The 54,256-nt window shown below is 46.9% G+C and overlaps 1 long non-coding RNA gene across 1 annotated transcript; it reads left to right on the forward strand.

Moving 5' to 3' along the window:
• The first annotated feature begins 27,982 nt into the window (after positions 1–27,982).
• Positions 27,983–41,581, forward strand: LOC104867565. The gene is made up of 3 exons (XR_781803.2): positions 27,983–28,072; positions 39,957–40,745; positions 41,489–41,581. It is a non-coding gene; the product is annotated as an uncharacterized LOC104867565 (long non-coding RNA).
• Positions 41,582–54,256: the final 12,675 nt, after the last annotated feature.

Consider the following 54,256-nt stretch of genomic DNA (forward strand, 5'->3'; position numbering starts at 1 on the left):
AAAAAAAAAAAAAAAAAAAAAAAAAAAAGATTTGATCCTTTGAAATGGCCCGTAAAGACTGATATATTATTACTGACAGGCAAGGATGTATAATGGAAGGGAATAGATAAGAAAGAGGAAAAAGATATAGCAACGAGTGAAAGAAAGAAAAGAGATCAAACTTGGTTGATTTTATTCTTATAATTGGAGTGGGGGCCAGCGGAGAGACTTGCAGAAATGTTTGCAGGATCAGGAGAAGTTACTCAGAAAGAGGGAGGTGTGGTTGGAGGCTGAAGGACACTGTGAGGAGGTTGGAACCTGTAATACGCCTACTCCAGCTTGGTCTTGAATCTTCTGTGCACTGTTTTAGCTGGGAGGGTTACCCTAACTTGCCCGTGAGTGGTACTGCTTAGGCTAAAGCACTGGTTAATTATTATTCTCCTTTTCACTTATACAGACACCTCCCACATATGTACTGGATGAAAGGAGAAAAGGAGAAGAATAGAAAGGAACAAGAAAAGACAGGGAAGGAAGGAAGGAAAAAGAGAGAGAAGGAAAAAGCTAAATTCCCAAGACACAGTTACAAAAGCACATAATTAAACCGTCCCCCAGGCCCGTCTATACTGCAGCCTGAATTCTGCCAGTGAGCTCTTCCCCTGTGTTCAGCTCTGACTTGTAGGGGCTGGACGGGCTGCGGCTGGCTCTCCTGTACCTCCACAGTCCACAGAACATCGCCGTGTCCATGTGCTGCCTCTTCTGCCCCGTCTCAGTTCACAGCCCATCGCTGCACCTCCGGGATTAGCCCCTTTTGTGATTTGTCGTCTTGCTTGGCTGTGAAGGGATCAGGCTTCAGATTGCCCTGAGCCTGCCCCCGCTGAGTTCCGGTTTTCCCGCTCTGGACATGGCTAATAGGAGGTTTTCGTCTTTGGCCTAAGATCTGACTCTTTCAGCCTAGTGGCTGAGTGAGCACCCAGTCTTCCACTGATTTCCTGATGGGCCTCTGGGCTCCACGTGCTGCCCTCCTCCACACTCTCTGCAAGGCTCAGGCTGCATGCACTGGGTCCCACCTCTGGCTCAGCCGGCTCGCCAGCTCTTGGCCTCATCTCCATCCTCTCCGGCCCCACAGTGCTGCCTGGGAGTTCTGTGGTACCCGGGCTCGAGGCCCTTAGCAGCCTTGGCTGGGAAGAAGAAGTTCCCTTCTGGGACCTCAGGGACAGTGAGCAGGGTACCACATGGACGCAAAGATCCCAGTGTTGGGACGTCTAGAGGGGGCGCCTCCCGTGGTGCTGCGGACCTGCCTTCCTCCCGTGCTTCCCAGCGCGGATGGTGGCCCCCTGATGCACAGGCTCCCAGGGCCAGCTCCTGCTCTGGCTGCCAGTCCCTCTGGGCTCTCTCTGGCTCCCTCGGCCCTCAGGGAGGGAGAAGAGGTCAGGGCCTACCCAGGGCTCCCGCTGGCCCTTCCCTCGGTGTAGGATCCACTCCAGGAAGGTGCGTTCTCTGGACCTGGGTGGGTAGGAAGGGGCCCTGCGTCCAGAGGTGCCGCCTCTGACCTGATCCCCCACTCTGCCTCCATCCAGCAGGTTTCTCTTTTGGTCGACTCGTGTCGGACTTGGTTGCCTCGGTTCCTGAGCGTCAGGTGGGTCCCTTCCAGCCGCCCACTGTCCTTTGTCTCCATGATGCCATCGCTGCCACGCACTCGTGGTGCACGTTCTGAGAAGTGCTCTGGCGTCCAGGAGTGCATGGGCGGGTGTGTGGGCCGAGGCCTCACAGCGATGTAGCCAACTTACTTTCTGGCCTCTCCCGCTGGATCTCTCGGCCCTCACAAAGTGAGCTCCCTTACAAACTAACTGCCTTTTTGCTTTAGTCTTTTCTCTGCCAGAGTCAAAGTCTCCCTGTAGGGAGCTCTCCATATGGAATGTGCATCTCTTAATGGATTCACTCATGAGCTGATCTACTCGTCTTCTTTAGATTCTTTCATATGCAAATACCTTTTTAGGTGACTGTAGAGTTTATGTTGGAGATCACCTTATAGAAATCACAAACTGTGCTCCTTATGGAAGAACAGCAATTGAATGCTGCTCAGTATGGTTTTTGAAAGAAGGTTTTAACCCACAGTAAACTCCTTTGCGAAATTTCAGTGCATCTGCACCCTGGTAATGATAGTTGAGATCCTAACTCCTAAAGCATTTTCCCCTCATGTCATCATATTTTGTATTCTGTGGACTAGAGATACTCAAGCTTTCAGGACTGTCAAGTGAGTTGAGTTTTCTTCCTGTGTTATCATCTCCTTGCCCCCTCATTTAGTATCTGCTGTGAGGTGCTTCCTGTTGTGTGGCTTCCTCAGACATATTCAAATCTCTGCACAGGAAGGAGAAGCTGGTGATCCAGGAAATCTGGACCCAGCGCCTCCTGATTGTCTGCAGCATTTTGTCAGGCGTTCTTCGTCCCGGCACCTGGCACGCATCCCTCCCTCATGGAAGGCCTCCCCAGCCGTGTCTGGTTTGTCAGCGCCTATCTCTGACTGACAGAGCCGGCTTAGCCCTCGCTGAGCGCCACCCCCGTCACGATGCCAAGGAAGCAGATGGAATGAGAGAAATAGGAATCAATAAGATGAAAAAAGTTTAATTTCCATGGTCTTCCCGCATTATGGTATCTTCATTCCAAAGCCAGAGCTTTTAGAGGAAGGAAATAGATCTTTGAAAGAAATGAGGCCCTTCAATTGCTTTGCAGTTTGCTTTGCCACCGCTTAGCTGTTTTCTTCTTTTTCCTTTTGCCTTCTTTTATGATTACAATATTCCTTCTGCCGTATGCACACTCACTCCTGTTGCAATGGACGTTAGTTTTCCAGGATGGGAGACAGGGAAGAACCAGAACTCTGTGTGCTGCTCGCTGAGCTTGTGAAGTGGAGCAGAGCGAACACGGGCTCTGAAGTCCAGCAGGCCAGCGTTCAAACCGCGAGCTCACCGTCTACAGCCTTTGGCAACTTGCTTGAATTTCCTTGAGTTTGTTTCTTCGTCTTTTTAAATGTGTTGCATTAGTGCCAATTGATTTGATGAAACGTTGGGTTTCGATGTGGACTTTTCACGCATGTATGTATTTTAATCATATCATCCCCCTGTGGTCCCCCGTATACCTCTTCCCCCATTCCACTGTTCTTGTCAAACAACAGCTTCCCTTTTACTTTCATGTCATCTATTTTGGATTCCGCGTATTAAGGGAAACATGCGACAGTTGTCTGAGTCAGGCTTATTTCACTTAATACAGTGCTCCCAAGTTCCATCCTTTCCCCAGCAGATCGTGTAACTTTATTCTTGTTTATAGCTGAAACATGCGTGTATTCTCTTCTTGACATTTTCTTTGTCCGTTCACCTGTTGATGGGTACCCAGGCTGGTTTTCTGTTTTGGCCTTGTGAATTGTGCCATAACACAGCTTCTTCATCACGGAGAAGGCCGTCCCTTTAGGAGGAAGTGTGTGGGGCAGCTGCCGGAGCCAGACACTGCCGGGCCCACTGATGGGAGGAGCCGCTGTCACCACTGTCTGGGGACACCTAGAAGTGGCAGACACAGGAAATGATGAATGTGTGAAGGACACCCTCAAAACAAGGCGGTCACGAGAGTTGAGACCTTCTCAGTTGTAACAGATAGTGTACCTTTTGGCATAAACTAAGAGACTGATAGCAAAGTTTGAGATACATACTAAAAACACTTACAGCACTGAATGGTCCATGGGATTTTATGTTTGGAAATAGTGGTCTAGCATATTATTCAGACTGTAGTCATATAAGCCCAAGACATCCATTGGAAGGTAAATCATCCAGCCTCATGTTGGCTCAATATTCCTTATGAAACGCCAGTTGGTTGGTACCATTGTTATAAAACACATTCTAGAGACGCGTTTTAACTAGTTTTGTTAAGGCATGTCCTTCACCCAAATTTTCTGAAACTACAGGGAGCACAAAGATGAGTTTTTATTGCAAACACGCAGAGCTGGGCCCTAGTAGAAGTGAGAAGGGCAGAGTCCGATCTGTGGGACACCACTGCACTAGGGCAGAGGTCTGCAGCTGCCAGAAATTGGCCTTAGGCATGGAGCCGTGGGTGCTGAGTGGGGACCCTGCAGTCTGCAGGGTGAACAGCTGCCAAGACCGATCAGCAGAAATGGTCGCTCGTGGAAGTGAGGTTCTGTCTCCCACTAGCCCTCTCCTGCCTCTGGGTCCCATCTTAAATATGCCCTTGAGTTGTAGGAGATGGCACACATCTCGGAGGGCTGGGGAGTCCCGGGGGTGGGGGTAAGTGCTCTAAGGCAGGCAGCCAGGCCACAGCAGGGAGGCCTAGGGCAGAGTGGTGGCCGCTGTGCAGCCTAGGGCTTCCTCATGCAGTGAGGCTGGGTCCCTCGCGCCCCCAGAAGTGATGTCTGTGTTTAAGGCGTTCTGTGTGGGAAGGAGGATGGATGAATTCGTTTATCTTGAAGCCGTAGAGTTTTAGGTTCAAGGTTGAGGCCTTGCTGAGAAGACAACGCAGAGGAACCTGGCTAGAGTCTGACCAAGAAAAGACTGTTATTCCAAGTCAAACAAAAATGCTTGTGCACAAAAAACAGTGCAGGTGAAAATGTAAGCCTCTGTTCATCCAGTGGGGTAAGGGTGAAGACCACCTGCGTGCCAGGCCTGTGTGTGGGCTGAGGCCTACGCCTGCTCCAGTGAGCACAGTAGGGGTCGGTCAGCCCCAAACCACACAAACACGCTGAGCCATGAACTTGTCATAAATACAATTTACTCTTCACATTCCTGAAAGTTTTAGAAGATATTCCAAAAGGAATTGAAACCTACTTTTTTTTTCTTTTTGCTCCTTCTTCTTGCATAAATGTGAAAAAACTGGTAAGATTAAGGAGGCTAAATTGAATGCTCCCATAGTCTACTGAAATATGTTATCAATATAATCTCTTACCTTACAATCCTCACTTGTGCTTTTAGAAATTACTTATAAAGAAGTAAGTGGAGATAGTTAGATATGAGGGTGTTGATGCCAGTATTATTTAAAAATAGTGAAAATCTAGGAAGAGTCCAAATGTGGAATATAACAGATTATTACATAATCAGTGTGTATGAGTGTGTGTGTGTGTGTACATGTGTGTGTGTGCACAATAGACTTGCTGAAGGATGTTGCTCTCTGCCTCTATTGAGGCCCTTGTATGAAACGCCTTTTTGAAGCTCATGGTCAAATAAGATTACACCATAAGACTGGTGTAAATGTTCGTCATGAGGGATGTAAGGAAGAGATAGCCTTCTTTAGAGAAATCTGCTCTTGACCCAGGGACTTTGGAAAAAAATAATGAATGTGGTCAATCTTCACTTTGTGCTACTGGCTGAAGGGTAATTAAAGCCAATACCTGTGCAGGTATGAGCGTCATCATCATCTGCTTTCTGCTTTTTTAAAATTAAGTTTTACTTCAGTCTCCTTTTTTGTCCTTGTTTCTTATTCTATATTCTCAACATTTTTTATTTATCTGTCTATAATTGTTTCATTTTGTAAATCACCTTAAATGCTTTCTGGAACAAGGCAATTATATAAATAAATTATATAAGATATTCCTGAAAAAAATTAGCTAAATTTTATTCCTTTCTTTGTGTGCATTTGTGTTTGTGTGTTTATGTTGAAAGTGAATTCAATTCTTTCTTTAAATTTGTTTATGTTATTTCTTATAAGAAACACGTGTTTTTATGGTCAGATGTAAGTAATCATTGTAAAATTTTGGGAAATTCCTTCAAATATTGTTTCATAAATGAAACTCATCCCCCGCTCAAAGTACTTTGTAAACTGTAATAAAAGGGGGATTCCTCTCCTGATCACTTCAATTATTAGTTCTACATTTGGTGGAATGCATGGAAATTCAGCTTTATGCTTGACTTACCCTTAGGTTTGCCTTTCATTTACACTTTCGATGAAAGAGCGTGATACTATTATCATCGAACACCTACTTTGTATTCCTCGGATACACAATATTAAATGGAATTAAAAATAGAAGCAGACCACATGCAGTAAAATGTGTCCTACAGTCACACAAGCCACATGTGGGTGAAGCACACAGCTCAGAAGTAATCTCTGAGAAGCCTTCCTGCCTCCTCCTTCCTCTGTTTTTTTGAACTTGCCTCTCTAGTTGGATACTGCAGGGTCTCCAGAACCCTCGCCCAGTGGAAGTATTACCTGCCTCTGTCCGGTCCTCGGCATCAAGAAATTCTTCCTGCTCAGACCACTAATTAAAGAAGCATCCTCCACACAGGGAAACGGGGTCGCTTGTCTCCAAGTTTCCCTCTCCCTCGAGAGCCTCTCCGCTTCTCTCCGGCAAGCTGCCTCAGTCTTCATTCTGCCGCTGCCCTCTGGTCCGTATAGTGTGTCTGTTTTTTGAACCGTTTCCTTAGCTGCTGATGGCTCAGCTGCGCAAGGTTTGGGGTTGCGCAGGACGCTAAAGGGTAGACAGCATCTTTAGAATGGTTCGTGGACCTCGTTACAGGCAACAATGAGTGTGTGAGGAGGAGCCGGGAGTCGGGTACCACAGGAATCTTCCTTCGTGGCAGGTGTTAAGAGGGCTGTAGAAGTGGATGAGGATTTTCATTATTATCTTACTAGGCTTTATGCTGGGTGGCTGAGCTGCCATAGAAATGCTCACAATGCTCTTATTGCTTGAATCAAGGTTAAATAGACAAATGCATGGTAATGTCCCTGGCCCCTTAGTTATAGTGCTCTTAGATCCTTTCTAATAGCCAGCCACATGGAACAATGCCGTCGTCCTGGATGTGTAATGGTCTGCAGCTACTGGATTCATGCACAAATCCCAACTGGGGTATGGTCGGCCAGATGTTTACAGTATATGCTGAAAAGGAGTATTTATGTTGTGCTGCTGGTCAGAAATTTACGTTTTTGGTAAAAAATAAAACAGTGTGGTCCTCATTAAATGAAACAATAAAAAAGGACCAATAAAACCCCCAGAAGATGTGGCTGGTATATAAAAAGGAAGAAAAAGGTGTAAAAAAATCATTAGACTTTGCAAGCTATGGATATTAATTTTTTGGGGGGGATATCAGGAATCAAACTTGGGTCCTTGCACTCATGAGGCAGGCACCAGAACCACCGAGCTAAATCCCTGGCAATGGACATTAATTTTAACAGGGAATGTGAACGAAGTTCAAACTAACAGATGTAATGAGGAATAATGTGGCAAAATGAGAGAATTTTCTAAGACACAACAGTTCAAAGAGGAAGATGCAACATTAATAGGCTTCAGGTTGTCAACGAGAAGCATTCAGGATGAATATAAATCCATTTGTCCAAATAAATGTGTTTGCCGTTAGTGCGTTCCAGGCTCCACGGGGATGCACATAACCTGTCTCAAAGCAGCTGGCCGCTTGCTTCATTAAAAATGCTTTTCGATGTCACACTGAAATGTGAGTGTGAGGGAAGGGTGTCACTGGTGGGGTGGCTGTATGGTCCCATCTAGGCCATTGCAAGGGACAGGACCGAGTGCCAGGGTGGGCGCAGCCATGGCAAGGACATCTGAATTTCGGTGTAAGTCTATTCCTTGAACCATTTACTTTTTGGTACCACAGTTTCTTTTACAAGATGGAGCAATAGTTCTCGGGTAGGCTTGTCATGAGGATTGAACATGAATAGGCATGTGAGGGTAACACAGGCATGTTGCCAAAGATGCATGGCCCCGTGTGGCCTCCCCAGTGATCGTAGTCTGCCCTCACCACAGGAGGAAGGTGCACTTAGAATATAGTACGCATGGACACTGGGGGCTCCTTATGTGCCAGCCAACTGTGTTGTTCCTCTAGCGGCTTCATGGACACCGTGACACACCATTATCAAAAAAGACTGGGAGAGCTTTGCCTTCCTCTGGGCAGTCCTGTTATGATTAAAGGTGTTGGTTTTATTATAGAAGAGCAGAGTGGATGTCAGAAGTAGTTAGCAGTATGTACCACCCAAGGTGGCTGGGAAGCCAACATGGGCCTTCCTGGAAGGAAGTAGCAGGGTGAAGAAGACCCTCTCCTAAGTTGCAGGGCACCACCCAGAAGGCCAGCCTGTTTACAGAAGGCGCTCGTGCAGCATCCCTGGTTGTGTCTGGACATTGCAGTCACTTCCGAACTGGTCTCCTTGTTTTCTCTTTCTTTCCCTTCCTTGACTGTTACAAGACTGAAGGTGTTGTAGTTTCAATCAGGTTCCCTGTTTTCCAGATGGCTCAGATACTGCAGAATGTATCTGAGTGACTACAGGGTGTGCTCTGCACAACACACTGTCCCAAGACTGTGGTAGGGTTTGGCATTCAATCACCTGTAAGTGTAGAGGGCACCAAAAATTACACAATCCATAAAGGCATCCACGTGATTACCATGCAGTTATTAGCAAACCACGGATTCTTTGCTGTTTCAGACCAATGTGACTACATGAGAGAAAGGCTTTTGTAATAATTTAGTTGTAATAACATGCCTCATTTAGAATGTACTAGGAACATACTCTTCTTACTGCTGATTGAAAAGAAAGAATTTATCAGGAAATTATGTCTTCCTTTGAGGAAATTGTATATCGATTATGCTCCATAGACAATAAATTTCCCTGATTCTTTATGCCATACCCTGTATGTACAGGCAGACAGGTGGCCTGGGTGTACATAATACAAAAATAGTTTGAGTAATATGATGGGATGTCCATATTCAAGGCTGGGAACACCCTGGGACCAGCGTCCAAACCTGATGAGGCGAGTTTAGCAACAACAGGGCCTTGAGCAGTCGAGCCAGCCCTGCATTGCGAGTTAGAATTTCTTTGTGAAGGAACACTCTGCTTTTGTAGCTTTCTTTATGTGGGCTCCGCCCAGAGCATCTATCCATCCTGTGTGATTGTCCTCTTTGTTTGTCTTGTGCAGCTGTTTTGTAGGGAAACATCAGAGAGATGAGAGGCCAAGAGTGCTTTGGAGGTGTCCAAGCTTTCCATCTTAGTTAAAGCGGTTGCACAGCCAGCTCAACTGCAGGCGTTGAGACTGATTGGGGCACCTCTGTGGGAAGCCACCAGTTCTGCTGTGAGACTTTCCAAGCAAAAAAATGACTTTTTCACTTCCTGTCCTGTGCCTCCCAGAGGGAAGGAGCCAGAATGGAGCTCAGCTTCTCGCAAGCCCAGGAACGGATGGCACCATTGGCAGAGGCCACCAGAGGAGGAGAGACCTGGTCATGTCAGCAGGATGTGCTGGTCTAAACACTTCAGCAATTGAATTGTAAACTTTTGCTTTAATAGGCCTACAGTATTCTTATATGAATCAGGATGGGGAGAGGAGAGAGGGAGGAGGGGCGGGTGGCTGCTGGAGGAATCGGCCCACAGCATCACAGAGGTGGAGGAGTCCCACAATACCCACCTATGTGCCAGAGACCCTGGGATATGGGCCATGTGGCTCAGTCCACACCGAAACCACAGAACTGGGCAGGCAGATGGCATGATCTCTCCCTTCAGGACGGAAGGCTGAAGAAGCAAGGCAGAGGGTCATTTGCTCAAGTCCCAAAGACTTGAGCCAGAGAACCTGGATTTCTGTTGTCCAAGGACAGAAGAACAGCTGTAGCAGGGTGAAGAAGGAGTAGCACTTTCCCTCTGTTTTGTTCCATGTGGGTCTGGACTGGCCGGGTGGTGTCTGTCCTCGTATCCTCGGAAACCCTTCCAGACACGTCTGCATGAGAGGCGGTGTGGTCCTCCGTCGGCTCAGAGTGACCACTAAGGTCTACCTTCAGGAGGATTTCCTTAATACCCAACCCAGGAAATACAAGTAAATGATAGAAATGCAAAACATAGACAGCAACATCGATGGGAAGATTAGAAGTGCCACTGTTTTGTGGACCCCTCTCATCTCATTTTTTCTGCCCTTCTCTCTGACTTCTTTCACGAAGTATTGTTTCCTTATTATTTTTATTTGATTGTCCATTTTATCCTCAGGTTATAGAAGTTCTAGCCATAGCAGTTAACAGGCATGGATATTGTGGATTCCCTCACCCAGTCTGTGGCTGGCTTATTCATTTTCCTTCGATGAATAATTTTGAGTTTTGGTGAAGTCTTCTTTTCTTTTACTGTATCTCATGTCAAAATTATTTCTGTATGGTGGTGTGGCCGTAGAGCTTTCTCAATTAGTTAAGCTGGGATTTATTCTTCTTGGGGTTTGTTGAGTTTTTTAAAATCTGTATACTGACATTGTTCATTAATAAAACTTGGAAATTTTAGCCATTATTTCTTCATCGATTCTGACCTGGCCTCTCTTGCCTCTCCTTTTCTAGCTGTACAGTGATGTACATAGACTTCTTGAAGCTCTCCCACAGGATTTTGATGTAAAGTTCAGCCTTTCAAATTGGCTTTTCTCCTCATGCTTTACATCATATTCAGGTTCACTCTTGGATTCCTTTATTCTGTTCCATTATTAATCTCATCTGATATTATTTTTTTTCAGACTTTGTATTTTTCAGATGTGTGTTTCCAAATCACTCTAGACACTTTCCACAGCTCACCTGTTAGATATCCCACACTCTAACTTAATAACCTGACTTATTTTAACTTGTTCATTCGTCATTAAATTTCCTTTGACTGAGTTTTCCCTTGACCTTAGGTTATAATTCCCTGTCTAGTGATATGTATTGTATTCTGATTATTCTTGGTGATGGCTTTTTGAGGTTTCAAGAGTGTGGTAGTCTAGTATATAATTAAATTATTGGCAGGTTACCATAAATATGCAAAGGCCTGGTTTCCCTTTTTTTTTGGATATGACTATTTTCAGTATTTTTCTCAGGATGAGCATGAATTCCTTAGTTCTGAGAAGTAGATTTGCTCTCACCTATGCTCCTTCTGTGATTTTCAACTGAAAGGCTGAGGAGTTTACTACACCCTTCTAACACAGAGGATAAGGATCCAAACTCTGACTCCCTGTGTTGAGCTACAGCTGAAAATTCTGGCCATATCTTTTGGCCTTTCAGATATTGTACACATACTTATATAAAATTATCCAGTATAATAAAATAAAGTTAAGTATATGTACTTATATAGTGAAGTGTTTTAATAATTTGCTGGATATGTGCGTAAACTTTTGCTGTGACAGCACAGAATGCTTCCTCAATTTGTTGGGCCAGTTTGCATTTATTTCTAGGGTTATGAGCAAATGCCTATCTTTTTCTAAACTTTAACTCATAGTTTTTCTCTGAAACGTGATTTTCTTCTAGTGTTTCTTTTTCGGTAAGTAGCGCCCCTTTGTTTAATCCAGACAGGATTCGTCCTGTGTGCTATCTTCTTTTAGTCTATAATCCGGGAGGCAACAGCATCGGCCTTGGGCCCATGCTCTGCGAGGGCTCACCCTGGCTCTTTCTGTTACTAGTTCACTGGTTTTTGTTACTTTGCATAAAACGCCTCGCCTCCTTTCTCACCACAGTAAGTGTTAAACAACGGTCCTATTTATTAGCACCAGTTGAGAAGCCAGTCTGTCGGTTCTCTGTCCATAATTACCTCCATCATCTAAACCCTTCTGTCTCTGGCCATCTCCCACAGCCCATTCCCACTGAGCCGTTGCAGCCACCTCCTAATTTTTCTCTCTGCTTCTGCCCCTTCACTCTACTCACTCCGCATGTGATAGGCAACTGACCTGGCACTGCAAGCCGAGCACGTCACCCTGCTGTGCAGTTCCCCCAGTGGCTTCACTTGGCTTTGCACGGATTCCCCTGGAAACCCTCACTGTGAGCATGTGCTCTTGGGTTCTACAACCTCTGTTTTCCTAGTAGGCTTCAGATTGCAATAGTCTTCTCTCTTTTCCACACCCACCTCCATCACAGTGTTTTAAAAATTAAATTGTTGGGCTGGGGATTTAGCTCAGTGGTTCCGCTGCCTGCCTCGCAAGCACAAGGTCCTGAGTTTGATACCCGGTACCTCCAAAATAAATAAATAAATAAATTGTTGTTTTTAGAATTGACCCATCTCCTGCCCACTGCCCCCTCCCCACGGCGGCCCCAGGATACAGAGGTTCTGTGCACAGTCGGTGTTCCATACGCGCTGTTGAAAAAATAAGAGCAATTCTCCAGTCAGACGGAAGTAGTTTGAAAATTTTGTGTTTAGGACCAAAAATAAGATCTCTCCAAATCCATAACGGAGCCATGCACTCCAGTACAACGTGGAGGGAGGGTGCGGGGCAGGTGGGAGCGCAGGAAGCCTGGGCTCCGGGCGCCCACTGCGCCCTGGACGCGAAGCAGCCCCGAGGGTGGGTGGTCTCTGGGGAAGGCGGCTGACCGCTGCTGCTCTGGGCCGTTGCGCCACGTCCCTGCGGACACCGCAGTAGACTAAGGAAGCGGTCCCTGCATTAATCAAGGCGAGCACAGTTGCTGTTGGCTGTCTTTCTGATACATAAAATATTTATTGAGAAGTCAGCAAGAAGGCCCTTTTCTTGTGCCAAGTCTTGTTTTATATCTCCATGGTCAGAACCACTTAAGGGGAGAACGCAGAAAATGATTATTGAGGGTAATTTCTTATTCTGCATTCAAAACGAAGCAAACACCTTGTGAAGTGGGGTTGTTTTGGGGCAGTAATGCACACGTGGTAGCATTTCATTAAATCCTTTCCATTTATGTGCCTTACTTTTCGAAGGTTACTGACAGGCGATTTAAAATATGTGTTACTTTAGTGAGGAAGCGCATATAAAATCACTAAATCAAATGTGCCATGAACATCAACTCAGAAACATTAAACGCGGGCAGTCGCCAAGAGCAAAGGCCACCGCACCGCCGCACGTCTTCTCTGGAGATCTTGCCCAGTGACTCGCTCTGCGCGCAGCCAGCCTGACTGGGAAGCTCCCGCCGGAATCCTCTCTTGTGTTCGTGGCAGCTTCTTTGTGCAGCAGAAGGACGGAGGAGAGTGAATTTCACAGAAAAAGAAGTGTTAGAAACCTCTCTTTTGGAGAGGTACAGGGAAATCAAGTGCGTCTCACCCCAAAATCATGCACGGTGTCTCTTTTTCTGCGTCTTGCCTGAGCCCGCACTTTACTTCTGACGAGAGTCCTTGGAAATACTCCCTCCCGTCAAAGAGAGGAAGCCGGTGTCCTCTATGCTCATGAATCGCGGGGCCGGCTTGCTGTCCCTACTTTCTTCCACCCCGCCATCTCTCTTTTTAACCTTTGCAATCTCCGAGATTTCCCTGCACAGAGTACCAGGTTTGGTGTGAGTGTGTCTGCAGATATCATCAGTAAGAAAAGGCGATTTCTCCCGCTGGCTTCTCAGCTGTGGTTGGAGGTGGGCCGGGTCTGAGTGAGCCTCTCAGGACGCCCGGCTTTGCACCTGTCCCCAGCAGAGGATCAGCCTGCCTCTCACACCGAGTGCACAGTAGAGCAGGCTCTGCTCCAGGAGCTCCTCTGCCCGGCCCCACACTGCTGCTGGCTTCGGCTACAGTGAGCAGCCTCTGCCCGCGGGGCGCTCGGCCACCCTGGGAGCAAGGCCAGGTGGGAGCCAGAGGAGCAGGGCCCAGGCCAGCATCTGTCCCAGGGTCCTAGCTTTACGAACAGTCTGACTGGAAACATTGTGCAGTCGTGCTGGGTGAGGAGATACCTGGACTCGGATGAGGATTTAGGGTAACCAGTACGGAGAAGTACTTAGGGCTTCTTTTCTGTTCTGTCAGTGCCACCGAGAATTATTCGTAATGTCCAGGCCCCGTTGTTTCATGTTCTTTATTGCTGGATAATTTGATAAATCCACTGAAGGGAAAGATAGCTATGTCCTTAGTGCTCTTCATCCCATGGCTCCTGGGCTCCTGTTATCCACAACCTTTCAGAGCTTTCAGTGATGCAAACGGCCCGCTGTAGCATGCGTGCCCTGGGTTCGCCACCACTGCCCTAACTCCTGTCCTCTGCAGTTCCCTTACACCAAGCATGTACTGCGAGTGCAGCAGTGCTGACAACAATGCTGTGATTCACTGGTGATGGCCATGATTCAAGGCTGGAAGTGGAGGTCATTCGGTTACCGCTCATGTACCGTGTGGAATTTTATAGTACAAGCAGCACAGCTCATCTGTGAGTGTGCGGTCTCTCGAGGCTGTATGCTAGCAGGTTTCTTTCTGCTCTGAGGCACTCATCCCTACGGACATCTTCCCCAGCGTGGAGGAGGCAGGCAGCCTACGGTGGGGGGCGGAGAGGAGAGACCCTGCAGATGCAAGGAGCGTCCCTGTCTTTGGTTCCACATCCGGCGTGCTTCAGGGGCCCGGAAAGCCCTCATCAACCTTGATCAGCAGCAAGAGGGGCGAAGTTTAGAGGACCTAGCTCATGCCACAGTGACGAAGCTGTTTGAGGACAAGGCCCAGCGCTCGGGAGGACTGCCAGACAGAGGGGCATGGGGGCATGACCTCCCTGGGCCCGGTGGTGGTGAGGAGGCTGGGAGGACTCAGCGTGGAGGACAGCCCTGTCCTCTGTCGTTGGTGCTGCTCACCAGAGGCTGTGATGAGTGATGCAGAAATAAGAGCCCCCCGTGGAGCCTGTGATGGGCCTCTGAACCCCACCGTCATGACATGTCTAGTCTGTGTGAGCCAGCATCACTGAGTCAGGATGCCGAATCTCACCCCATAAGAGTGATTTGCACAGGAGAGCCCTCTCCTGCCCCGGAACCAGCTGTCCCCCCAGAGCTCCCCGTCAGGCCCAGGGGTCCACGCTGCCTGTGGGAATGGAAGAGAAAGTGCCCTGAAGGGAAAGCCACAGGGACAGGGGTTCACATACCTCCAAGACCAGGTGCAAGGTGGACACTCCTGTCCCCAGCACATTCCAGGTGCTGACCAGCTCTCTGGAAATGTTGAGCAAGGCCCTGGGAAGTGTGGGTCCCTGAGGCACAAGGCTTGGAGGGCTGTGAGCCTCACTGGTCCCAGAACAGTGGGAGACCAGCCTGTCTCATCTTCCGGAAGGAGCCCCATTCTAGCGAGGCCTCAAGGATGTGTTGCTGGAGAGGAGGAAGAGCACTGCGAGCAGAACAGAGCACAGGCGAGCAGCCTTGTTATCCCAGTACCATCGCATGGCCGACCAGAGACATCAGCACCATTCCGGAGCTTGTCAGAGCACAGTTCATGCCCACGCTGGACTTCCGCACCCCAACCTGGACGGTGACAGAGTTCTTCCCTTTTCTGTATGCAGCTTAATGTCCAGCAGACTTTGCAGACCCAGACAGTGGGACTGCAACTTTGGGCTGGAGTCACACATTACAGCGTGGGCTTCACAGGCAAGGCAGATGCACTGCATTTCCAGCCAGGGGTTACGATGAGCAGACTGAGCTGTGGGACAGCGGTGTGAGGAGCGCTGTGGAGGATGAACAACAGCAGAGGCTGAGTTATGGGAGGCGTTGAGGGGAGGGGAACCCTTCTTACCAGTAGAATGGCAGAAAGGGCCGGGCTGCAGGGAGGCTGGGAAAGACACGGGAACAGTGTGCGGGAATCTGCTCTGAGGGGAGTGACTGAGGAAAGGAGGTAGGAGGACGAGATTCGGTGAGAGGACGTGATGAATTTGAGAGATGTCGAAGAAACGTCCAGAAGATGGGAGGCATACAAGGCCAGAACCGAGAGGAGAGTGAGAGGGAGGAGCAGGCCTGGGAATGCGTTAGTCACCTTTCTGTCACTGGGACGAAGTATCTAGCGCCACGCCTTAAAGGAGGACAGGCTTGTTCTGGCTCATGGTATAGTCCACGCGCAGCTGCCTCCAAGAGACAGGAAGACAGAGGAGCACGCCGGAGGGAAAAGTGCCCAAGCTAGGGAGAAGGCTACACCCTTGCAGGTCACACCGCAGCGGCTCCCTCCGGCCACATCCACCTCCTACAGCACATTCAGCCACGGGCTCATCCCTGGATGGACTCACGGATGAGCACAGCGCTCCACGGTCTGGTTACCTTCCGTTCCCATGGGATGCGGGGACCGTTGAGATCTAGACCATAAAAGTCATCAGTGCCAGTAGCTGATATCAAGGAGGAGGAGGGGATCCCGGGAAGGAGTCTGGTGATTAGACAAGGCAATGGGCAACACCAGCGTCCAGTGGTGCATGAAGAAAATCCTGCAAGGATGAGTTCGGAGACGTAGCAGGAAATTAGGCAAGACTGGACACAGGGTGGGTGGGGGTTCAAAAGGCTTCAACATGGCCAAATACTCAAGAGAGAACAACGGGAGAAGAACAGGAGGCTTCTTAAAACAGGTTTGTGGGCACTGTGGCAGAGCAGTTTCGGAGTGCGTCAGGCATGGCGAGCCGTGTGCATGGATCAAGAGAAGGAGCAGGAGGCCATGAGAGCCAGTTCGGTTGACCGGAAGTGGTAGCTCCAGACGTGGTCCCTTCTGGGGCAATCTCAGGATCCTCTTGCTCCAGGGACAACAAGCAGCAGGACAGCAAAGAAAAGGGCTCTGGATTTGTGACAGTCAACTGACTGTGAGTAAGAAAGGCCCAGCTAAACTGGCTCAGCATGGGCCGAGGTGGGGAAGACCCACCCTAGGAGGACTGTCACAAGCATGGCGTAAAAAGCGAAGAAGGGAGACTCGCTTCTGCGTCTTCAGAGGAGCCTGTCTTCACCTTCACCTTGGTGTCCTCTCCTGGCTTCCATCCCAGGCCCTTCACCTCCTGATGCAGACCCTCGCAGGGCCCTGCAGTGAGCTCCAGGCCTCCGACTGGACCTCTTGGCTCTGCGGTGCACAGACAGCCCTCTGCACCCTTCCACACCCGACTCTGTAAGCCGGTCTTGTAGATTCTTGTGTAGCTCAAATTGAATCTGTTTCTCTAGTAAACACCGACAGACAGAATTGCAGAAGACATGCAACTTTTTAAATACAAATTTTATTTACAGAAGACTGGACCTCTGTTTGTCCCTAACTTTACTGAACTATATATACACAGGCACACAAGTCATAACATTTTTAGCTGAATATTCATGACCTTTACAGACCTCTGTATGTGGCTAGGAAGTAGAACATTGCTAGCACCTCCTGAAGCAACTTCACCCCTGCATTGTCAAGGGCGAGCAGAACAGTGACTCCTGACTTCCTTTACCTGTTAACCAGCATTAGTGAAGAAACAGAACACACCCTCTGGGAAGGACTGCACATGGGTTAGAGTTTTAGTTTTAGTTTGCTCATTTTCTTTGCTATACACCATTGTGTGCATGTATGGTAGTGTTCATTCTGGGTGGGCTAATGTCTCAGTCATTTCCGGTTTGGGGTGCTGAAGGTAGGGCCAATATTAACATTGTTGCTAACATGTCTTTTGGTGAACATAAGCCCCTATTCCAAGGGAGCATGCTCAGATTTCTGGGCCACAGGGTAATGCACAGATGCGGAGCTTGGTCGGCCCTGCCTACTCCAAAGGGGTCACATCACCAGTGCCCTTAGAGTACAGGTGTCCTTGTTTCTCCACATCCTCTCCTCAGAACATAAGAGGCCCTGCATTCTGTCATAGCAACGTCCAGGGTGTGCATTGCCATCGTATTCCCTGATGACTTGTGAAGTTAATCACTTTTTCCTGTTTTTAGTGGCCATTTTTATATCCTCTTTGAAGTCTGTAGTCAGTATTTTGCCTGCTGCTCTATTGGATCGTCTGCCTGTCTTCTTAGAGTCTGTGTTTTTGAATTTCAAAAACCTGAACCTCCTGTGATTTAGGGCACATAATTGACAGCTAAGCAAAGCATGCAGAGAGCAGTCAGCAGTGAGGCTCGGGGCTGAGGCGGAGTCCCCAAAGGAAAGACCCCCGTGGCCGTGAGTCCAGCAGGCACAGGCACGGCACAGCTGCTACGACACTGGCCGAGGTGGGAGCTGCAGCTGAACGTGTTCCAGCCCTGAGACACTGTGCTACTTCCTGAGGAAAAACCCTGATGCAACGAGAGAGCCGTTCGGGGAAACCAGGCGGTTAGCAGAGTGAGGACAGTCGCGATTCTTCCCGGGACACCTGAGGGACTTAGAGTGCGCACACCCAGAAAGAGAACGTAGGATTATTTCGATCTCAGTGCCATTTTTAAAAATGCCACTATTGGGGAAAACAGATAAACAGCACAATTTAAGTTTTAAAGTAATGAATCAACCCATATTTTTCCCAATTTACTAATTATCTTCTTGCATCAGAGCTGAATTGTTCCCTAATGAATGACTTGCCATTTTCAAATATTGATTAATTACATTAAAAATTTCATAATCCCCTGATGTCTTTGTGTAGATTGGTTTAGATACACAGACTCCAGTTACACATTGTGGGTAGGGCACCCCCAAAATCTAATAAGGACGTTGTTGATGGAACTATTACACAATCGATGCTAATTCTGGGAAGAGATGGAGGGAAGAATTAGAAACCCAGGGAATAAAAAAGCCCCTGCATGTACATGTTTAGCCTTGTGATTTTTAAATTGAAGGGTAGAAGAGAAGGGAAAGAGAGAAAGGGCGAGGAGAGGGAGAAGAGGGGACAGAGGGACAGAGAAAGAGGGAGAAAATATGAGGCTTAGCTACTGACTGCTTCCAATTCCTCAACCCCTGACATTTTCTCCCCATTTTACTGGGGTGCCATCAGCTTCCATACTACTCTATGTTCACAGCTGTAGTTCCCCTTGTTGGATAACACATTTACAAAATGAATAAAACCTTTTTAATGTTAGGAACTGTCCAGTTTTCCAGTCTTTCTGAACTGTCTAGGTGTACTTTCCAAGACTCACCCATTTGTCTTTAGACTGATTTCCTCCAGGGAGTTGGGCAGCACTGTGGGGTGGGGGCCCTGCAGCCCCACTGTCTGCCATCTTGGAATGGGGCACAGGAGGGCCAGGCTCTGACTGCAGACTGTGCCCATCCTGACCTTGGCTTTGAACTCCTTAGGACGAGATCCAAACCACCGAGTTCCCATTACTGAGTGACAGACTGAGTGACAGATGACCAGTTCACCTACTGTTTCTTTCTTTAGCGGTCTCAGGTTGGAATTTGTTAGATCCCTGGTGAGAAAAATAATTTTTGAAACTGTATTACTTCTCTTTTGTGACACTATCACCTGTCCTTCCCAGAGTGTGGTGCTTGGTACCACTTTGAGCTCAGCTGACACCGGTCTGAATCCTTTCTCTGTCGGTCACTTAGCAGCAGTGTGACCCAGGACGCATCATTCAGAGAACCTGAGCCTCTCTGAGACTGCACATTGCAGAAGGTTGTGAGTTATTATTATGCACAGAGCCTCGGCACTGTGTCTACACGGTGGTGGTCAACACTGAGACAACGATGGGTAGCAGAGTTGTTAGATTGTTGTCGCTGTGCTCTTGGAATGAATTATAACCCTTAAAGATGGCTGGAAGCAGGAAGGTCATCTGAGTGGAGGACTCAGGTCCACAGACAGGAAGTGACTCTGGAAGGCAGCACAGCTTGTGAATAGCAGAATTGGCAGTGGGACCAACATTTCCCAGTGTTCGCACCAAGCTTTTCCTGTCCTTCCCCGCAGGTGTCCTTCCTGTGTGACATGACTGAGGTCTTCCAGTCAGCAGTAACAGCCCAGATCCACGCGATTTCAGAAGGAGGAGCAGCTGCAGGCTGGTCAAGTGCCCTGCCGAAGCACAGCCTCCTGGAGTGGTCTAGGTGGCAGCCCAGCCAGGAGCCCAGGCCAGAGAGGTGCTCATCCCAGGGCCCCCACAGCGGGAAAGGGGAGGCTGAAGCAGCTGCTTCCACAGGGAATGGGGTTCACAGCACATCCACTGGCAGTCATCAGCCGCCCCCTGATGGGCTGATGGCCCTTCTGTGGGGTTGGTATTCACCCTGCTGCAGGTTTGTTCTTGTTTTTCTCATTGAGTTTGTTGGTACATTCTAGGTATACAGTACAGTTACATTCATTATTGGGATCTTGTAACGTTACAAGACAGGTCTTGGTTCTCATTTTTTTCCCCTTGTCCCTGCCCTTCCTTCACCCACTCCTCCCTTCCCTAACTATAAATATTTTATTTCCATTTTTTCATTTTCTCACATTGTTTACCTTATTTCCTTTCCCCTACTCTTCCCACTTCCCCTACACCTTTAGCCCGTTTCCTCCTATTTCACAACTCTTAATTATCCCATTAGGATCTTGTGTACTATTATAGTTTTTCACACCAGAGAAACTATTCGGTATTTACACGTGTGACTTATTTATTTCACTTAAGAGTATATCCTCAATATGCATCCATTTTCCTATGAATGACTCTAATTTCTCATTCTTTATGACTGAGTAGTATTCCATTTTATACAAAAACCACATCTTCTTTATCCAGTCTCCAACTGATGGGCAGATGGGCCATTTCCAAGTTTTAGCTATTACAAACTGTGCTGCTATGAACATGGGTGTGCATATATCACTGTGATATGATTCTTTTAATTCTTTTGGAAAGATACCCAGCAGAGGGATGACTGGGTCAAATGGAACCGCTAATCCTAGTTTTTGAAGTATCTCCATATTGATTTCCATAGTGGTTGCACCAGTCTGCCCTACCACCAACAGTAGAGAAGGGGTCCTTTCTTGCCACAACCCCACCAACATTTGTTATTCATTGTTTTCTTGATAGCAGCCATTCTTTGTGGGGTGAGGTGGAATCTCAATGCTGTTTTCATCTGCATCTCTCGAATGACCAGTGATGTGGACCATTTTTTCATATATTTACTTGCTGCTTTTACTTCTTTGTCTGAGAAATGTGTGTTCATTTCAGTTGCCCATTTTTGAATTGGTCTTTATATTTGGGGGGCTGATTTTCTGAGTTGTTTACATATTTGTCTATTTTATATATTTCCTTTGTCTGAGGAGCAGCTGGTAAATTTTTTTTCCCATGTTGTAGTTTGTCATTTCGTTCTGTTGATGATTTCTTTTGCAGTGCAGAAGCTTTTTAATAAGATGAGATCCCAGTTGTTGATTCTTTCTGCTAGTTCCCATGCTATGGAGGATTTGTTCATAAAGTCTTTTCCTATGCCAGTGTCTTCAAGAATTCTGCCTAAACTATCTTCCAGCAAATTTAGTGACTCTTTTTTAATATTTAGATCTTTAATCCACTTGGATTTTAGTTTAATGCATGGTGAGAGATAAGGGTCTAGTTTTAATCTTTGTCAGGTTGAAATCCAGTTTTTCCAACACCATTTATTAAAGAGGCTATCTTTCCTCCAGTGAGGATGGTTGTCTCATTTGTCAAAGATGAGGTAGCTGAGTACCTCTGGAACTGTTTCTGTGTCTTGCAATCTCTTCCACTGATCCTTGGGTCTGTTTCCTTGCCAGTACCATGCTGTTTTTATCACAGTGGCTTTGCATTATAGTTTCAAATTGGGAATTGTTATACCTGCTGCCATGTTTCTGTTGCCTAGGATGGCTTTTGCTGTTCTAGGCCTCTTCTGGTTCCAAGGGAATTTTTGGATTATTTTTCTAGTTGTTCTTATTTGGTTTTTAAGATTTTACTGGAGATAAGATGTTCTGCTCATTTCTGCATTCTTTTTTTCCCCTGGGAGTGACAGAGTTGTATTCCAATCCCCAGCAAAACAAGTTGACTTTTCCTCTGGCTTCCTCTCGCTCTGCACGGTTACACCGGCTGTTTGTGCGTTTGGCTGGGATTAAATCTTGTGAGATGCTGGCCAGTACTTTAAGTTGGAAAATCATCTGTCATGGCTGCTGAATGGCAAGGTCAGAGGCAGAGTGTAAGACAGGGGTTCTCCAGTATCATGTGAAGCACACTTACTTCTTGACTAGTATTTTTGTGTCTTGAAATGTTTATATTTTGCACATTTATTCATTTTTACTCTTTTATTAGTACACGTCTGTTGCACGCAGTGGTTTGCACTCATTATGGGGACCTGGTGTGTGTGCACGTTGCAGCCCAATCCTTTTACTTCCCCTTCCCCGCTCCCCCACCCCTAATCCCCTTCCCATCTCCACAAGATCTGCCCTCCCTGTTCCCTGTCGTTCTCTTTTATTTTGCTTTTTCATTTACACTTTTAGTCTGCTTCCTATGTTTTGTTTCATTTTTAAATGCTGCGTCGGTCCACGTCTGCACAGCACAGCGGTTCCCTTCATCACGGGGAGTTACAGAGCACATCCTCGTTCTTCCTACGCCTGCTTTCCTCCCCTCCATCACTTGCTGCTCTTACCATTGACTGATACTTCTTAGATCACCAGTGTAAACATGTTAGATCATTGATGTTTGTGGAAACATGTCAAATGGGTATTTTATTTCTATGAATTAGCTTTTATCAGGGCACACAAATTCATTAGTACCAAAATATTTATTACTGTGTAGATTACAATAAGATTTTTCCTTTCCCTAACAGATTCCCAAGGGTGTAAATGGTCTTGTCCCCCTCTACTCTTGCAGCCAGGAGGACCGACTTCCACATATGTGCACAGAGCTGGAATAATAGCAACACAAGCGACTTAGAGTAACCATATGCCTGTCGCCATGGATGGCCCTTTGTGGGTCCTAGCACTGTGGAGCACTTTCTAGTGTGTCCTGGGTCCTCCTAACTTTGGGGTGTCCCTGGCCTTGAGCGTGTCTTCCATCTTCTCCTTCCTCATCACTCCCGGGAACTTAGCTTCCTCTCAGGATGAGATGGAACATCAAATTAAACATCATTCAGTCCCCCAAAAGCTAGTGGGACAGAAATTAAAATGCATAGACAGGTGAGGATGGTGACCTTTCTTACACGGCCAAGTTCACAGACTACATTCGTGCTTACTGTGGACAGATTTTGCCTTCTTTCTTCCTGGCTGATTTTCTGTCCATTTACGAAACAGTCACTTATGTGGGACACTGGGCAGCTCCAGGATGCAGGTGAGAAGATTGTCTTGAATGTCTCATGCTCCTAAGAGTCAGATTTTAGTATGGGCATGACAAAGAAAACAATCCCTTTTTCTATCAAGAGTGGACCATTATCTTGATGTTTAGACTCTCATACTCTAGAAGTAAACCTTTGGCATTTTTGAGTCATCTGGGAGAAAACCACAAGTTAATAGAACTTGTTAAAAGAAAGCAAAGTTTCCTTCCTTGTAACACTTCACTGTTATTTATTAATCGAGTTTTATTAAGTGTTAACTTGAAGAATTAACAGTCCAGTGTATTAATGGAAAAGGAAAAGAGAAGTTGAATACTGCACATTTAAACAGCCAGTGAAAATTTTTCTATTGGAATCATTAACCGGACTCTTAAGTACAACTGATATTTTACTACCTGCCTTTACTTTTACATGACTTATTCCTGACACTTTTTTATTGGTTGATTATTTTTGAAAACTGGTTTGTGCTAAATTTACATTCTGTTAATTCCAAACGACTCACCCTCTTTCTTTGTGTGCCTCGATTTCTATATTCATGGGGAGAGCCACTCTCCCATCTCCTCCTAACCACTGCCTACACCTGTTCACATTCCTGCACTCAGAAGCCACTTCCAGGGCCACATCCGGCCACGCTGCTCAGTCTGGCCACCACACTGAGGCTCAGGAGTTTGTGTCTCAATTTTGGTTCCTCATAAGCAGACTCGGATAGGGTGGTTTGTGTAAAAGTGATTACTGGGAAGTATTCCTAGGAACACAGGGCAGGGGAGAGTGGAGCTGGGACTGGAGGGGGAAGACATCCTATCAAGTCCCCAGAGAGTCTGGGTGGTCTCACCACTTAAACAGGAGCTGGGCGATGAAGGAGGGCTGAGGAGTGCAGGTCATTCGTGTGCCCATCCCCACCCTTTGTGCACTGAAGGCTGCAACCAGGAAGGTATCACGTCCTCTGCCCTCCTGCCAGCAGACCAGGTGGCTTCCCTCAAACTAGGGTGGAGGCCTGAAGGACCTGGGCACAGGCCGGCGAGCACATGGGAGCCGTATGTAGGAAAGGTGACAGGGCTCAGAGCCTGGGGGACACCAGGCATCTGCTGCAGCCCGTCTGGCCTCACAGGCCTCCTGCTCCATGGCAGCCTCACTGCACTGACACCTCAGGACAGAGCTGGTCATGGATTCCAGGGGAAGAATGTGAGATACGAGGTGAGAGGTGACGGCGCTTCTTGCTGCACGTGGGCTCTTCACGCATCTCCTGCCCTGCCGTCTGGGTTCCCCTCTGCCCTGGTGGCCACTCTGCGGACCCATGTGTTCCCAACCCAGGCTGGACAGGGCTGCAGTGATGAAACGGGGCAAAGACCAAGAGATGCCGGGAGGGTTCTCTGCGTTCCGCCTGGTCTTTGTCCTGCCTGCCAGGTCACATCAACTCCGTCCCTATAACCTGAGTCACTGCCTGGCGTTTTGGCAACTCCTTGGCCTCTCTGCCTCCTCGTGAGCCCCGTGGGTGCCAGATGGGAGGCCTGAGAGGGTGTGCGATGGGAAACACCTCCGGGTGTCCCTTAAGTCTCCGAGAGCCGTGCGGCCCGTTGTTCCCTCTGGGTAGGAGGTTGCTTCTGGTTTCCAGTCTTCACTGAGTGGAAAGGTGAGGATCAGAATGAGGGGTCTGGCCTTCTCTCCCGTGCTGACCCTTTGGTCACTGCTCAGTGATTTGATACACAGGCTCTTCTGACTGGTGATATCATTTCATGTGGGCATCATTTCCCCAGCCCCCTGGAACTTTCCGTACCTTGGATCAGCACCAGCTCAGGTGTCTTTGCCCTGGGCACCCGATATAATCCTGGGTCAGGGAAGGAAAGACGCCTCCGTAGGAGCAGACCCCTCATCAAGCCCTGCACCCCTATGTCCTGCCTGAGCCACGTGCTCCTGGCTCCTACTAAGAACGCCAGCTGGTTCCCTCAGATGCATGTGCTCCCCTCCATACTGTCACCCTGGGGACTAGGTCTCCATACACTAACTGTGGGGGACACAACCCTCCAGAGGACAGCTCCTCCGGGCCTTTCCCCTGGAGACTCGTCTTGTCAAGGGTTCAGTACCCAGCGGGGAAACGGGAGTGGATCTCGAGGGGACCAAATGCCCAGGTCCGATTCACAGATGTCATGGTGCAGCACACAAGGGCTGTGTCACCTTCTTCCTCTCCAGCAATGGGCTCTTCTTGTCCTCGAATCCATTTCAGAAACCCACCCTGGGAGGCTGCGTCGGAAGAGCCTGTGGTCCTGTTTGTCTCAGACTGGATTCTGAGAAGTAGAACCCGAGGCAGAAGTAGAACCCAAGGCAGAGCCATGTGGAGGTGATTTATTAGGACTTGTTTCTAGGAAAAACCAACAAAGGGATGGACAAGTGACAAGGGAGGGGGCCCGGCCACAGCAGCAGAGATTTAATGTGTCACAGCATGGATCGGTAGTCACCCCCAAACTCACGCACTTGGAGGCATGGCTTTGGGGAGCTGAGCGGCTCCTGGGGCTCCTGGCTGACTCACTGTTAGGGGACGGGCCCGGTGGGAGGGGCCAGCTCACTGGGGTGGGGCCTGAGGGGTGCCTGCTCCCCTTTGTGTCTGCTTCCTGGACACCATTTTCCATCTTCCGTGCCCCTGCCTGCCATGTCCTTTGTGCGTCTGAGGCAGCCAGGCGCGGATGGAGGCTTCTGAGGCCGTGAGCCAAAGCAAAGTTCTCTTCCTCTCAGTTCTGTGTCTCAGGACGGAAAAGTGACTAAGACAGAGTAATGAGCGGAGTCTCCTGGGGACCCTAGAAAACAGCACAAGTCACACTTCAGAGTCCCGGTGAGGGGCACAGAGTCGGACGGTCACCCTGCCACAGTCCGTCAGTGTTCAGGAGCTGCACCTGAGGCTACATGGACCCTGGCACTCTGGCTGGCTGTGCGTGCAGATGAAGACGCATCCTGGCAGCGGGCAGCCCTCCCGCAAGGACAGGCAGCTCCCGGCTGAGAGCAGGAAAGTCGCCCTGGGAACTGTTGCTCCGGACCCTTCTAAGGAGACCGGGTCAGGGTGGAGCATGACAGGTCTCATCGACATACGATCATCAGTATTTATTAAAGGTCCATATGCAGGGAGGGCGTTGGCGTGGAGCAGCGTCCCCAGCCCTTTGATTTTTGACTTTTTAGAGTCATTTCTACAGAACAGAATATATTTATCAGTTACTCTAGTGTTTCCCCCACCCCACAATATTTATATTTTGACTAGAGTCTACTAAAACAAAGGTAGGCATTGTCAGCTTCCTGCCTCGGTTAGTCAAATCGTGTCTGGACGGGTACCCTGCACGAAAGCACAGTGCTCATCTGGGGGCTGAGTAAGCTCTCAGTGAAATAATGCTCCAGGAAGGAAGGGAAGGGAGGGAAGGGAGGTGGCCTCTCCCTCAAGCCCACTTCTCCTCTAGCAAGCTGGTCCCCATGGAATCTGACAGATGCCTTTGTACTCAAGATGCCAAATAGTTATGTTGCAAATGCAGCATTCAAGTGGTGGCTTTTGTGATGTGTCAACTATATTTGCAATATAAAAATGCCCCATGTGTCTAAGTTTGAGCTTAAATAGGATGCTTTCTCAGAAGAGAATCCCCAAGATTTTTCAGAAAACGTGGAAGGAAGAGGTCTGAGCCCAGAGGTGGGATGCAGGTTTGGGTGGAAACAGTCACTGTTGCTGAATGGCTGTGCTCTGTGCTGTGGTCAGGCACCCCTGCCCTGCATGCTGCTTGGTCACGTGAATGAGTGAGGGTCCATTCCACCTCTCCTGTCTGCCTTGATAAGTAACAAGAACTGGAGCAGGGATTCCACATACTCTATTTTCAAGCTGGAGAAAGGTTTTCATCCCAGCCTGCTCAGTCAGTGGTCTCTTGGGCTGGAGCAGGACCATCTGCTACTTCTGTTTTGATTTTCACAGTCGAATGTACACCTTCCTACATAAATATAATCTATGCATGCATTCCTAATAACATGACATTCTATTTCTTTAATGGAAATTCACAAAGTGACAGATAAATGTTGAGCCACATGGTCAAAAGAGTTTTTCATTTGGTTTAAAGCTCTTTTTCTTGTTAGGAACTTGGCTTTTTAATTTATTTATAAAGAAATGTAATTAAATTGAATTTTTTTCTAATTCAGAAACAGAAAATGGAAGGCATTGATGATTACATTTTTAAAATAGTAGTTACCTCACACAACTCCTCTATCTTCTACTTCCTGCTCATGTCTTTAAGAACAACTCAAAGGCACATCAATAAACGGTATGAGAGCAGCTTTGTGGAAAAATTATTCTGCTGGAAAATCCAGCTAACATCTGAGATAGCCAGTCTGAGTGTTTATTCCAGCCCCCCAAGTTTTCTGGTTTCTTTGGCATTATTCAGTTTTATAGTTTAACAACTCTACATGGGATAGCTAACCTTTTCAAAACAGCTTCTTTGCACTCTTCTTGTTTTTTCTAGCCTGGTTCTTCCCACTGACTCTTTCTGATAGTTCTCAGCAATTCCCATGAACCAAGTAAACATGAGGTTATTCTTAGTGTATTATATTAACAGCTATTATCATGGGAGAAGAATAATTTTAATATTAATAAAAATAATTTCCATTCACTGCTGGAATAAATTAGTTTATTTTTAAGAGTTGGTTCACTGATTGGTATTTATAGAATGTTAATCTTGTTTTAAAATAGGCAACTCTTGTGAGGAGTCAGGAAGATTTTGGCATCCTTGCCTGCCTTTCACAGTGAGAATCCAAAAGCTCTTCTGCACCTCGGGTGGAAACTCAGTCTCAGAAAGCTGAATAATAACTCCCAGTACTAATTCTCTGTTATGCTTTGCTGAGTCAAAGCACTTAAGGAGAATGAACAAATGAAACCTTCCACAGGCTCCCTGGCAGTAGGTAAGCCAGCCTTCAGGTTGCTGTTACTCACCAAGGCTGGAAGTCCATTGTTGCTGGGGTCAAGCGCACCAAGGCTCTTCCGGTTTCGAAGCCCCTTCTTAAATGATTAGAATTGGAGCTTGATACAAACTAGGCCCCACTCGTTCTGCATTTGGTTCAAATTAACATTGAGATTTCTTGACCCATTTAAATGATTTTGTAGTTAATAGAATTGTGGAGTTGGAAAGGTCCTTGGAAACGATCTAGTCCAAAGTCCAAAGCACGGGGACATAAAGCGCACTCAGGCACTGGGACTGCTCGTCTGTGGCAGGGGTAAGATCTCAGGGCACGATTGGCATAGAAACCTCCCAGAAGTTCAGCAGACTCTGAGAGAGGGCACTGGATCTGTAGAATGGTGAGTAATTCTGGAAAAGAGAAAACAGGAGAAGGATTTTTAGAAGGAAGAATGGGGGCAGTCCTTTTTCATGCTGCTTTTTTTTTTCTGAACAAGCTTCTTTCTGTGCTGAATGACACCAGGCCCAAGGAAGCCCATGTTCTGTTTCTTAGACAAATTCCCTGGCTCACAGCCATCCCTGCAGGCTTCCTAGACACCCAAAATGGGCAAGAATACTTGCTTGAAAGAATATTTGCAATATTTGCAATATTGCCTTGAAAAGTCAAGGGTGGTAGGAGGTGAAGGGAAAGGGAGAGGTTGTGAAGGGAGAATGTGAGTGCAGATGTTGGAAATCAGGGGCAGCTGCCTCATGGAGATGAGTCCTGGCCTCCAAACACAGCGCACTACACACCACCCGCAGAGCCGAGCGCTCTAAGCCCAGGCAGTACCCGGAGTGCACTTCCTGCTTGTTTTGTGAAGAGATTTTAAGCAGCTTCCAAACGTTGTTTGAACTTCTCTGCTCATAACTGCCTACTTGAAATTTACTAGGAAGCTAACATGTTCAAAACTAAACTGATCCTCTCAGAAACCTACCCCGTCGATACCTTTCTGGATGAGGAAATGACAACTCCATTCTTCCAGCTGCCTGGGCTGGAAAACCTGTGGTCACTTTTCACTCTGCTCCTCTCACTGCTGAAGTCCAACTTATCACCGAACCATCCGACCCAGTCCCTCTTCCCTGTGAGATCTTGAGCCACTGTTACCTCGCTCTTCTTAGCTCGTGGCTACTCTGTTTGTTTACCAGGGAAGCTGGAAGGCAATCACCAAGCTCGGCTCCACTGAATTATGTGGCCGATGAGCAGACTCTTCCCTGTCTGCAGTGTAGGAGGAGCAGCCGTGCCTCCTCCAGAAGGCCATGACTGATTGCCACTGCCAGGATGCTGCTGATGTCTCTCGAATTCTGGTCCCTCCGTACAAGGAGCCCAAAACGACAGAGTGGGCTGCAGTGTCACTCTGGAGCAGGCTCTTGCAGTGTGCCCTGGTAGAAATGTTCAACATCTCCAAACAGGCAGGCCCAGAGTTGCAGGGATGGGAAGCCAGATTCCCCAGGTGTCACCAAAAATGATGCTAAGCAGAGCTGCCTCTCCTTCTCTCCTTTCATTCCCAGGCCCTTTTATTCCATGTGCCTGGGATATGCTGACCATGGATTTATTGTGTATGCAGCATCCTGACAGATGATACTTCAAACTTTAAAGATATTGATTGAGACTCAGTCATGCTTTCAAAACGGTGTTCTAGCTTCTGCTTTTGGCCAAGGTGGAGAAACAAGCACTACCCTTTCCTTCCCTCCAGAAACAAACACAAATACTGGACAAAATACATCAAACAACAGTTTTCAAGAGACTGATGTTGAGCAGCAAAGGAAAGTGACACCTGAGAGACAGGAAACAAACGTAATGAACGATCATTGTGGTTTAGATCTAAAATGTCCCTCAAGACTCTGTTGTGTGAGGAAGGTGATCATGGAGTGCGGAACCCACCGGTGGGTTCACCTGTGGATAAGTTCCTGGCTGACTGTGCTGTGAGGAGGTGGCCTGGTTGGAGGTGGTCAGTGGGTGTACCATGGAAGAGTGTGCTCTTGTCCCTGGGTCCTCCCTTCTCTCTCTGCTTCCAGGTTGCCCTGGGCTGAGCTGCTGTCTCCTTTCAGGTTCTTCCACCCTGCTGTTTCTGCTGTGGAGCCAGCTGGTCATGAACCAAAATGAACCTCTGCTCCTGGGAGTTCAGGGTGCTGGGTTCTGTATCCCAGCAATGAGACAATGACCGAGGGGACGAGGTGTGTGAATCCCAGTTTACTACTGTGAGGATTTTTGTGCTGTGGACAGGGAGAAAATCAGGTGAATATCCTGTCTGGCCTGATTAAGGCAGCCGGATTTCAGAGGATCGCTTACCCAAGAGGACAGAGCTTACAGGAAGAGCCCCCTGGAGAGCCTCAGAGGGCTCCATCCAGTGTCCCTCAGAGTATGGAGCCCCAGCCACGTGGTACCACAGCAACAGAGGATGTACATTCAAGCAAAACTGAAAAAAAAACAAAAAAAGACCATGATCAACAGGAAATTATGGAGTGCATTTGAGAAGCTCTGGCCTTAGTGGTGGAGAATAATTAGCCCTATTTTGAACACTGCTATGTACCTTTTGATGAGTCAAAGAAGGACTGAAAGAATTAAGTGGCTTCCAAGTAACTTACCTGCAGCCCAAAAAAGTACTCTAGATTCATAGAAATTGAAAATAGTCTAGCATCTAACTAGATAAAATTCATAATGTCGGAATCCAGAGATTACCAGGCATAAAAAGAAGTTAGAAAATGTAACTCACAGGGAAGCAATCAATCAAAACCGACTGGAATTCACCCTGATGTTAAGATGAGCAGAGGAGAACACTGAACCGGTACCACTGGATCCCAAGTTAGGCTTCTAGGATGAAAATGAAAATGCCTGAGAAAAACTAACCTGGATGAGATCCACAGAACATCATACCACATTGTAAGAAAAAGGATCATTGAACTTGAAGGCATAGAATCGCAACTGTCCAAGGAAGAAAAGTGAGACACCATCAGGATCTTTGGAATGCCCTCAGGTGGCCTATTGGATGGTCCATCTGATGTTCACTGAAGAGGGTGAGGCAGAACATTTGAAGAAATAACGGCCCCAACTATCCATACTGCTGAGGACTACCCACACTCACGGTCTAAAGATATTCTTCCTGCAGAAGAAACACAGAGAAATGACACCAAGTCACATCTTAATCATATTCCTCAAAACCAGCAGCAATGAGAAAATACTAAGAAAGTCTGCAGAAAAATGACATGTTCCGTACAGGGGAGAGAGACAGAGATGGCGTCGGGTTTCTCTCCAGAAACAGTGCAAGTCAGAAGTTAGTGAAGTGGTTCCTTTAAATTATCGAAAGAAAACAAGAATTCTCTGTTGGAAAATATACTGTTCAAAACCAAAGCTAAATAAGATGCTACAGGCATATAAAAGTTAAGAAAAAATTACCACCAGTTGATCTTACATTTCAAGAAATATTAAGAATTTTCACCTAGAAAGAAAATTATGCCTGATGAAAAATCTACATCTACAGAAAGAAACCAAAGAAGGGGAAGGGGAGTGGGGGATGAAGGAGGGCCAAGGCGGGAGGGGAAGGGGAGGTAAACATGATGAAGATGGGAGTTAGATAGATAGATAGATGATAGACCAGTTCTCCCAGGAGAATGGAATTGCTATGTATTGCAAAGACATACTAATAAAAAGAAAAAAATAGAAAAAATTTAAAGTATTCCTAAGTCTCATAAACTGTTTAGTAGCAATAACAATATATTGTAAAGTTTATAAAACAAAAAGTAAAATCCATAACCACTATAGCATAGAGTCTGAAAAAGAGAAGTGGGTGTCCATTAGTGTAAGGTTCTCATGAGAACGACAAATGCGCCTTGTCCTTTGGAGGTGAACTGCGCTGAGTTGAAGGTATGTGCTGCCTTCTGAAGTCGCCACCACATTCCACAGTGAAGCAGCGTAGTTAACAGGCCAACAAAATGAAGCAAATATTGATCCAGAAGAAAGCAAATGTACAGGAAAAGGGGAACTAAGAACAAGAGAGGCAATAAAGAAGGCTGTGGGTGATAAACTCGGGCCTGAATGCATAAATAACCACATTAAATGTAAATGCCAGCGTCCAGCCCTGGAAGGGTCAAGGCTTTCAGGCAACCTGCGTGGTGAGGAGGTCAGAACCATGAGCCCTACCCTGTTGCTTGCGGCTCTCATCACTCCAGCCCATGGCCCAGTGCGAGGCCCTTCTTTGCTGCAGGTCAGGAAGGGAGTTTAGAGTCAGCTCAGCCTCTCAAGGCTCCCCAGTTGCAGACCTGCAGGTGGCCGCCCACCGAGTAGAAGAGGAGGAGCTCGAGTGTGCCTGGGGAGAGGCAAAGGACTTGGCTAACTTATCTGGGCCAGGAAGAAGAGTGTTAGGAAATTCAGGGCCGGAAGCCGGGGAAATGGAGGAAGATTTGACTGACCGAGAATGGGCTCCTGTCACCAGGGTTGGCCTGGCTACGGCCACTGCGAAGACCCATGTGACAACAGCAGAGCCCAGTGCTGTGTCTCGGATGGACCCTGGGAACCTGCAGGCCGCTGCCACCTGGGACAAATTTCATGTGGTATAACGGTCTTGCAGAGGCATGGCTGACATATGACAGACTGCACATTCAAACTGTGCAATTGTACACAGTTAGACATTTACACAACCATGAAAACATCACAATCAACACAAGCATAAATAAAGACAAAAGGACAACCGCATCCAAAAGTTGCCCTGGGGCACTTTTGAATCTCCTGCCTGGCCCTCCCTGACCTCAGACTGCTGAACTGTGCTGCTGGGGGCATCATATTATCCAGTGTTTATGTGTGAAAATGCACAGTGTATATTCTTTTCTGTCTGGCTTCCCACACACGGAATAAATATTGCAAGATTTATCTGTGCTGTTTCTTATATCGCCAGCTCTCCCTCTCCCCGAGCTGTGCAGCACCTCACTGTGTAGACATGCCACACTTCATCAACTCGCTGATGGCCATTTCAGTTGTTTCCAGCTTGGTTTAGTTTGCTAATTTCTTAAGGCAGAAGTTGAGATGGCTGGTTTGAGACCCATCTTTCCTATCATAGGAAGTGTCGCTCTAAGGATTCCTCTGGTGGCATCCCACAAATCTTGGGAGGACAAACTCCTTGTTGGAATAAAGACAGAGTCTCTGCCATTTCTCCATTGTTCCTGCGTAAGATCTGTGCTGAGGAATGACATGATTTTAGCCAGCACCAAGTTACCATGACTCAGGTGCTCTGACCCCCCCACCGCACGCCCGAACTGTCCCCTGCAGTGCTTGTGTGAGATGTGTGGCTTTTCTAGGGTAATACCTTGCGCATGCTGGCTCCAAGTTTCTAGAATCCTGTCTCATCATGGAACTAGGAATAAGTGAGGGGCTGCTTCAGTCATTTCAAATCTTTCATCACTTTTTCATCTCTGAAATTCCTCCTAGATCATTGGCGGAGATCACATTTATATCAACAGTTCTTCTGACATCTTACTCCTAGTACCAAGATTCCCCAGTGCCCCCAACTGGGCCAGGTCTCTCCATGGCCCCAGCCCATTTTCCACAGCAGGGTCCTTGGCTTGCCATCCTTATTTCCTGTAAAAGGAGAGGTAGAAGATATCACTGTTACAAGGGTGAAGAGTGCACCCTAATCCAGAGAGTGAAAAGCACTGTTTTCCGAGATCTGGGTGAACATACTCGGTGCAGCTGGCACTGCAGATGATCTACTCAAAAACACCAGTGGGAAGTCCCTCACTCGTGAGGGGACCATCCATCTGCGAGGGCTGCAGGGAGCCCTAAACCTGCAGCTAAGCGGTGCTGTGGGTTATTCCAAACACTACTCACACACAGAGTTATTTGTGTTTGGATGTGGAGATCATTGTTAGTTCTTACTGGCTTTTGGCTTAGGGTGTAAATGTGACAGTGCTTACATCTGTGCACGTTTAAATAATACCGTATGAGAAATCAAGGGGAACTTATGATATCTAGTATGGAAAATGCTTAGCAGGTCAAACATTTTATAAACTGGCACTACTCAAAAATAATTATCGAGTTCTATAGAAGTGTACTGCTTCATCTACTGTGTCTCCTAAAGTTCTCTGGAGGTTTAATATTATTTTGTATATTCAGTAGGTCTAATAGAGTACTCAGTTTGGTATCCTAACATCTATTTCGACTTTTAAAATGAGAATTAAAATACTTATTATTTAATACTTTTAAAATGAGAATTAAAATCTTGTACCTCTGTGATTTTTTTCTATCCCTAATATTTGGCTTTAGCAGTGATTCTCAGAGACATCTAAATTACCTGGTCTTTCCAGCCATAGCCAGTAAAACTATGAGATTTCTAGCCCTGTTCTAACAGAGCAGGGAAGGCTGAGTTTCTTTCTTCCTTTATCCTGATGTTACTCCTAAAGGGATGAAAAAGCTCTTCAGATGAATGTGTTTTGAGTACAGCTGTGAGCATTTTCACACATCAGGAGGAGCGAGCAACGTGTGCTGCTGAACGAAGAAAGTGATGGTTGCTGTGACGTGAAGCTTAGAGAACTCGCCCAGCATTTGTGCAGAAAAATGAGGACATTCGGACTGTGAGGTCCCAGTGTGCCCCATTTTAGGGTGTTGTCATCACAACGGGTCCATCCTGACGACCTGATGAACTGGCTTGCACCTGTGAATTCATGGCCCCCGACGGATGAAAGGTGAATATGGCTGTGCTGACAAATGGAATGACTTGGTTGTAAAATTCTAGTGGAAACAAAGGCATCTTTAAAAAAGAAGAAAAAAATGGATGTGAAATAAATTCATGTCAGTTAGCTACGAATCACAAGGATAACCTTCTTCTCTCAAAGACTGAAGGCTATCACATGAATTATTTCAAGAGGTAGGTGGGAAAGTTATTTAGGGGTAGAAGTTTAGGGTTAAAGAAATGGGTAATAAGATATGAAGGGGATCCAGGGTCAGAATGGGAAAGCTTTAAATGAGGCCCCCATGACTCATAAAGCAGGGAACCAGTACCTCAGGCAACCTTTCCATACATTCGGACTTAAGGAAACTTCCTATTTCCTTCTTGACTTGTCTTCCCCACCTCTGCAAGACAGAAGGCTGGACTGCCACTCCCCACAGACAAGCTGCTGAAAGACGCATCTCCTGCTAAGATTTTGTAGACAAAAAAATCGTAATCCTAGAAAATTTATCTAATAAGTGCCCATTAGTGTGACCATAGAAATGGGAGTGAATTGTAAACTGCAGGAAACAGATAATAAATAATATATAATTTATATTTATATATACTTAGATATATTTCAGTTCTATTTAGTTTGCTGATTCCATATGTGTATGATGCTCACACACACACTCACACACACTAAGTTTTTCTTTCAGCTCAGTTTGTCTTTACTTATAAAAAGACACACAGAGACTGAAGGAGATCTTGCCTCAACAATGTTAGACTTTGTGTTTAACTCGGGCACCATATTTAACTCAAACAGTAATAAGAGGTAAATGGAAATTTCATGGTTTCGACTTTACTGTGAGGTAATGACTGCACAGTCCCTAATTCCAGTTGTGTGAATATCTAGACCAGCGTTTCCAGACGTTGCTGGGTGCACAGATCATCAGGGAACTCCGGGAGCCAGAGTCGGTTCTTCTGACAAGTTCCCAGATCCACAGGTGTGGAGAGTCCGAGGATCACACTCGAGAATGCTTGGGACAACTCAGAGGAGAGCGTCAGAGACATTAGTTCACAATCAGAGGTGGGCGGACAGGTAATGACTCAGACGAACAGCGAATCTAGGAAGAGAGGAACAATGTAGTGAGAAGAGGATCAAAGAATGGAAAGTACAAACGCAAGAACTCAAGGTGCAGCTGGCTGGGAGGGATCCAAGCGTTCAGAGCACTTCCCAGCCGAGGGGGCGTCTCTGAGCCTGGCTCTCGGCCTCCACACTGCACCTGCTGTGCGTGACTCACTTGGCTCTCAGTGTGCTGTGCAGGGACGCATCGTTACAACAGTATCTATAAAACGGCCTACAGCTTGCGCAGAAGGGGAGAGGATCCCTTCTCTCGGCATCTCTCGCTCTCCTGCAACCTTGCAGTTTACTAAGGATAAATCCTAGTGATGATTCTTGCAATACAAAGGTTTGTAAGTGAGACCTACACTGCGCATTTGTATGAAGCAACAGATGTATAAGTGAGTAAAAAGCAGACCGACCGGGGAGAAATCCCACTGTTCTAGGCAGTGGGACTAAGAGGTGCCGAGGAGGTTCTGTGGCCTTGCATGGGATTTGTGCTTCAGCCCGGGGTTCTCACCTCTCTCCAATGGCTGGATGGGGAGGCGGAGGGAGTGGGACAGGCGTGGAGCAGCATCTGCTGTCACAGCTCTTGAAGGCACCCGATGAGATCGTGTGGGGACATCTGTGCCCGGAGAGGCAGATGACAGCCAGAGCCCTGCCGACGGCGGTGGAGGTCAGAACTGGGCAGTGCCCAGAGCTCCCTGCCCTGTGCTTCCTGGCGTGGTGCATTCTGTTGGCTCAGAGATGGAGCCAGGACCTACGGAAATGCTGAGCGCCCTCCCTAGGTGTTACTGAATAGCCTCCCCGGAGAGCGAGGGGCCCCGAGGAGCAGATTTTAATTATGAGGCTCCTCCGCTAATTTAGAACTGCTTAAATTTAACGTATAAAACATGAGTTTCTAAACTGAAATTAAAAATAGATCCCGCTAAAAGGAGTTATTTGAGAAATTAGCAAAACGCCTTAAACTCCCACTTTGGGGAGAAGAAAGTCCTCGCAGTTAACCGTCTTAATAATTCCTGAGTTGTGAGGTCCCCGTGCCTGCTCCAAGGGGTCCAGAGTCTTCCGACCTCTCTGTGTTAAAAATAATAGCTGCAGACTGTTTTGCCACCAGTATGTGGGTGGTTGGAGGAAATGGAAAAAACAAAAATTCACAATGCCTAATGATTTATTAATGAGTTTCATCTTCTCTCTGGAGTGGGGACCACTGATGACATGTGTGTCTAATCACTCACTGGGTGGAATGTTGCAGCCATCAGCCCGGGGACAGACAGACACACTTCATTATCTGCAGAGGGGACGGAGGCGAGGGACACTCCTTCAGCCACTGGCAACCTTACATTGCAGCCCAGCTGGCAAACAAAAGTTGTCCTTGAAGCTTTCCATCTGGGCCCTCTAACTTCATCAGGAACTGAAAGCAGAGTTTGTTTGTTTTGTTTTAAGAGCCTTCTGCTAACAAAGATGTATCGTTACTCTGCTGGGTGGGAAGGCCCAGAATAGCTCAGTGCCGCGCCATTATCATTCCAGAGTCACAAGGAAAAACATCACCAGGATTTCTTAATGGAACTAATTAATTAATGTATTCTCTCAATAAAGGTGGAATTAATGAAGTAAAGACCGGATGGGTAATTTTAGCATCTAAGTTCTGTGAGGAATCTGTCCTCACAGATCCAGGCTTCACCATTCCTCACCCATAAGGAGGACCCCACAGGAAGTGATTTTAAAATAACTCACTTAAAGTAATTACACAATTATTTAAAAATGAATGCAATTTAAATATGTATTTTAAAAATAATTAAAAGTAAGGACGCGTACTCCAGTTCTTTCTTGCTGGTGTCTTAAATATAATGAACTTAGGGAATGGAAATGAAAGAGCTGCAAGCATCTGACAGTCTTCCAGCTCCATCCTTTCCCAGGTGGAATTATGAGTCGTGCTACACAGCTTTCCTTTTTCATTTTTGCAAATGATGCTCAGACCCTGGCCCTCATGGGTGGCGGGTGCTGGACACCAAGCTGCTCCCTGCCCGTGCCTCGGCCTTTAGCACCTCCCCTGGTCCACTTCTGCCCCTGGCTTCCTAGAACTATGTAGCCCAGGCTGGTCTCGAACTCACAGCGACCCTCCTGCCTCAGCCTCCCGAGTGCTGGGATTACAGGCGTGCGCCACCACGCCTGGCCCTGTGTAACTTCTTTAGCATCGGCTGAATTTCTGTTCTCATAGCTTGGAGGACCTGGTGATTCACGTGTTTAACAAATTCTTCGGAACCAAGCAGCCCCACAGAAGCACCGTCTCAGACCGAGAAGCTCTTGAGGACCTAGGGGGTTTCCTAGCCACTCCCTGCTGCTTTCTGGGGACACCTTTACCAAGCACCCCACTTTCCTGTCCTAGGGTCTGGCTTCCGCTCTGGGCTTCACTTGTTTTGTGGCAGAGATTCAGTGCAGCTGTGTAGCTTCCTCTTACACTTGTTCAGTGAGGTCTTCTCAGGTGCTGTTTCGACAAGTGTGGTCCAGGAACCACATGCAATAGCGTAGTTAGCCTGCTCAGCAGAATTGTGTGTCCCGAGCCCGGTTCAGACCCCCAGGGTTGAGGTCTTCAGGTGCATGTGCCACAGCTGTGAACTTCTGCCTCAGAGCCACGTTAAGACCCTCTTTCAACTTGTACCTCTTCTGGGTGAGAAAGCTTGAACTTTTTCAAGTTTTCCTTCTAGAGTTAATTTCCCAAATCTTCTCTGAACCCCCTCCAGTTTGAGTAGCAGGGGATACATTTTTTGGGGCATATTTTCAAAGAGTTCTGCATGCTGTTCCCATGTGTGGGTTTTCGCCCAGTATTTACAGAGATTTTTAATAGGCAGTGTTTTGGGAAATGGCTCCTGAATGGACTGAAAAGGCAAGGGAAATAAAGTTGCTTTAACTTTTTTTGAATTTTATATATATTCTTCAGGCTGAAACTTGGTTCTTCATAATTATCTTCTGAATGATGCCTTACAAGCATTGCTTAAATATTTTTAAAATTCACATTTAGATTTTAAATTCTTTAACTTGTCCCATCCACTTTCATTACTGACTATGATTTCATGAATTTTAGCTGGGAAAATAGCATTGTTTCAGGGACGCTTTCCTTCTTTTTGAAGTACACAGTCAGTCATTGGCTGCACTGGGAAACTTTGTTACTTTTCAGTCAGCCGTAAGATAGTGGGGATTGCTTATTAGTATAGGAAGCTGACTCAGTGAGGGTCCGAGAGCTTGGACCTACCGAATTCGGTGACACGCTTCTAATTGGTCCAGAGCAGCTAATCTGAGCAATTATTTCCTAGGTTTTAACACCTTAAAAGTGAAACTTTTTCTTGGCTCGTGTCAGTAATAAATATTATCTGACTCCCAGCCAACCCAAGGAGTTCATAAGGCTTAGCATTGCTGGTCTCCAGGGCAACTGCAGGGGCAGAGGCAAATCCCAGCGCCCTGGAATTGTGGAATCCAAGACTGCGGTTCCAGGTCCTCACGGTGTTAGATGAGTAAACTGGGGTATAGAAGTGATTTGTCCCAGACTCCAGGATTCACATCATAGCACCTCCCCAGGATTCCTGTGTCTTAGCACCTGCCCACTGGGAGAAGAAAACAAACAACAGCAAGAAAAACAACAAAAAACAACCTCCAATCAGATGATGCTGTTTTATTCTTCCATAAGAAATTTCTCTTTCTGGACCACTTCATGGAAACATGATTTCTAGGGTCCTGCGTGGGATCTCTACTGCTGCTGTAATGAACTGGCTCAGAGCAGTGTGACTTCTTCCCTTCTGGAGCTGGGCGGCTCAGGATGGCCTTGCGGAGCTCACGTGGAGCTTCCAGCCTGGCTGTGCTACTTTCTGGGCCTTTTGGGGGAAGCTGCCTCTGAGCTTTCTCCAGCCCCTCGGTGCTGCCCATGCCCCTTAGTGCTGCCCACCCCAGCCCCACAGTGCTTTCTGAGCTGGCACAGATGGTAGCACCCTCAGCCCACCTAGCATTTGCCCTCCTGCACCTTCTCCCACAGTTAGGGATTCTGTCATCACTTAGGAAACTGGCTGTACCCTCAGCCTCCCATTCCTTGGGCAACTGATGAGCAATTTTGGCCCCGTAACATCACCTAACCATAAGCCACAGGTTTAGGACATGAACGTCTTTGGAGGCCCGTTTTCCTACCTGCCCAAAGACCCACTGGCAAACCAGCTGGGAGTTGTAGTTCTGATTCGCCAAGGGTGCTCTCTGGACCAAGATTACCCACGCACGCAGAACTGTTAGACACAGAGCTTGGCTCCGACTCTGGTTTGCTGCCCTGGAACTCCAGGACCCAGGAACCTGCCTTTAACAAGCCCTCCCCGTGGTTCTAATGCATGCTAGTGTACTGCTGCTTCGTGTAGCGTCCTGAGGGTCTGGGATAAAGATTCAGGTGAGCAATCTATTGACGATGACGCTATCAGTTGATAATGAACTTTGCATTTTCCTATTTTTTCTTAGAATGCAAGGCACCGGGAATCTTAAGGGTTCAAGAGTTGCTCTGGAGACTCCCAAAATTCACAGAGACCAGGCCAGCATGTCATCTGTGCCTCCTCAAATCCACATGGACCCGGGCCCTTGGTTTTTAGTACTGTAATCTTATTTACTTCTTTTGGGAATGGAAAGCAAAATTGCATAAAATTTTATTTGGAAAAAGTTACTGCTAAAATTTTTCTTCTGAAAAACAACTCCGTGTACTGAAAATTACTTACAAGTGTATGAACTAGGTCCTGCAGGGCTCTCGCGCGCTTTTCTGTGTGAGCTTGTGCCGCACATCTAGCTGTGCGACAGGACACGTTGACCTGGACCCGCAGCCTGGGAGCTTTCTGAGGTAAGAGAAGATGCTCCAGACCGTCTGCTGCTCACCTCCCAAACAAACAGAAACCCTACCCTTCCCTTTGTCTCACAAAACTGAGGCTTTCAGGCAGTGACGGACCCCTGTTGGGCCGGAGGAGCGCATCCCTGACAGTATCCCCACGGCAGACTGGGACTTGAATGGGAGGCTGATTCACCCAAAAAAGTGAGAACCCAAACCCAAAACCCTAGAGAAACAGAAGATTGGCCCCACTGCTGCCTGCCCAGATTTGGCTGCTTGAAAGAACGTTCTCGGATGAGCAGCACCTGAAGCCACCCAGTGTGAATGTCAGGGGGAGAACCAGTGTGGAGAAGCTCGAAAATCCAGTCTGAATATCTGCTTCTTGCGGCTTTGAAGAGGGCAGAGTCTGCCCTCAATCTGCAGAGCTTTTGCAGGTAAAAATAGCAGGGACCCCTCTAGGACCTCAAGTCCCTCTTGGGTTTCTGTCTTTCTACCATGATTTCTCTGGTCCACTTCATGGCTGCCAGGTGGACCACTCTGCATTTATAAAGCCGTCTTCTATTATTTTAAGACCTCCTTGATTCACATAAACCCTTTAAAGCCTTTTTCTAATAAAGAATTCAAAACTTAGAAATACTAATTGAAATACTATGTGGCAGGCCTGTGTTAAACCCTTGGGTCAAGGACCGAGCCATAACACAAAACCCTCTGCCTTGCTAAGTGTATGTATTTCTCTTTTCTCCTATCTGGATTACGCAACAATTTTTTTTTTTGCTTTAATCACTTTGTGATATTACTTATGTCACGTTTTCACATTTGTCTCTGATGTGCACAGCTTTCAATGCTAACATTGTATTAGTCTGAGATCATGCACTGTCTTAAGGAAGACTATTTAGACTGTATTTCCAGCTGCCTTCAGGCTGTTTCTGTCTTTATGTGGGCTGCTTCTTCTCCTGTTTCCTGACTCTTACATAGGTCAGGTTATGCCTTCCTATGGAGATGTCCCCAAAGCCTAATGTGGTCCTGGGCTCATTGATGGGTCTTTTGAAAGGTGGTTGGGATACGGGGGCATGATGGCTGGCCTGCTGTCAGGACAGAGAACCAAGATGGAAGAGGTGAGAAGCCATGACTGTGACCTGGTGTGTGTGGTTCATCTCCTCCCCTCCCCTTCCTTCAGGCTCTCTGCTTCCTGTGCACCATGAGGTGAGCAGCTCTCTTCCACCAGACCCTTGCACCACCGTTGCTTCTGCCAGGAGCCGGAGGGCTAGAATGTGAGTTAAGTAAACCGCTCGTTCCTTCTTTAAGTTACAGATGTTGGGTATTTGATCCCAACCATGAGAAAGTGGCTAAAGCAGACAGTTTTGGATTTGCATGAGCTTTGCTTTTTTTCTGCCTATTTTTGTTCATTCTTTCTATTTATTTCTACATAAACTTGGGAACTTTAAGGTTAATATCTGAGCCTCAGTTTTCTCAGTTAAAACGGATTACCATGTAAGTGATAATGAAGAGTAAAGTGTATGTTTATGTGAATGTATATATGTTTGCATGTAAGTAAATATGTACACATATTTAAATGAGAACACATTTAGCTAAAGCTGTGATTGGCATATAATGGGTACTTCATTAGTATCAACTTCTACCTCCTCCTATTCAATAATTCTTATGAAATATGGGCTCTGGTTCCCCTTCTCAATCCCATACCCATGAGCCTTATACATAGGTCCCTATGTTTATCTACCTAGTACTTTTTGTCTTTAGCTTTCACCTCTCTTTTCTTAAAGCCTAGATCTTACCTAGATCCCCATACTTTGGTGCATGCTGCAAATAGCTCTCACAGTGCTCTGGTGCTCCTGGTGCTGCACTTTGACTTTACTCCTGATAAAAATGACTTTTTTCCACCTCTGTCATGCTCAGTTCCCTACCTCCCTTCTGCTTGCCCACTTGACTGCCTTCCTTCCTTCCTTCCTCCCTGCTTTCCTTCCTTCCTTCTTTCTTCCTTCACTCTTTCTCTTCCTTTCTTCCCTTCTGTGCTGGGGATCAAGTCCAGGGTCTTTCCTGTTAGGCAAGAGCTCTAGCTCCGAGCTGCACCTGGACCCCCATGCTAGGTTTTACCTCTGGGACTTGGCTTATTGTAGCAGGATTTTTTTACATTGTATGTGCGCTAGCTGTAATTTTGAACGAAAATGTTTAGAAATTCACTTAAATGCTGCATATGCTTAATAGGGTTTGTTGTACACCACAGAAGTCAATTAACTGAGGCCAGAAAAGGAAATTGTTGTTTCAGAGAATTCAAGTACAATTTGTACAACTAACTTGTGGGAGGATAAGGATTCAAGAGTCTTTGGAACAGCTGGGGGCAGAAGTGAGAAGTGCAGGCCCCTCAACCACTCATCCTTGCTTCTCTGGGCCCTATGGGTCTGTGCTCTCTCCCTGAAGGCTCAGCTTTACCTAAGGCCCTTCCTGAAGGAGCTGGGAGAGAAGGGAAGGAAAGTATGTGCCTTTTGTACTGGGTATCGAACTCAGGACGCTGTGCTGCCAGGCAGGCGCTACATTCCGGGCCCCAGTACCGCATCTGTTAACACTGTCTCCAGGTGCTTGGGGGGGTGGATTTGGGATTGAGTTTGTTGTTCTGGAAATCATTGACCCTGACCTCACACAACATTGATGGTTTGATGTTAATGAAAGTGATGTTACGGGACCTCAGTGGTCCACCCGCCTGGCTACAGAGACATTCATCATGCTGTTAGGACTCTTCTGTAGGGCTTCTGAGAGTGAACTTGTGAATATCATTAATTATTATTTATCCATTAAATGTCACCACCGAAAAGTATGTAATATATACAGTGTTGTCACAGTGTTTAAATGTATGGCTTCGACTGTTTCGACCACTAAGGTGATCACACACTTTTGTCCAGAAAGGTAACATGCGCAGTTGGCTCTGTATTTGCCAGTGGAGTAACTCGTCCATGATGAACACCGAACAGTCCACCATGACCTTCTCTGAGTCCAGGTAGCTGGTTTAGCCTTTATTTCAGATAGCATCTTTTGGTAGACTGACTATTACAAAGAATAAAAATGGTAAAAGTGGAATCATTATTTGAATAATGAAGCAATAAATATATATTTTCCCGAATTGCATCATATTCACTAGAGTTGTTTCTCATTGCACACTGAAGTCCTGCTTAGCTTTGCAATGTCTGTTCTATCTTGATGAAATCCTTAAAATTTAAGGGAATCTTTATTGAGTTTGCATCTGTCAAAATTAAAAAGGAAAGGAAAGGAGAGTGGGCATCTGACTGAGTGTGGGACTTCTCATGCCCCTGTGGTTTATCTGTAAGTTTAAGAGCCTAGAGGGGTGTTCGTCCTGAGCAGGAGGGACCCACTGTGATTCTGGTCCTTACCAGCTGAGCTGCTGACACAGCGTGATGCTGATCAGGATGAAAAGGCCATGTCTGGCCTGAGCTGAAACACTCTCTCCTACTGCTCTGCCCTGCCTATGTCTGTGTGGGGCTAAACATCTGGCAGACCGCTCATTCTTTGTGAATGAGGGTAATTATCCATGTCACAGGTGTGCTGCCCTCTGAAAGATCTTATTTCATTCTAATATGGGCATGTCTGCAAATAATTTATGAGGTGCACCTATTTTATAGTCGTCTTTCCTATGGAGAGTAATTGCTAAGCCATTTCTCCTTATTTTTCTTTTTCTTTCTTTCTTTCTTTTTTTTTTTTAATGAAGGGTTGGGTTGTGACCTCTTTTCAGCAGGATGTTAATTGTAGCACCTTTGATGGAAATATGAATTCTAAATAAAACACTGGTCTTTCCTATAAAGCATAGAGGTTTCCCTGTAAACTGGTTGTTACAATTTGCAAAATAATCTACTTCAGGATTGCATTGCCTTAAGAGAATGTAGTCAAGAGGTTCTTGGTAGCACTTCTTTCTTTGGGGGGCATTCTCTCTCTCTCTCTCTCTCTCTCTCTCTCTCTCTCTCTCCCTCTCTCTCTCTCTCATTAGCAATAGATATAGAAGTACGGTAGACAGCACTATACTTGTCTAGTTCTTTTTTAAATGTGCAGATTCTGTATAATTTCCTCTCATTCTTCCCTTCTATCTGGTGAATAGCTTGGTTCTGTGAATTAGTCCTTGAAAGTCAAGGAGCTTTCAAATCTTAGTAAAATAAATAAATTCCCATTTACTTTTTGCATGTTTGCAAATAATTAATATAGTTGATTAACAGACACGGCAGGACTTCGGACTCATTCTGTAACAGGCAGCATTCTTTTTAAAGTCCACCTGAGTTATTTGAAATTAAACGCAATGGAATCTCTCCTCTCTATACAGCCTGTGCTCTGTGTGGAGGTCTCAAAACAGAAATATATGAGATATTTATAATATAAAAGGACACAAGTCGTAGGGGTCAAACTCACTTCCTAGTGGCCAGATTACTCCAGACAAACCCTTTACCCTTCTTGAACTGGGCAAACCGGCTAAGCGTACAGACAGGGGGACAGAGCTGGTGCGGGTCCTGGCTGTCCTGCTCTTATGCTTCAGTTTTCTAAATATCAAGTGAGGATAGGAATCACGTCAGCGTGAGATGTATCTGCCTGAAACGCTTAGCATAGCACCTTACAGAGAGAAGCACTGAAGGCCTGAAGATGTGATCGTTTCATAATTTTAGGTTAATATGCTCATATTAACCACTGCCATCCATCCTCATAAAATGAAAACAATACCGCCCTGCCTATCTCAGAAGTTATTACAATGTCACATGTTGGCATCTGTGTAAATGAAGACAGTATTCGGCATTTTACAAGCTATGTCAAAGAATCCTACCTTTTCGTGGTGCCAGAATTGGGGCTCTCTCCTGTCTACCATGGTATCGGTGGCCCTTCGGGTGGGTTGGGCACCTGGCAGAATGCTGGGGGCTCTGCTGAGATGAGTGGCTATGTGGGTGACTTTGCATTTTTTGAAGCGAAGCTTGTTAGTCTTAAGTAGTTGGAAATCACTTGGGAAAAATAAAGTTAAATTTTGGGTTTTTATTTAGAAGTCTGGAGAAAGAGTCAAACTCAATTAATGTAAAATCCATTGAGAATCTCTGGATGTCTCCCATTGCTACCGAGCCCTGAGTGGCTTTGATTAGGGATACCCAAGGGTCCACCAAGGGGAGCAAGGAGTCAGACCCACTTCCTGTTAGAAAGAGTCAAGAAATACATAACTGGCTCTGTAGACTGTTTTTCTTCTCTCTCAAAGCCAGGATTACACAGGGCACCCAAAGAAAAGTTACCCCAGGATACAGGAGGGGAGGTAGGAGGAGAAGGGAGCCAAAGAACAACAGGATCTTCATTTCTTGCAGGAAATGCAGTTCCCCTGTGTTAGGTATTTGGGGGTTTATGGACCTAGACTGTCCTTTCCAACTTTCTCCTTTCAGCTCACTCTCTTGGGCTGACTCCCTGCTGACCAGGAGTATCGCACCCTCCTGCCCAGGATCCTCAGGGTCCATTTGGGCCTTTATTCCAGAAGAATGAGGAGCTTGCCAAACTTAGATTAAATAATGCCATCGAGTAATCCAATGATTCGCAACTGGGACAGGGAATCATTTACATGAGAAGCCTCTTAAAAATAAAGATTCCTGGCCAGGCATGGTGATGCACAGCCCTAGTCCCAGAAGGGAAGACAGTCACCTTAATGTCTTAGGAAGACCCTGTCTCAAAATAAAAAATTAGAAAGGGCTGCGTTATAGCTCAGTATGAAGGCCTACAAGTTCAATTCCCAGTGCCTCAAAATTAAAATACAGTAAATATTTAAAAATAAATACAAATTCTTTAGAGTCCCCTTTTCAATATTATTGAAAAGATTTGGCAGAAGGCGATTTTAACTAGAAACCATTGATCCAGTTCAACCCGGCTGTTTCACGTAGGAGGAAATTTGACCCCAGAGCAGGAAGTGCTTCTTGGGCGAGGGCGCCGCCCTGCTGGGGAAAGGCGGAGGTGGCTGCCGGGCCGGGTGGGAAAGCGCAGCCCTCCTGACCCTGACGGCCTTGCAAGGAGCTCCGGCGTCGAAACCTCGTGTGACCACGACTGAGCTCCAGGCGCACACGTGAATATTAGTACTCTTCCTCCATTAATTATTGTCCCGCAGATTTACAGGGTCAGAGGCTCGGGCGTCCACACCCGTTCGGTGTGGGAAAGGCCACGCCGTGCCTCGCTGCTGTTTTTCTTTCCGACCGACCATGGACCTGTGCTCTGCCCCGGCTCAGCGGCAGCAGCGGCTGCGGGGAGAGGGGGAGAGGGGTCGCATCTGTCTGTCGCGGTACTGGGGAGCAAACCTGGGGCCTTCACACTGAACTATACCTCGGCCTTGTCCCCGCTCCTCTTTTGTATTTTGAGACGCATCTCACTCAGTTGCTAAGTTGCCCAGGCTGTTTTGAACCTGCAGTCCTCCTGCCTCGGCCTCCAAGTGTGCCGGGATGGCAGGCGTGAGCCACCAGGCCCGTTCTTTTGTCGTGGAGAGAATTGTTCCCAGAAGCCTCTACTGGCTACTTCGGCTTTTGTCTCATCCCTGGGACTGGACTGTGTGTGTATCTGGTCATTAGCAAAGGAGAATGTGATTCCCAGGGTTGTCCTACATAGGTCCTGATCTATATCCTGAAGCTAGGAAAATTCTCTGGCCCACAACCAAAATGATGTTGGGAGAAGCAGAACTAGCTACCGTGACTGCACACATACCCCTCAGTGGAGAAACCTACTTCACGTCATCTGCTTATTCCTGGGCATCTGGCAAAGTCCACCCAAAGAGACTTGAGAAATTATTAAGCGAATGATGAGTAGGTGGATGCAGGAGCCGGTCGGTAAGGAAGGACTGAGTTCCGGGAGGGTGATCCGCATCATTTCTAACCCTGCAGCCGTTCCACAGCGTCAGGTACTGAGGAGCTAAGGCGGAGCAGAGCTCGAATCCTCATCGTCTAGGGTCACAGCCTAGCAGCCGAGGACTCCCCGTGGCCCCAGGCTTCTGCAGTCCCGCAGCATCCACACTGGTGCCTGGCTCTCCGCTCCGCTCGTCTGAAATTGCCATTTTATTGAATAGCCTCCCGGCCCAGAGGATCTCCGGAGGAAGGTGGAGCTGTAGATGGTTTCTTCCCTACACACCTGTGTCCCCAAATGAATCAGACTCAGTGGGAAGCTAGCAGGCAGGCAGAAAGGCAGTGGGGCGAGGCAGGTGCTGGTGCCTTCCCGGCAGCTCATTTTCTGACTGGCTTTCCAGCCCGCCAGGGCTTACCCACCTCGGCCGGTTAGGGAGGATGGAAACCCAGCCCTGCGGTGTGGAGAGGCCGTTTAGAAGGGGACCTCTTGTCCTGGCCACAATGGACAAAAGTCACTGGGACTCCGGGACAGGGCCTTCATGAGGAACACACCACCGGTCGTCTCCTCGGGAGTGGCAGCTGCTTGAGCCTGCGCAGTGCTGTGGGCTGAGCATGGCCCCCGGCCAGTGTGTGGGACACCGGGTCTGTCAGGAACAGCACCGAGAAGCAGGGCCTCAGAGCTCAACACAGGCGCCGCAGCAGGGAGCCGCTGCCCTGATGGCGGGTGTGTCTGGAGGGTGGGTTCTGCCCCTTCTGCTCTCGCTCCCTCAGCTACAGCACAGCGGCAGGGTCCTTAGCCTCCAGGGCCCTGAGCCAAACACAGTCCTGCTGCTGGTGGGTCCCCAGTCTGCAGTGCTCTGTTAGAGCAGCAAACCCAGCTCGAGACCCCAGGCCAGATGCGGGGCACAGGTGGTGGGCAGAGGGCGGGGTGGGAGGGAGATCGAGGAGTTGTGAGCAGAGAAGAAAACACAAATAACCCCAGGAACCTCCTCTAAGAATGTCAGCCGCCACAGACAAGCCCTCTCCTGGCAGCAGCGCATCTGAAATGCATTATTCAGAGAAGACAATATTACCCAGTCAGCGTGGATGGTGACAACTTTGTCTTGTTGCAGAAGGCAAAAAAACAGCGCTGTGGAAGTGCTTCAAGTAAATGAAAATGAATCCAGTTCATAATCAAATAAAAATGTTATGGGTCCGGAGCCAGAGAATATTCTTATAGTGGGCTTTTTTCAGCACCCTAAATTTAACCAGATGGAATGCTTTTTAAAGCACCACCCTATTCAAATTTTGGAAGTGAAGAATTTGTCTTTTAATGGTGAATTTGCATTCCATCAAAAGATGGAACACATCATCCTCAGCTTACTTACTACCCAGAAATAAATTATAATTTAATTTATTTTGCTTTATGGTCTGTGATGAATACCTAGATTTCAGAAAATTTATTTCAAACATGACCAAGTAGAGGTATACAAACAACACGGGTTGAGACACATGAAAAATATAAGCTCCATTCCTGGTGCACTGAAAGCCATGTAACCACAAATTCCTGGTGGTTTTAATATGAATATCCTATTTCACAAACCCCGAATGCTGAGGTTAGAGAGAGAATACTCACTACCCTGAATATGGAAAAATTAATGCCTCTGAATTATTAGTAAGGGGGGATCTAGTTGCTGAAATGCAAATAGGTCAACAGCAAATTAATATAATCCAACTGGGAACCCTGGGGTCTGTCAAAAGTTTTCGGTTTGGAAATGGGCCCATAAGCTACCGAAATAGCATCTTGATTTCTGATGGCTGCAAGTGGAGGCAACAGTAATGGCGTCAGGACCCACGTTGCCCTAATTTCTATACCATGGGATCTGCTCTCGGCAGTCAGCAGGTGGATTTAGACATCTGTCGGTAATAGAAGTAGAGACACAACATCAACAAATATTACTGAATGACAGCCATGTGCCCAGCTCTGTGGCAGGCTTTGGGAATGTGAGCGGTGATAGGTGGAAAGGGAACAGAGGCTCTTGCTTGCAGAATTAAGGGCTCCATTGAGGGATCCAGACACAGCAGCGGGCACGCCGTGATTCGGGCTCGAGACCTGCTCACGATGCAGGGGAGTCCAGAGAGAGCAGCAACTCCACTCCTCGGTGAGTGAGCGGTGGGGCGGGGAATGTTCTCTGAGAAGGCTACACTTGAACCTGGGCTTTGCTAATGTCTAGGACTAAGGAGGAGGAGGCGGCAGAATTAGCATTCGGGCCCGAAAGGAGGGTTTCCAGAGGCCAGGAGGTGCGACAGCTCACCTGAACTGCAGGCAAGTGCTCTGGCTGGTCACAGTATCTGAGAAGGTTGGCCTGGTCGTGGCTTGGCTGCCCAGCCTCCTACCGTGCAGCACTGTGGCAGTGGTGGGGAGGATCAGCAGATGGGAATCTGGGTCCCACAGTTCTGGAGGCTGAAGCCCAAGATCTGGTGTCACGTGGTTGGGTAAGGTTCGTCCAGGTCACAGACTGCCAGCTTCTCGTAGCAGCCTTGAGTCTGAGAGGGAAGAACTCTCAAGGTCTGTGTTTATGAGGAAGCAAACTCCTCCACAGCAGTTACCTCTGAAAATCCCACCTCCTAATGCCACCAGGCTCATGATTTCCTCATGTGACTTGGGAGTAAATAAGCATTCAGTTCATGGTGAGCGGCCCACAGACAGTCCTGCAAGGCAGGCAGACACTGTGATGCGGTCTCCAAACCCCGGTGTGAGGAACATGCTTGTAGTCTAAGAGCAACCCTAAGGGGATGCTCCAGACCCAGAGTTCTTGATCACGTGTGTGCCCACCTCCTGTGGGTCCCTCACCTGCCTCCTTCTGTCAGAAAATGACCTTCTTGGGGCATGCTGCTGTGAGATGCTCCCTTCTGAGCTCTCTCTGGGCTGTCACAGAGTGGACTAATGCACCTAAAAAGAATTTTACCACAGCAGAGCGATGGGAGGAGCCCTGGTCCGGGGCATGAGAGGAGCTTCCTCACAGCGAAGAGAGAGGAGGAGGGGTAGTTTCACGTATGAAAGAAGTAAAAGATGAACTCTTTTGATTTGAAATCTGCGAAAGGAAATCAGAAAGTAAAGCCCAGCAAAAGAAACACAGTCAAAGGAATATGAACTAAAACGAGCCCTTGGGACAAAAGAGCTTAGTCAGGGCAGGAGAAGGGCATGCAGGAAAGACACCAGGCGAACAGACCTCACGTGGCATTGTAGGAAGGAAGAAACTCACTTGGGTCCGGCTGAAGGAGAGGAGCGGGCCGAGGCACTGTGCAGATGGTGCTGCTGACCCTGGGAACACGATGTGGTAAAGACTGTGTTTCTTCTGGACACCACCTCCACACCCAGACTGCGGATGACTAATGAGCTCCTGTTGTGATGAAACAACACCTCAACATTCCAAGTCAGAGTCGACAACTTTTTACACTATGTAGTGACTGTATTCAATCTTATTTAAATTGAGCTTTCATAGTTGACTTTAAAATAAGTTCTTCTCCTAAGTACTCTATCAGGTGGATATTTTATTTCTTAATGAAAATATATACTCATTCACCTAGAGTAGGAAAATTAAAGAAAAAATAAAAACATCCTTTAGAAGAGAGAAAATTTCAGTATGTTTTTAGATGAATAGCTAAGACAGGCACTATACAGAAATCAAGTAAGATGGTAACAGTTTAATATGATTCACAACCATATATATATAGTGTATAATTATAAAACTCTGTCCCAGGAATTATAGTTATATCACATTTCCATTGAGACATTATATAATTACTAAAGAAGAGCAATAAAACAATGAAGAAAAAACTTCAAAATTATTTTAGAGACAAAAGTTATTGCTGTGTTTCAGGAATAATTCGGTAAATATGCCAATAGCAACACCTTGTTAATTATATCGCCCACTAATAGAGTAAAATAGTTGCAATTAACTCAAGGTTCATTTAAAGGAATTCATAGTTGTAAAACACTATTCTAAAAATGATAGTGTCTTCCACTTGAACTACACTATTATAATAATTGCTATTAGCAATAAAGCTGAAAGAAAAAAATCAGAATTATATTAGCAAAGGACAAAAAAGTTAGCTTTCTGTGGTCTGGATTTGCAAAAGTAGACTTATTGGAAGGTGAGATTAACTCAAAGGAGGGCACACTTGTGTTTCCAGTTATGTGCAGAAGACCAAACCTAAGAGATGTAGAGGAATTTCTGGTAACCGGTGGAGGGTGTGCTGAGCCAAGGAAACTCTTGGAGGGAGGCAGGGTTTCCGGGAAGTTTGTCTGTAGTTTTCCCTCAGGAATTTCCTTGAGACTGCATGGTGGGAGGGTGAGGTGTGGACTCTGGGCCATCCAGGTCCTGTCCAGCTGTGTTTATGTGTATTTTTGGGGGAGTGGGGTTAGATCTAAATCTGTTTTGAACATTTGCCAGTCTGGGCAGAACTCGGACAAGTTCTGCCTTGTGGAGAAATCTGGACAGGGTTGGTCCTGACCCTGGGGACATGGCATTAGGACCCTGCATTTTACCACAGCCTGATGTTGCTTCTTCCTCAGGGACTGGGCGGTCCAGAGCGTGCCCTTCAAGTTCTCTCTTGCTTAATGGCCTGTTTGGAATGTAGCTTCCATAAGGGCACTGTTTTGAGGCACTTGCATTTGTGATGGCTAACTTAGTTGTCAGCTCCATTGGTTTGGGAGCCGCCAAGGATATTAGGAGAGCACAGATCTGGCTGTGTCTGGGTGTGTTGTGACAGCATGGCCTCGGTACCACATCTGTCCTCAGTCCCTTCCTTTCTGGTGCTGTTCCCTTCTCTGCTTCCTGCCTGCTACAAACTAAGCAGCTTTGCCCCACCGCATTCTTCCACCATGAGATTTCTGCCTTCCAGCCAGCTGACCATGGACTGAATCCCCTCAAATCTTGGACTGAATGAAACTTCTCCTTCTTTAAGTTGTGGGTATCAGGCATTGTGTGCAAACAGTGGGAAAGCTGACCAATATAAAATTCTTCCTTGACTGTGCAATATACTCATTTTTTCTAAGAAACCAACAAGGTTTCTGTCAACCAGAAAAGCTGGATTTGATAACACTGAATGATTCTTTTGACCTTTTCCAGAAAAATTTTAGTTTGTATCTTTGAGTGTTTAGCTCTTTACATGCATGGTCGATCTTTTCACCTCCTTTGAAAAGATTCTCTTCTACTTTCCCCGGGCACTTCCTCTAGCAATTGAATATCTAGTGAAAATTCGCTTCCTCAATGCAGTTGAGAAAGAAGTTAAAATTCCTACTTTCTTTCTCTTTTACCTGATTGTAGTTCAGGTATCTCAGTTTAGAGACTTTTAATATATGACCACTCAGTGTACTAGTTCTTTTGTTGTATCAGGATAATGAATGTACATTGCTTTCAGTTATCTTTAAGATTTCATAAGGTTTTAACTTAGCTGCAGTGATTGATTTCTTGCAAATGCCTTTAAATCCATCTTTCAAAAGGTCTCTGTTTCCTAATGCCTTCATTAACACCATTTCCAAATTGTGACAGACAAGAATGGTGACCCAAGTGCTCTTCTCCCGGTGCTCACCCTGAGGGCGGATCTGTTGTGTTTATTTATTTTTTATTTTTTTGACATTCTGAATGGTTTTCAATCCCCACATTAGACTTTTCTAAAAGGCATCTTTTCTATTCTTCAGCTTCTTGTGAAAGCAGCACTGCTGTACATTTGTTTTTTGCGATGTGTGTTGATGCTCTTTGGCTCACAGGTTTTTGGAGGGACCCTTTTGAGGCATCTTCTATCTGTGGTATGAGCTGTTGTGTTCGTTTGTTATTTTGATCTAACCTCTTGGGAAAGTCTGTATTTTAGCCTATGTACTACTTTTTAATTGTACTTTTAATTATAACTTAGTTTCTACCAGTCATAGAGCTAAAAGAAAAAAGTAAAAACCCAGAGAGAGAAGAAAAGCATTTTGTCATGTCCCTGGGTTTTCAGGAAGACATTCCCTCCAAAGGAAGATGTCTAGACTGTCCACAGGCATGGGGCTGATGTCACTAGCCGTCAGAGAAATGCGCATTAAACCACAAAGACATTTTGCTGTGCAGCTACTAAAGTAACTATGGTTTAAAAAGCCTGAACTCTCCGGATATTACTTAGGCCGGGAAGGACTCGAACTGCCCTCTACTTCCGGTGGGACTGAAGTGGTGCAACTATTGTGGAAAAGGCTGGCAGTTTCTAAATAAGATAAACAATGGACTAGGAATCTGTCCAGGAGCCGTGAGTACCTGTCCACAGAAAGACCCTCGTGAGAGTCTTGTTCGGTGTCCTTGAACTCTACACAGCTGATACACTTATTGCAGACAAACCTGAAATGTCAATCAACCAAAGAGCGGGCGTCAGCTTGCCGCATACTCCATACCTGTAGGAGACGTTTCATGTCATGTATGTCACGAAGTATCTTATACAAGTTTCTCCCACCGGGAAATATGACTTAGCCACGAGAGGGAACGCGCTACTAATTCACACATCGTGAATAATAAAGCATCGGGCTGCTTGGGAGAAGCCAGAGTACACGTGGTGTGACTCAAAGCACATGAAGTTTCGGAACAAGGAGAGGGTGCGGCGACCTGGGGAGTGTCCGGGGTGACGGAGATGGCCTGTGACTTGACTGGAGTACCGTAAGTTTATGTTTCACATCTCGTTGAGGTGCACAGGAATGCGTTGCCTCATTTTACAATCCGGACAGGGATCTCTGGCGAGAGGGGGAAACACGCGCCTTCGGCACCGCGACTGCAGGTGGCAGCTGCTCGGTCCCCTGTCGTGTGAAGGGCGCCCCTTCCTCCCAGGCCCGGCCCCTCGGACGCCGGGACGGACGCAGGGACGCGGGGCAGAGCAGCAAAGGGAGCAGAGGTGGGAAGAAGCGCGTACGGATAGTGACGAGAACGGGTCTTGCTCCGAACCGGAATAAATAGTGCTGGGCACGGCGGGGACAGTGTTTCTGTTTGAGGACGAGAGGAAAATGCCCCAAAACCGACCGCGGTGGCAGTCGTGGGCTCGTGCATCTGCCGGAGGCCGCGGCCTGTCCGCCTTCCCTGCGTGAG

This window comes from Fukomys damarensis, unplaced genomic scaffold (assembly GCF_012274545.1).
Source record: "Fukomys damarensis isolate Sample0158 unplaced genomic scaffold, DMR_v1.0_HiC HiC_scaffold_26, whole genome shotgun sequence".
In the NCBI taxonomy this organism is placed as follows: Eukaryota; Metazoa; Chordata; class Mammalia; order Rodentia; family Bathyergidae; genus Fukomys; species Fukomys damarensis.